We start from the raw sequence: 72,089 nt of genomic DNA, 5'->3' as shown, positions 1-72,089 counted from the left end.
CTCACAAGAAGCAACATACTTAGCTTCCATGGTGGAGTCCGCAATACAAGATTCCTTAACACTCCTCCAACTTATGGCTCCACCTCCTAAGGTGAAAACACATCCTGAAGTGGATTTTCTGAAATCTAGATCTAATTGAAAATTTGAATCTGTTTAGCCAATGAGAATAAAATTCCCACACTGGTAAAAAAGCATATATTCTCTCGTTCTCCGTAAATACTTAAGAATATGCTTTACTGTTTGCCAATGTTTTGGTCCTAGATTTGATTGATATCGGTTGACCATGCCAATTGAATAACAAATATTTGGTCTAGTATAAAGCATGGCATACATGAGACTTCCTACTGCAGAAGTTTAAGGAACTTGTCTTATCATATTTTCTTCCTCTTGAGTCTCAGGCCTTTAATCATCAGACAGAGGAACTCCATGTCTGGAAGGAAGTAATCATTTCTTAGAGTTTTGCATGCTAAACCATTCTAGAACATTATCTATGTACCAAGCTTGTGATAAGCCTAACATCTTATTCTTGCGATCTCGCCAAAACTTGATCCCTAGAATAAAGTTAGCCTCACCCAAGTCCTTCATATCAAATTTGCTTGACAACCAAACCTTTACTAATGACATTACTCCTACATCATTCCTAATGAGTAGAATATTATCAATATAAAGCACTAGGAACATTACTACTTAGCAAGTTCAAAGCTTCGGACGAGTATTTGAACAAACTTTGTGACTACTACGTGGAAGGTTTCGATCTTTTCCATAAGTACTTGGCTAAGCACCACCCAGAGTTGGACTTCTCCAAGCTAGGTATGGAAGAGGTGGAAAAGGAGATCCTAGCAGATCATCCTACAAAGGTCGCAACGGAGAATGATGTCGTGATAGGAGTAGCTAATAGCGTCCTAACAGATCCGTCTCCTTCTAACCTTTCTTCAAAGCTTTTTACCTTTATTATGTAAGGCAAAAACATTATCTTTTTTCGGGCTTGTTGTTTTTAGCATGCCTATTTACTTTTTGAACAACCTCTTGGGCTTGTGTGTTTTGAGCATATAATTTATAAATATCTTTGTCCTTGCATTTATTTGGCGACTTTTTAACAACTCCAACTTTTTCCAAGTCGTATGACAACGTGTTTATGCGTTATGTGTTAAATAACTTCCTTAAGAATGAATGACGGTGTGGTTATGTGTTAAATTACTTCCTTTCAAGTCATGTATGAATGATGAATTAGTTATGTATTAAAAACTTTTATTGAGTCATGAATGACAAAGTTGTTATATATTAATAACTTTTATCATGTCATGTATGAATGACGAAGATGGTTATGTATAAATAACTTTTATTAAGTCATGTATGGATGATGAAGTTGTTATGTATTAATAACTTTATTAAGTCATTTATAAATGATGATTTTGTTATGTATTAATAACTTTTATTAAGTCATGTATGAATGACAATGTTGTTATATATTAATAACTTTATTCAGTCATGTATGAATGACAAGTTTGTTATGTAATAATAACCTTTCTTATGCATGAATGGTGTTTGTTAATACGTATTAATACTTTTTCTAATTCATGTATCAATGATGATTTGGCCATCAAAGTAAGCATAATTCCTGAATAGTACTTCTGCCCATGTTTTATTGATAAAGAAACAAAATATTTGTTTGTCTACGTAAGACAAACAATAATAAAAAGAGGAAATACATCTAAATAAAAGTAAGCATTTTGAAATACTTACGGATTCTTACTAATAGTATTCTTTAAGTGTTCAATGTTCCATGTACAAGGTAGTTCTTGGCCATCCAAGGTCTTCAAGTAGTATGATCCTTCTCTAGAGTGGCAAGTGACTTGGCCATCAACTTCCCTTACTTGGCCATTGCTCCCTTGTAATTTTCCGTCCGCTTCATAGCTTCGTCTCTCACCTCGTCGACCAAATCCAAATTGTGGTTGAGTTCTTACTGGTTCTTTTGCTCTTCATATGCCTTGACCCAGATGTTCGTTAGTTCTACTTCCACTGGCATGACAGCTCTAGTTTTGAACATCAATCTAAATGGTGTTTCTCTTGGTTGCGCTTTTATGGTTGTCCTATATGCCCATAGGACATTAGGTAGCTCTTCAGGCCATACACCTTTTGCCCCCTCAAGCCAAGTTTTGATAATTTTGAGTAGGCTTTTGTTCGTCACTTCAGTTTGACCATTAGCCTGAGGGTGTCAAGGAGAAGAGTAGTGGTTCTTAATGCCCAAATCTTGGCAAAATTTTTGAAACTTGGGATTGTCAAACTACTTCCCATTGGCTCATCTAGTCACATTTGGACGTTCGTGAAGCGTTGGCATTGATCACAGGTTTCGATAAGGTTATGTGCATCCTTTTATAGCGTTGGCCAATAATAACCTGCTCTAAGTGCTTTTCCTGTCAAAGATCTTGCTCCCGCGTGGTTACCGCAGATTCCTTCATCTATCTCTTAAAGTACATAGTCGGCCTATTCCTTATAACTGCAATGGAGATAAGGGAAGAAGCGCCCTCATTTGTACAAGGCATCATCAATAATGACAAAGCGAGCAGCTCTAGTCTACACCTCTCATGCTTCATTCCTGTCTTCTGGGAATTGTCCTTCTTTCAAGTAACGAACGATGAAAGTCATTCCCTTCATCTTTTTCCTATATCTTCATCACCTGTTCTCCCTCAGTGCTGGGTTGTCTCCTTGTTTCCATGCATAACTCAGGGGATATGCCATGTTCATCTAACAAGGCTAGTCATGCTAAGAAATCATCTTCAGCATTCTTTGCATGAGGGATTTGTTGGAACTTGACACTGTCAAAGTACTGTAGGAGTTTTTTGACGATCTTCAGATACTTCTACATTCTTTCTTCCTTCGTTTCATAATACCTGGCCAATTACAAGCTAAGTATTAGCTTGAACGATGAAGGTCTTGGCTTCAAGCCCTCTTGCAAGACTCAATCCTGTTAGAAGTCCTTCATAATCAGCTTCGTTTTTGGTTGCTGGGAACTAAAATCTGACCACACACTTCAAGATTTCTCCTTCTGTTGATATAAGGACCACACATGCTCCTCCGACTTTCTTGGTGGCGGACCCATTTGTCTAGACTGTCCGTGTCTTCTTTAAAGTCTCTACTTCTTTTTTAGTATAAGTGAATTTTGCAATGAAATCGGTGAGGACCTAGGCTTTGATTGCTACCCAAGGTTGATATTTTATATCGAATTATCTAAGCTCTATAGCCCATTGGACGAGGCGCCCTGTTGCATCTATCTCGTTCATCGTCTTTCTTATTGGTTGGTCTGTCATGATGATGATGGGATGTGCCTAAAAGTAGTGGCATAGTTTTTTGGAGGCAACTACTAGAGTGAAGGCAATCTTCTCTAGTCTTGGGAAATTTGCTTCAGCTCCATTAAATGCTTGGTTGGTATAGTACACCAGCCTCTGTACATCCTCCTCTTCTTGAGCTTACTGTTGTATTGGATACTGCCAAATAAAGGTATAGCTTCTCTCTTGTTACTAAAGGGCTTAACAATGGCGACTGTGTTAGGTATTCTTTAGCTTCGTCAAGACTTCTTCGCATTCGTTAGTCCACTGAAAGGCCTTCTTCAAGACTTTAAAGAAGGGTACGCACTTGTTTGTCACTCGAGAGATGAATTTGTTCAATGTTACAACCTTTCCTATTAAGCTCTGTACTTCCTTCCTCTTTGGGGACTTTATCTCCATTATTCTTTATATTGTCTGGATTAGCCTCAATGCCCTGTTACCATGAATTCCAAGAACTTTCTTGATGAAACCGCAAAAACACACTTTGTTGGGTTCAGTTTCATCTTATACATACGTAATGTGTCAAAGGTTTCTCTTAGGTTGTCCAAGTAGGCTAATTCTGTTTGAAAATCTGATTTTGTATCTCATACAAAACACACAGCAGAAACAACAAACATGGATCTATCTCATTCATAATTGATAACATGCACTATGTAAATTTTAGAATTTAAGAACAAGATAGCGTACCTCGATGTGGTGAGATTCAAAACAAAAGATTATAACTACTTGGGAAAGCTTTTAATCTTCACTCCAATTTCAATTTACGCCCAAGAAGTGTGGTCTCTCAATTAGTTTCCAGGGGAGAATAATCGAGTGGTTTTACTCACACATACACACCATTTCACAATGATGTATCTTTAATAATAAAATTTTGTATGTTTTTCTCTTTATATCTAACTGATTATCTAATTGGGTTTCCCTCATTTCCAATTGGGCATTAGTGCGTGGCTTGGAGTGGAACCAAAAGGGACCAATAAGACACTAGCTTCAATGGGCCTTAGACTTTTCTGTCAACTATTGACAAGTCTAAAGTTACCATTAATTATATTTAATACCACTATATAAATGTAATTACACTCTAAGTCTTATTAATAAATTATATCCCAAGAGTTTATTATACGTGCAACCCCTTCATAAAATATTCGTAGTAATACAAAGTTATGAATGTAGACTGCCACTTTGAAGATTACTACATCTTAATCCTTAAGTACCCAATTTAATCCTTTAAGTTATTCATCATATATTTATGAAATCCAATTTCATAAATATATACTTTAATATCTCCTTACTAAAGTGGTTAGGCCTAACACTCTAAATAACCAAACCCATTAAACTTATCCCAAGGGAATATTTTATATATCTGTTAAGTGATTATGAATTCCATCTTGAGAATATATGTTCCATCAACACTCAATGTGGCTACCCAACATACTGAGGTTTTGATCGAAATTTTAGATCTCACTCTTGATATATCGAAGCAACCTACATTTCATGATCAGGTCCATTATCCTCTCAAGATTAAAAGTTCATGTAAATAGAAGTCGTGAGATTTATTATCCATTTGATAGTCGTTAGGAGAATAATAAATCTCACAGTGGTCCAGTTCAATATGTCTTAACTCTTAAAACATATCAACATACCAACTAGAAGTCTCCACTTCCATGATCAAGACAAATCATCTTAGTTGATATGTTATAATCTTCGCAAATGAAATACCCAATTTCATCACCGACTACAAACTATAATTTTGAGTTTACAAAGAACTTGTGATTTATATCTTCTATGACTTTTCACACAAATCACATACTATGCATCTCATGGACTATATGATAAAGTCCAAATATTCATGTTACCATTATTTTAGATAATAATAAAACAACTTTATTAATTATAACATTAATTCATACATAGCATCTACATGTACTTCCACATTTCTTCCTAACTGATGAGAAAACAAGCGGTTCACCAACCTCTGGTATGTGGTCCAAGCATTCTTTAGTCTAACATGCATCACCTTGTAATAGTATAACCCTTGGCTAGTGATGAATGCGATCTTCTCTTGATATTCCTTATCCATCATGATCTGATTGTAGCCGGAGAAGGCATCCATGAAGCTTAAGAGCTTGTGTTTGGCAGTTGAATCTACTAGTTGGTCGATCCTGGGTAAGGGGAAGCTATCCTTCGGGCATACCTTGTTGAGATCTGTGAATTTGACACACATCCTCCACTTGCCATTGTTCTTCTTTACCATTACTACGTTGGCTAACCACTCAAGGTAGAACATTTTCCTTATGAAGCTTGCCTCCAGGAGTTTCTCAACCTCTTCGACTATTGCCTTATTGCATTCAGGCGCAAATATTCTTCATCTCTGTGGAACTGGTCTATGCTCCAGATTAACATTAAGACAATGTTGGATGACTCCTTTATCAATACCTGGCATATTCTCATGCTTTCAAGCTAAAACATCTTGGTTCTCCCTTAGGAAGTCTATTATCTTCGTCTTCTCTAAAGTTGAAAGTGTTGAACTTGTTTTCAAGACTTTGGACAAATCTCCAATGATGACCTCAATTTCTTGTGGCACTTCTGACGGCTCGGGGACTGGTTCAAGTTTGTCTATCATCCATGTGTGGTTTTCCCTTAATGTTAAGGCAGCTTGATAGCACTTTCTTGCGAGGACTTAGTCTCCTCTGATTTCCCCTATGATGTGGGCTATAGGGAATTTAACCTTTAGGCAATAGGTTGATGTCGCTACTTTCAACTTGTTGAGCGTTGGTCGTCCAAGGATGATGTTGTATATTGATGGGCAATCTATCAAGAGGAAATTAATCTCCTTGGAGACTTGTGCTGGATAAGTGCCTGCAATTATGGTTAGCTTAACGATGCCTTTGGGAATAACCCTGTCCCTGGTGAAACATACCAATAGGGAAGTGAATGATCAAAGCCTTTCTTTGTTCAGCTTCATTTGTTGGAAGACGGGCAGATAGATGAAGTTTGCTGAGCTTCCATTGTCTACCAATACCCAATGCATGTTGAATTCTTCCATCCTGAGCATTATAACTAGCGGATTGTCATTGGGCTATCTAATGCCACGAGCATCCTTCCTGGAAAAGATGATGTCCGATTCACTGTATCTAGGTGTTTTTGAAGGTGGGAACCATGAGTGTACACTGTTCACTTCTCTTATATACGCCTTCTTTAGTGATTTAGAGCATTCTCCCTCTACCAATCCTCCTGAGATCATCATTATTTCTCCTATGGCTGCTTTATTGCCCCCTGTCTCTGGCTCCCTTTCCTTCTCGTCCCTCTGTTGTCTTCTATACGGCCTCGTTCTCCATACAAACTTCTATAATTTTCCTTGAATTATTAAGGTTTCTACCTGGTCCTTCAGATACCTGCATTCGTTAGTGCGATGCCCGTGGTCCTGGTAGAATCTACAATACTTGCTCCACAAGCATCACTAGGGGAGTGAAGCTAGTAAACATAGGCCTTCGATCTAGGAGGTTCTTCTTTTTGTCCAACGCATGCCTAGTGCCCCGTGTCTCCTTCTTCCTATCAAGGTTGTGATTGGTTCCTTCGTCTCATTTCCTTTTGGTCGTCACACCTTTAGTGATCACAGCATTCTCTGGATTCATATATTTTTGGGCCTTGTGAAGTAGTCCTACCATTGTTTTCGGCTGACTCTTAGTGATTGAGAAGAAGAAATTTCCTAGTAGCAACCTTGCTTGGAAGGTCGTCAGGATGACTTGATCTTTCGCTTCGTCCACCTGCAGCAATTCTTTATTGAAGCATGTCATATATTGCCTTAGTGATTCTCCCTCTACCTGGCGTATGTTGAGAAGATGCCTAGTTGGCTGGTTAAAGTTTGCAATGGTGCCTAAGGGTAGCTTGCCAACCACACCCTGGCTACGCCCTTCAGCATTGTTGGGAAGGCTTTGCACATTAATTCGTTTGGGGTCATTTGCAAAAGCATCAAAGTTTTGAACAACTCGATGTGATCCAAGGGATTTCTTGAGTCATCAAAGGACTCCAACTGGGGAGGGTAAAACTTTGGTGGGAGTGAACGATTCAATACTTCTATGGTGAATGGAGAATCCGTCCTTCAGATCATTCCATCTAGGTTCTTTACGGCTTTATCTTTTACTACATTCCTATGCTCGTCTATCTCCCTCCTCATACTACGAAGCTCGCTCTCCATTCTAGATGAGTTTTCTTCTAATATTTTCGTCCTCCTATTAGCCTGACTATCCGATCCTTCTTCATTATGGTTTCCTTCGATCCTCCGACGCTCTTCTTCATTTTGATTCTCCACAGTCCGCTGTCATTCCTCATCCTGGGATTCAGCGTCTCTCCTTAGTTCTTCATTCTGGCAAATCACTTCTTCCAAGCTAGCTGTCAGGGCTTGAATTTGTTGTGCAGCTTGTTTGGCATCCATCTTGTGATATAAGGTTCTCTTTTGCTACTTAGGGAATATGGCTTGAATGATTAGCGTTTCCCACAAACGATGCCAAACTGATGATGCGAAAAATCACCAAGTTGAGGACCTCAGCTCACTAGATGGACAATCTTGAGGTTGGTCGTGTCTCCAGTGAAAACCTGCAAGAAAGCTTGGGAAAGAAGTGTAATACACCAGTGTACTATTTGCCAAAAACACTCCAATGCTTAAGTCAGAAAGGGAGAAACTTGTTTAGAGAGAAATTGACTTTGAGAGGTTTTTGGATGAGTATTTTTGTGTACTTTTGGATTATGTTGTCCTTTTCTTTTATAGTTGTTTCTTGTCTTAATGGGTAATGAATCCCAACATTTGTGAGCAATGGCTAGTATGTCATCAATGGAAGCTCTGACGTATACAACTCACTTGTTACTGTTCCTCCATCCGTTACGTTTCATCATCAATGCAAGAAATAAATGTGTAGATCATCATTTAATGGAAATGACGATCCTGTGTTATTTTTGACTCATCAGTTTGTATGGAACATATATCATTGGAAATTTGCCTTATGCCCTATAATTTTACATGACACCTCATAATCACATTCTTCCCCACGTCATCTATTCGTCTCAAAAATCATGTCTTTTTTGTTTGAAAATAATTCATCCTTTGATGATTTCTACATGTAGCCGCTGATCTATCTTCTCAAAGAACTTAGCATTGAATTTCTCAAGATTTCAATCATACAACCCTTTGGAGAAGTACGCTCTTCTAAAAAGCTTTCACTTTTGAAATTCTTCTCTTTCTTTTTTCTTGTCACATGTCTTGGCAATGATGCCCTTGTTGGCATGCTTGCAATAAAGCGACCGTCTACTCAAAGATCTTGTCAACATCCTTGCAAAGAAGCAACCATTTATGCAACATTATAAATGTTGACATTTTTGTTATAAAACGGTCACCTATGTAACGATCTTGTCAATGAAGCCACTCTCTATGCAATGATCTTCACATTGATATCATTGCAATGAAGCAACTGTCTATGCAACGATTTCTTCATTGACATCCTTGCAATGAAGCAACCATTTACGTAATGATATTCTTGTCGACATTTGCAATGAAACTAACGCCAAATGCAACAATCTTCTTATTGGCATGTGATAAAATGTGATTTCACCTCATCAGTATGTTCCTTGTTAGTACGATGAACGACCTAGAGCTCGTTAGTATGTTCCTCATCAGAACAATGGACTACTTGGAGATCCTGTACCAAAGAAAGCACTAAGTAGATAATGGCACCGGTTTGGGGCCTACCAAGAACCCTACGATGCTTAAATTAGCTTAAACTCTTTATAATCTGTAGAGTAATTTATATGTGTTCAACATGAATCATTTACCTATCTCTCCCAACTTTTAATAGCCTTTATGTGAGTAAAAGCTCAATCTACTAGCCTCTCTAACGTGGTACCACAGCTGGAGGATTTATGGCCTAATAATGACTATTATCCTCAACCCTTTAACATCTGTAATGGCCATTAAATGCGCATAATTGGACCGCAGTAATGGTTCTGTACTCATTTATCATTTGGTCATTAAATACTGTCTGGAACTAATGCGCTTACGCTCGTCTATACTTTTACTTGTCATTAACATTGACGGTGAAGAGGGTAAAAATCTAGGCTGACGGACCACTGCAATATGGGCTTGATGGTTCCACATCCTTGGGTTGATAAAGGATGGGCCCAATACGCATCTAGTTTGATCTTGCATAACCGAATGCAACCGGGTCGGATTAAGTATCCATGTGGCAGCTAGAAACCTTAGATGGGAAATACTTGCAACACACACTTAGTCACCAACAAAGTCTCAAGAATGGAATTCTTGTACAAATAGGATTCTGAAAGATACACGTGTTAATGAAGACCTTCTTTATAAGGAAATGTCTTGATCATCACGTTTGAGACTGTCCAAGAGGATTCCTATTAGGAAAAGACTTCTACATCAAAGAAGGGAGGTCAACTTTCTACTACTATAAAAGCTCTGATACCCTCATTAATCAAGGTACACATAATTAACCCCTCTCTAACACTCTAGAGTTGTGAGAAGTTCTAACTTGACCTTCAGAGAGTATTTGGCCGGCACCACACCGGTGTTCTCTGTTAGGTCTTTTCTTTTTGTTGTGCAGGTGACATTTCGAGAGTGTGAGTATCATGTGACTCACTAGTGATATTTTTGGCATCATCAGATAGTATGTAAGTACAGATGAGCATGTTATCGCTATCCATCCGTTATGGTTAAGCTGGAGGGTTAAATGGCTCATTTAATAGCCATTTGACTTCCCTATTCAATGTCCTGTAACAGCTGTGTAATGATCAGCTTGAGATAGTTGTAACAGCTATGAGCTGCTGGCTGGAAAGGTTGTACGTCTGTTACATTTGTGCCATTTAAGTGAGAAATTTATAACTGAGCATTAATGTGTACTTACGATTGTCCTTAGTAATGACAGTCATCCTTAGAAATGACAATTGTCTTTAGTAATGACAGTTGTAAGGTTGAATTTATTCAATTATTTTGTTGGCTTTATTTCGTGCTAAATTTGCTTGTAATTCAACATTTAGAAACCCTGTATTTAGGTGGGAATCTTATAAGGGTAGTGTGTGAAAAAGTGTGAAGAAAAGCTCAAGAGTGTGCATTCAAGAAGAGCCTCGCGACTAGATCTCGCGACTGGCGAGTCACCATAATAGCACACGTGTGAAGCATGCAGAAGGAGCTGAAGGGTCACGCCTACTATTGCACTACAGATGAAATTAGGTATTTCATCTACGAAGACTATAACATATCAACTAAGAAGATTTGACTTGACCATGGAAGTGGAGACTTCTAATTGATATGTTGATATGTTTTAAGAGTTAAGACATATTGAGCTGAACCACTGTGAGATTTATTATTCTCCTAATGACTGTCAAATAAATAATAAATCTCACGACTTCTATTTACATCAACTCTAAATCCTAAGAGAATAATGGACCTGATCATGAGATGTAGGCTGCTTTGATATATCAGGAATGAGATTTATAACTTACGATCAAAATCTCAGTATGTTGGGAAACCGCATTTAGTGTTGATGGAACATATATTCTCAAGATGAAATTCATAATCTCTTAACGGAGATATAAAATATTCTCTTGAGATAAGTTTAATGAGTTTGGTTATTCAAAGTGTTGAGCCCAACCACTTTAGTAAGAAGTTACTAAAGTATATATTTATGAAATTAGATTTCATAAATATATAATGAATAGCATAAAGGATTAAACCGGGTACTCAAGGATTAAGATGTAGTAATCTTCAAAGTGGCAGTCTATATTCATGACTTTGTATTACTACGAATATTTTAATGAAGGGGTTGCATGTATAATAAAGTCTTGAGATATAATTTATTAATAAGGCCTAGAGTGCAATTATATTCTTATAGTTGTATTGAACATAATTAATGGTAACTTTAGACTTGTCAAGAGTTAACAGAAAAGCCCAAGGCCCATTAGAGTTAGAGTCTTATTTTTTTCCTTTTTGGTCCCACTCTAAGCCACATACTAGAGCCTAATTGGAATAGCCCAAAAGGCTAGCCCAATTAGATAATCAGTTATATATATAGAGAGAAACATACAAAATTTTATAAGTGTGGTTTTCATTTAGATCACGTAAGGAATGCAATGATGTATGTGAGTGTTGGACACTAATTTTATTCTTTTCGTGAAAACTGATTAAGAGACCACACTTCTTGGGCATTGAGTGGAATTGGAGTGAAGATTAAAGGTATTCTCAAGTTTTGGTTTTAAATTTCACTGCACCAAGATACATTTTCTATTCTTTGTTCTATAATTCAAGGTTAAATGTTATCTTTCATGAATGAAGTAGATCCGTATTTGTTGCTTCGGCTATGTCTTTATGAGATACAAAACCAAATTTTCCAACAATAAGAACAATGTTGTGTACGCAGGCTCGAGCCCACACACACAGAAGCACAGACAGGAAGACTCCTTCGACAGTTTCTAGCATATATCACCCAAAATCATTCCTAAACATGTTCCTACCCCTCCTAATGTGTCAGGTTTTCATCTAAACCCATCTCACATCAAAACCCAAGCATTTACATAGCCAAAAACACATATCAAAACGGAAGATCAAAGAGAAACTTGAAAATGAGAAAAAATTGAAAAACTTATAGATTCAACCGCGGGAATGTGATTCTCTAGCCAATATGTTAATGGAGGCCCCATCAATCTCATTGCCCCACTCCAAAGGGTAAGGTGGAATGCATCAGAGGAAATAACATAAGAAGACTTCTTGGCCTTGGGTACCATTGGAGGAGATGAAGAGAGTTTAGAGAGAAAATGAGACAATGAGGGAGTTTGAGAGAATGAGAGGATCAGATGGTGTGAGGAAAAGAGAGAAGAGGAAAGTTCTTATGGTGAGAAAAAAAAAAGTTATGAAGAATGTGAAGAGATGAGGGAGATGAAGAGAATGAAGAAGAAAAATAAACATTTGATAACTATTAGGAAAAATGAAAAGGCAGGAACACACCTAATGGCTAAACTATGTGTAGTTTAGTCATGAACAGTAAATAAAAAATAAAAAAGAAGAAAAATATCTCAAGGTTGACCCAATTAGGCGCAAAGTCACTAAGGACCTCCCTAGCGAGTAGTAAAAGAAACAGAAGACTCTTCCCCCCATTAAACATGTATATCCCAAAACCATTTCCAGCAAATCACATAAAATCAAGAACACTATCCCCAGTAAGGAAGCAAAAGATTCTTTCTCAGTAGATCAAGCATATCTAGAACATCATCCTCATGGAGGAGGCAAAAGATTCTTCCCTGATGGATTAAAGCACATTTAAACTATCCCTAGTAAGGAAGCAGAAGATTATTCCCCAATGGATCAAGTACACCTAAAGTATCCTTAGTGAGGAAGTAGAAGATTCTTCCTCCAAGCCCTCAGCATACCATGAAGGAAGTAAAAATTCTTCCCCAATGGACCACACATCTACAAAGTTACACTACTCCTCAACGAGTCAATTTCTACTACTCATTAGTGAGTTTCTCATCCCCAAGAAAGAGGTAGAAGATTCCTCTCCATGCATACCTACACCTCAACAAGTTTCCCATCCCCAAGTAAGTCATGAAATAGGCAAAAGATTCCTTCCCATACATACCCACTCCTCAGCAAGTTTTCACCACCCCTAATGGATCCAACAATCAAGACTACTCGTGCACATATCCTCCAAATTTTGAACATGCAGGCACGGTAGAAAAATGTAAAGATAGTGATAGAAAAAGAGACCAAGGTCAACCTGAAGCAAGAGCCTCACCAGAAAAGGTAGAGAAAGAAGCAAAGAAGGCAAGAGGAGCAAGTCACTAAGAGAAGTTTAGGGCAAGAGCCCCAGATGGACACCATAGAGACTATATCCTTTTGTTGTTTGTTGGGTTAGCTCGAAGAGCTCCCTTGTTTGTTTTCTTTTTCTTTTTAAGTGACTCTAAGATGGTGAGTCACTCGCTATTTGCTTGTAAGTCGCAAAACAGGTTCTAGGATAGCAAACCTAAGGCCCAAGGCCAGTTTAGAGCCTAATCAAATATCAAATTGACTTGATTGTTAAAATGAAAGATATAATTTTTTAAATGAGCAAAAATCTATTTTTGGAAATAAAATGACTAGTGTCCCTTGGCCTATGTACGTGGGTAATGGCTTTCATATGTGGGCCAAAGCATGCATATGTAAGCATTCTCTTGCATACGCAACTAGGATTTCAGAATATAAAAAAGAAAAAGTTTTTGCAATAATGGCTGAAGTTTGGAATGAATCTTACATCATCTGGGAGCCATTCCAAGCACCATTTTTTTTTCCACTATATAAAACCTTACATGGTACATAATCAAAATACAGAAAATCCTAAGGGAAAACCTAAAATTCACTAGAAAATATTGAATCAAAAGGGAGTTTTTCACAAAACACCCTCAAGTCATATTTATCTTATTGGGGCCTTTTTTGGCCCCAATCCTTTTAATTTAAAGTTACTAATCATATTTTTATTAACTTGTGATATATTTGACTGAGGGAACAGTCAAAATCAAAGTTTAGAACTCCTTTTTGAGGTGTCAAGCTTCAACCTTTCTTTTTCTTTTTAACCTTTCTTTCACTATTCTAATCTTGGTTCCTTACTTTGTTTGTGCTTATATATGTTTGTGTAGTTTAGTTTTATGCTCTCTTTATGTTTGTGAACATGTTTTGTTGTTAGAATTAGGGTTTTAGTTCATGCTCTGTTTTCTGCTTAGTTTGTTTCTGGGTTAGGGTTTTGAACGACCCTGCATAAGTGTGCCATGAGCATGTGTACATAGATCAAATCTTGCGTACATGGGATTTGGCCTGCGTATGTAGGCCTCTATCTGCATACGTAGGCCATTGCCTAGAAACTAGGGATGGCAATTTTTTCCCGACCCGCGGATACCCAGCCCGACCCAACCCGACCCTAATGGGCCAGGTTTTACCCGGCTTGATTAAAAATAGGGTCGGGTTTAGGTTTGAAAAAAAAAAAAAAAAACTCGAAGCGGGTCCATGTTTTTGTAAAAACACGGCTCGAACTCAAACTCAACCCACTTAAAATTAAAATTACCAAAAAAACCCTAGTATATATATAAACTTATAAACTTAACGAACTACCCTAGCCACCCCTCCCACTCTCACTCACTCTCCTCTCCTACTCTCACTCACTTTCCTCTCATGTCTCACACCGTCGGCCACCAAATATCAGCTGCCCCTCTCTCACTGAACAAAAGCTAGTGGCGTACTCAGTAAGGAAATATTGGAGTTGATGGGACACCAATTTATTGACTATATTTAATGTGAAAAGCCATTTGTAGGTATAAGTTTTTTCTTTAAGAACTTTTAGATTGCATTTTGAAAATCCTTTTTATAATATACTTATGCAAACATTACTCCATTTCTTTTACATCTGTATTGTAGAAATATCAAACTACTGTGCACATGCCAAACTACTCTGTAGAGGGTATATCTTGTTAAATAGTTTCTATGAATAGTTTGATTTTAGCCAGAATAGGTGCTAGTCAAGAGGCAGATTTCCTTTTGTTTTCCAATCCACCTATGGACTTGCTTAAGACCTTAAAGGATGACTGTAATGGAGTTTATTTCAACAAACTTTGTATTGATTTGGATGTAGCTGTTTAGTTTAATGATATTGTTGTTTTTAACCCAAAAAAAAAAAAAGACGATAAATAGGCCAGGTCTGGGCCCCAAAAAAAAATCTGCTTAATAAATGGGCTGGGTCCAGGCCACAGATCCTGGCCCATAGGTCGGGTTTGGGTATGGAAAAACCCGACCTAAACCTGACCTGTTGCCATTCCTACTAGAAGCGCTAATTCTTTTGTTTCATTCTTTGCTTCATATAACATGTTTCTGTTTTGGGTCTCTTTCCACATGTTTTATACTTTAAAAGTTTCTATTTGCTTTGTTCACATGCTTGTTTGTCCTTAACATGTGTAGATTTTCGTTTCTTAGTTTTAATGTCATGTCATTCATTCATACGTCCATGCATTGATGCCATAGGTGATGAGTTGCTGCAAGGTAAGTAAAGGTAGGTCATGCATTGATATGAACATGCATCTTTTGTGATGAATAAGTTTGTATGATGTTTGGTCTTGAGTATGGATGTTTATATGATCTTATGATTGCCATGATTAAGTAGCTGCCTCACTTTAGATGTATGATAGGGTTTCACATGCTAAGGTTTCTATGTGTGTATGGGTTTGGCTCTCTTTCGTCTAATGGTAGATAGGTATGTGTTTTGGGATGAATGATGCCATGATTGTATGCTTAGATGTATGCTAGTGTGTGTGTGTGTGAGTATAGATACAAGTGTTGAATATGTTTTTAATAAGGTTAAGACATAAGACATAATAATGTGAGGCCAACCTTAAGGTTGGGCAATTTTGGGTGCATAACACCTTCCCAAGAACATACCTAAACTCTGAACCCATATCTCTGGTAATAAGATCAAAGGTTCTTCCTCAAGAGGACGCTATATATATGGTTCCTAGACTATTGCAAAAACTAGTTGGCGACTCTTCCGTTGTATCCACACCTATCACATTGTTGATTCATTAATGGATCCTTCATGGATTAGAGGTTTGCTCCTAGAAATTAATAGTTTAATTTATATTCCATCAAAGAAAGTATTTTGTTTGCTTTCTTCAGGCTTTCACAACATTAGTTTCACTCTTGGAAATAGATTTTTTTTTTTTTCTTTTTCTTGTAGTGACAACAAAAGAATTTTGTTTACAATAATAACTTCTAAGAGTATTGTAACTCAATTAACACTTCTTGGTGTTTCTAGCAAAAAATGTGCCAAAGGTTCAAATTATCCATCCCCATATTGTACTTATCGAATTTATCAAAAAAATAAAAATAAAAACATTACTTTATAGATAACTTTTAAAATTGATCTTTAAATGTTTATAGATCAATACAAATGGTTTTCCTTTTTGAGATTTTGACCTTATATAATTATATTTATATATAACTTTTAATGAAATCGTCAAGACTCAAGAGCCTTATAACTCAATTGATTGACACCTTATAGGTTTCTAACAAAGATATTAAAGGTTAAAATCACTCATTTAGAAAAAAAAAAGAAAAAAAAAAAACCTTTAAATGAAATCAAAATTTATCAATATGTCATGGTAAGGCTGATAAGTACTTATACCACAGGAAATTTATAAATAGAAATGAGGAAATTTCCTCGTGACTTTGGTGAAAAGTGAGAACTAAAGATTCTATTGGGCTTCGTTCATAAGTCATGCTATAGTAACCACACCATTATGTTTTTGATTATCTGAGTAGTGTTTGATAAGGTATTTTAAACAACGATTTTTAGTGTTTAAACAATAATACATGTATTTCTATATACTTTTTCACTCACTCGTATTTTTTAAAAATATAAATAACATTACTAAAATAACAGTAATAAACACCTGATATCATGATTTATTTCCTCTTCCACTATTGGTCAAAGTTGATCAATTTGCATCTCTCTCTCACACCTACCATATTTCATAGTAATAAACCTTACTCCAATCATGAGAGTTGACTAAATCGTCTTTAGATATATTAAAAAACAGCAAAATCTGTTAGATTCATTCATTCAGACACTTAAGGCAAGTACAACATTGTCTTTAATCATTTACCACAATTGACTCTCGTGATACAATGTCTGTACAATCTAATTTTTTTATAGATAACTTTTCTTTATTTGAAAAGAAACAGTTGTTTTAACACCACGTGGCTTTTTGTACACGTTTTTCAAAACAACTTTTTTTTTTTTTTTTTTAATTATCGAGTATAGATGCTCAATTTGACCCCCAAAAAATACACAATTACGTGGGTAATTTTTTTTTTCTTTCTATTAATTACAACTTTACTTTTATTTACTCAATGTACTTGATATCTTTGTCATTCCATATAGGATGATTTAGGAATATAAAGGTGAAGTATATGTGATATCTATGTTATACTTGATATCTTTGTCATTCCATATAGGATGGTTTAGGAATATAAAGGTGAAGTATATGTGATATCTATCTTATTTGATGTTAATGCTCTCTCTCCCTCTCTCTCTCTCTGCCATTTTTTAAGGTACAAAATAAAGTTTGTCTCAATTCACGGGAGAAATAATTGTAAGTATTTCTCGTTCCCAATTTATTATCTTAAGATTTTTGTGGTTCTATCTTTAATTCCTTCTTCTTTTTTCTATTTCTTACATGCAGCGTTGAAGATATTTTAGCTCAATTTCTGGAATTACTAGAAGAAACAAGACAAGGTTTTCTTTCTAGCAACAAAAAATATAAAAATAAAAAACAATAATATGTTTTGTTAGCACTTAAGTTTTCAAATTTGAGGGAGGCACCGATTGGTGTTAAATCAAAGCACTTTCTAACTTTCCTTCTGGTGTTAACTGTTAAATCCGGATTATTTTACTTTTTGAGATTTTGGATACTGCCAGCCTTACGCCAAACCCAGAGGTGCTGAGCTTATTTCTTTGTCTAAATTCTTGTTGCATTTTATCTCCTTGGGAAAAAAATTAAATCTTGTTGGATGTTGCCCCATATATATATATATGAATACCTTTCTTTCTCTTCTTTTTATTTATTTTATTTTTTAAAATGTGATCTATGTACATAATTAGGTGATAATAGCATTTCATATAATAACTCCCCAAGGTATTTGAGTGATGGGTTTATTGGTATAAGACATGATGTAAACTTAGGGGTTTTAGGCTCGATCCATCACACTATATTTTAGTGGTATCTCCTAGATAGTGTGTGGAATAGCTTGACTAATGATTAGGACATAACTTCCTTACGTTAGAAAGTTTCACAGCATGCTATTTTAATCAAAATTGTGATGATTTCTGTGACTGATTTTCACATTTCATAAACACAAGATGTCATTGTATTCCACATGATACTTTTGAATACTATGAATTCCTTCCCCACACCAACCCACACCCCCCCCCCCCCCCCCCGATGATTTCTGTGACTAATTTTCTGTTGGACATTTCATAAACACAAGATGTCATTGTATTCTACATGATACTTTTGAATACTATGAATTCCTTCCCCAACCCCCCCCCCCCCAAAAAAAAAAAAAAGAAAGAATACTATGAATAGGGTTTTTTATTATTAGCAAAAGAATACTGAATAGAGTAATTTGTGACTTTTAACAAAAGTTGAGTAAGATTATAATTGTTTCATGCCAATTATTATTTTGAGAAACAAACGCACACACAAGGGGAGGGAAAGAGATTCTAATACAAAGGCACACCACAACTCCACTTAAAAGTCATAGTAACTTTTAAGTGAGGGTGGGGCAAGTTATGTTACACACAACGCACTCTCTTAAGCAATGTGAGAAATTACTCATTTTTTTTTTTTTTAGAAACAAACACACACACACACACACAAGGGAGAAGGAAAGAGATTCTAACATAAATGTATATCACAACTCCACTCAAAAACCATGTTAACTTTTAAGAGAGAGTGTGTCAAGTTATAAAATTATCTTATAGTTAGTTATATTAAATGTAGGAAATATTCACGGCTTATAAATAGCATTCTTTTCTCTTTTATTTTTTAAACAATTTTGATCATATATTGTGTCTAAAATAAATTGATCTAATTTAGCATCCTTCCAAAAAAAGGACTAAAGTGTAAAGGAGAAAATTATATTATGCTGGGATCATTTGTTAAACACAATATTTATCTTTCTTCAATTTACATAAATCATAATACTAACAACTTAGAAGTTGCTTCTAAGTTCTAACCATGAAAGTATCATAAGCCTTTTTATATATATAATTTTTCTGGAGGTATGATACATTATTTGTTTATGTATTTATTTTTTTGAAAAATGAGAGTGTCTTGTTCTCTTAGAATGTTTGACTAGTCCCTCGGATGGACTAGCTTGTGATAATTATATTCCTCTCATTTTTTATCCTTTAGAGATTGATATAAAACACTTTTAAAAACCATCTATGCTGAAATTATGTGTTGTATTATGTATGTAATTTGCAAATTTATTTGTTTATCTCTCTCTCTCTCTCTCTCTGGTATAGGCATCAAGGCAAGTTGGGCAAAAGGACAACGTCAAAAAGATCAAAACTGACAATAGGTAAATCATATTGTCTTCTTTATCTTTTTCTAAATAAAATTGGATTGAAATAGCTGTATATCGTTAAAGACCAAATGTTTGTCATTCCCCCCCCCCCCCCCCAAAGTTTGTCATTGGCTACTAAATGCAAATATATAATTAATGGTTTAGACCTCATCTTAAAGCGAGGTTACCAAGCCATGGGCCATAGTTGTGTTGTAAAACACCTAAGGACATTTTTTTTTTTTTTAATTATTATAGTTGCACTAAGAGTCTCATGACTCAATTGGCATATCTTAACATTATAGTTGCACATGTGAGTAGTGATACACTAACGCAAACTCCAAGGGCATATAAAGCGTTAGTGGGAGGGAACTCTAACCGATGTGAGACTCCAAGTCTTGGGGCCGAGACTATGAGACCCCCCTTGCTTGCCTACACTCGGTTCAGAGCACAAAACCGTGAGGCTTGGCTCCCTAAAGCGGACAAAGTCCTTACAGTGTATATATATATATATATATAGTTGGTGTATAGAATTTAGATAGAGATTTGAACAAATTTAAAGAGATTAGTTTTTTTTCCCTCCTGATTATGCATCTGCTAAAAAAAAAAAAAAAGTCACAAATCCTAATTGTATAATTTATGGAAAAAGTAAGGTGTTCCGTAATCAATGATTAGCTAGTGGTAGGCTAGATCTACATATAAGTTGATTTTTTCCTTTCCCCTTTTTGGCAAGGCCAAGTTAGTGTAAATTCCTCCGTTTGCTTTCTTCTATAATCTATTTCTTTTCTTTTCTTTTTTCGGTCACATTGTCAAATGTTCAAGAACACAATACAGTTTTTTTTTTTTTTTTTTTTCTCCTGGTATTAAATTATTAATGATAAAACACTAGTAGCCTACCTCCTGGTGCTTCCAATTCAGGATTCAAATCCTTTATATCCAACTATTAAATTATTAACAAAATTAGGATAAATTACAACTTACTCACTTGATGTTAGCTCAGTTAAGGTTCTATAACCCGTCTCTGTTGACATGACTAAATATGTAATTTTACTTCACATTTATATTTTCCTCCTCCAAAAACATAAAAAACATAAAAATATAAGATCAAAAATATGTTGGTAAAGATTTTTTTTGGTTTCAATTGATTTTATTTTCTTAATATCGTGGGTTTCTTTTCTTCTATGTTACACGATTTAGAAGAAAAGAAATTGGTAATAAAGAAGAAAAGGTTCATTCGACCTGTTCCCTATACAGATTGTAGTCATATTTTTCAGTCATCATATATAGGAGTATCCCATGGTTAAAACTAAAACCAAGAAGTGGAAGCTAAAATTCGGCTCACATCTGTATTTTGCGAACAAAGAAGCTGTAAGATGAAGAGAGAAAAATTAAAATAAAACACAGCCGCAGAAAATGATACCAAGAGGAGATACACACCATTTCAATTCTTACTGAATCAACTATACCTGCCAGTTCTCGGTGGGGGCGGTTCTCACTTCTCTCACTGTAGTAGTGCGTTTCCCTCCCTGTGGAAGATGATGAGGTCCCTCTAGTCTTCTCGCTACTAGGAGGGTATTAGTTTTTCTTTCCTTAGTTTGGAGTGAGTTGTGGTTTGGATAGTTTTATCAGCATGGATGACTTGACAAATAGGTGGTGGAGTCTATCACTAACAGAGGAGGAGGAGGCAAGGATTGATCTTACGAAGGAAAAAAAGAAAATAGGTGCAGTTTTGGCCGCGAAGTTCTTTACCCAGAGGTCAGTAAGCATTGAGGTGGTGGCGAAGACATTCCGACCGCTATGGAGAACCAAAGGGAATTTTGAGGTTTGTGAGGGAAAAGATAACATACTATTAATTGATTTTGAGATGGAAACAGATGCAGAAAAGGTCGTTCAAGGGCAACCTTGGGCTTTGGACAGGCACTTAATGGCACCGCAGAGGTACGATGGGTCGGTTCCAGTCCAGGACCTAATTTTTAAGTCGACAACCTTTTGGATTCAGATCCATAATTTTCCCTTTCAGTTATAGACGGTAGAGGCGGTGCTTAGCATTGGGGAGACCATTGGAGTGGAGAGTTGGCCAAAGGATCTAGGAGAGATGAGAAGTGGAAACTTCATGCATGTAAGAGTAGAGGTGGACATAACCAAACCACTATGCAAGGGAAGGAAAATATCATGGGATGAAACAGGAGAGGGTTGGGCAACGTTTATGTATGAACGCCTGCCAAATATATGCTACTAGTGTGGACTTATCTCGCATGATGACAAGGATTGCATCCTGTGGCTGAATAGCAGAGGTACTCTACAAACTGAAGATCAACAATTCGGACCTTGGATTAGAGCTCCACAGTTTAAACATGTGGGAAGATCGGTCGTTGAGGTGCAAGGTTTTGACCAACCACAGAGGATGAAGACAAAGCCGGTGAGTCCCAGAGAAGTGAGATCGGGACAGGAAGTTGTAGTTTCGAAGGGAAGAAGGATAGATACAGTCCCAATGATAGCTACGTCGACGTCTGAACCTGGTATAATGGCACCAAGGACGGTAAACGGTGGAGGAGCCGAGATGGGAGTTGGTGAACGTGTGTATGACGTTGGTGTACGAGATTCATAGGAGCACATCCCAGATTTCGAGGAAGTTTTAAATGAGATTGATGCAGCTTTAGGTGATGGTTCTAGGAATACGGAGTTAAAGGCTGCAATTTTTGAATATACGGCTTCTAAATTTACGGCAAATCGATATGATGGCGCATTAAATCTGGTTGACGTTGAAATCTTGGAGGATAATCCGAGGTGGAGAAATAAAGATCAGGATCGAAAGGGAGGGATGGTGGAGATAAATACGGACACCATGATGTCAGAGGTTGAATTTAGTTTAGGCTAGGCTAGTACGGGCTTAAAAGGCATGACACAAAATGGTAAGCCCAGTAAGGGGGCAAGTAAAGGGAAACAAACAATAAGGCCCAAAGTTACAAGTGAGAAGCATAGAAGTGGCAAAATAATTAATTAAACTGTGGGCTTCAGTGAAGGGTCGTGGAAGAGAAGAGTAAGACAAAGCCCATCAACTGTTGTGGATTCACCATTAAGTGTTGGGGACGGAACTAAAAGAAAGTCTGAAGTTTCTAATACAGACCTACTTCACGTAAACTTGCATGAAAAAAAGATGAAGGTGACTGAGATGTGCAATTTTGTAGAAACGGCGGAGGTTGCTGGGCAACCCCGCCGAGACCAATGAGTCTTCTCAACTAAAATTGCTGGGGGGCTTGGGAACCTCCGAACAGTTAAAACCCTGGAAAAGGTAGTAAATAAAGAAGATCCCATAATAGTCTTATTAATGGAGACAAAGTCTAGTAGAGATTGGATGAAGGAAGTAAAGGAAAGATGTAATATGAAGCATGGCCTTATTGTTCCTAGCAATGGCAGTAGGGGTGGACTGGTAATGTTATGGAAGGAAGGGGTTTCACTAGATGTGAAGACATACTCAGATGACCATATTGATGCTTGGGTGGATGGGGGAGCTGAGGTAGGGTGGTGGCATCTTACGGGATTCTATGGAAATTCGGAAACGGCAAAAAGACCGGAATCATGGGCAAAGCTATAACACCTAAAGAATACCTCCTCTTTACCATGGTTGGTGATAGGGGATTTTAATGAGATCACTAGTCTGTTTGAAAAGGAAGGGGGAAGTATGAGGCCTCGAAGACAAATGGAGATTTTTGTTGAAGCCATAAACTAGTGTAGTCTTAGAGAAGTTGATTATATGGGTCCTAGGTTTACTTGGTTATACCAATGTAAGGATGGAAAACAAATAAGAGAGAGGTTAGATACGGCTTTGGCAACACAGGAGTGGTTAGAGTTGTTTCCTACAACAAAGCTTCTCCACCTCTCCTCTTCTACATCGAACCACTCTCCCCTTTGCCTCAATTTAGTGCACCGGCAAAGAAGAAGAAAATCTAGGAAGATGTTCTGTTTTGAGTCCATGTGGCTTAAAGATAAAAGATGTGAAGTAGTCAAAACAGCTTGGATGGAGGAGGAAATGATAGCAACAGATGGAGTGCTTGAAAGATGTTTGGCAAGATGTAGGGCTAACTTGGCTGAGTGGAATAAGACAGAATTCGTCCATGTGGGAAGAAAGATATCAGAATTACAGAATTACAAAGCAGGCTTGAAGAACTAGAATTGCTACCAGCTTCTGCAGAGCAGGTCCGTGAGTTGAAGAGTACCAGAGTTGAGTTAAACTGTTGGTTGGAAAAATAAGATACGATGTGGAGGCAATGGTCAAGATTAAACTGGTTTCAGGGGGGTGACAGAAACACAAGTTTCTTTCATGCTAAAGCATCAGCTCGACAGAAGAAAAATTTTATGGAAGGGGTTGATGGATGCCAATGATGTGTGGCAGGTGGATGAAGCTAAGGTGGAGGAAATTGTAGTGGAGTACTACAGGGAGCTGTTTTCTACAAGCAACCCGGTTGATTTTACTGAGTTACTAAATGAAGTCCAGCCAAAAGTGTCCTTGGAAATGAATGAAAAGCTGACCCGTGAGTTCACCGGTGTGGAGATTTGAGTAGCCCTGAAGCAAATGTTCCCTCTTAAAGCCCCGGGTCCTGATGGCATGCCTCTTCTCTTTTATCAACACTTTTAGAGTACAAGTGGAGCTGTGGTCACAAAAACTGTGCTTGATTTCCTCAATCATGGTATAATCCCTCTAAACTTTAATGATACTCATATTGTTCTTATTCCAAAAATTAAAGACCCTAAAGGAGTCACAGATTATAGGCCTATTAGCTTATGTAATGTGGTTTACAAACTAGCTTCCAAAGCTATAGCAGATAGGCTCAAAAAAATCCTTTCTGCTATTATCAGTGATACCCAAAGTGCTTTTGTACAAGGGAGGCTTATCACTGACAATGTTTTGTTAGCTTTTGAATCCATGCATCATATAAACCAGAAAAGAGGGGGGAAGAAGGGTGAGATGGCACTTAAACTTGATATGAGTAAGGCATATGATAAGGTAGAATGGATATGTTTAGAGAAAATCATGGATAAACTGGGGTTTGCAAAGAGGTGGATAAATCTTATTATGCAATGTATTACTTCTGTTACCTATGCTATTAGGATTAATGGGAGTCCTAGAGTTCACATTTTCCCTTCAAGGGGCATCCATCAAGGAAATCCCTTGTCACCTTATTTATTTCTTCTTTATGTAGAAGGTTTATCATCACTGATCAAGGCGGTAGTTAATTCTGGACATATGGAGGGCATTGCTATATGTAGGGGATGCCCGAAATTATCTCACCTTTTCTTTGCTGATGACAGCCTCATCTTTTGCAAAGCTTCTCTGAAGGAGTGTGCCACTCTTTAAAGGGTGCTTGCAATTTATGAGAAAACCTCTGGCCAACAATTGAACCAAGCAAAAACCTCACTTTATTTCAGTAGAAACACTCCCAAGAAAATCCAGGAGGAGATCAAAAGGAGATTTGGAGCTCAAGTTATTAAGCAACATGAGAAGTACTCGGGTCAGCCATCACTTGTAAGAAAGAATAAAAGGGGCACTTTCAACGATATTAAAGAAAAGATTGGGAAGAAGTTAGTCAGATGGAAGGACAAGATGTTGTCTAAAGCTGGTAAGGAAGTTCTTATCAAGGCTGTGGCTTTTGCTATTCCAACATATACAATGAGCTGCTTCAAGTTACCGGACTCCCTGTGTGATGACATAACGAGCATGATCAGGAATTTTTGGTGGGGACAAAGACATAAAGAGAGGAAAATCCCTTGGATTAGTTGGGAAAAGCTGTGTGAGCTAAAGGGAGGTGGAGGGTTGGGTTTCAAAATTTTGAAATTGTTCAATCTTGCACTACTTGCAAAACAAGGCTAGCGGTTGCAGGTGGGATATGAATAACTGGTGTATAAAGTTTTGAAAGCAAAATATTTCCCAAGGTGTGATTTTATCAATGCCTCAATTGGTCACAACCCTTCTTATACATGGCGCAATATTATGGCGGCACAAAATCTTGTAAAGGAAGGAATAAGGTAAAGGATAGGTAATGGTGCAAATGTTCGGGTCTGGGTGGATAAGTGGCTACCTGTACCATCAACGTACAAAGTAACATCCCCACGGCTATTTATGCATGAAGATACACGGGTCCAAGAGTTGATAGACACCTCCACTGTGAGCTGGAAGAAATCAATTGTGGATGCTCTATTTCTTCCCCACGAGGCTGAAGTGATTAAAGGCATCCCTCTTAGTTCTTGATTGCCTGGAGATAAGCTAATATGGACTGAAACGCAGAATGGCATTTTCAGTGTGCGTAGTGCGTATAGATTAGCTATGAAGTTGGCGGTCAGTGAGGTAAGAGGTGACAGCTCAGATGGTAGTCTTCTTAGGCGTTTCTGGAAAAGAATGTGGAGCTTATCGGTCCCACATAAGGTTCATCATTTCGGATGGAGAGCATGCTGTGAAGCCTTACCCACTAAAAGAAATTTGCTGAAGCATAAGGTGATAGCGAATGAATGGTGTGATAGATGGAAAGAAGCTCCAGAGACGATGGGGCATGCATTATGGAGTTGTTTGAAAGCGCAGGAGGCTTGGATTTGTTCCAAGGTGATGGTGCATGCAGCTAGGACGGAGGGAATCTCCTTTATGGACGTGATGTGGCAGATACTAATGATAGAGGGGGGCAGCGATGAAGCGGCGGCAAGGGTGCTTATAATAGCGTGGGCTCTGTGGCATAACAGAAATGAGATGTGACTCGATAGAGGAAGGAAGTCGGGGCAAGAGCTAATACAGTGGGCGTTGGAATACCTTGCGGAGTACAGAGTTGCTATGGAGATGACAGACCATGTAGAATTGGTTGTGGAGCTGCCATGGAAGTGGAACCCGCCAGAAGTGGGGTGGTTTAAGATAAATGTTGACGGCGCCATTTTCTCAAAGCAGAAATGTGTTGGGATTGGGGTGTTGATAAGGGATGAGTTGGTAAGAGTAGAAGCTGCGCTAAGCAAAAAGGTTGATGCTCCTTTAGGCGCTATGGAGGTAGAGGCCAAAGTTCTTGAGGCTGGTTTGTTATTTGCGAGGGACGTGGGTCTTCAGGACGTGGTGTTAGAGGGAGACTTAGTTAATTTAATAAATGCTTTATGTGGGACCTCTTCACCACCTGCAGCTGTGGAACCAACTATTATGGATGTTCTAGACTTGTGTAGGCAGTTTAGGAATCTAGCCTTTTCTCATGTACATAGAAAAGGGAATGTACCTGCACACCTTTTAGCCAAGCACGTATCTAACATTGCTGACTTTATTAGTTGGATTGAAGAGAATTCTTACTGTATTGAACAAGCTCTTATTCAAGATGTATTGTCTTTTTTCCGTTTTCAATAAAATTTTAGTGCTATTATCACAAAAAAAAAAAAAAAAAAAACTATACCTGCCAAATTCCAATCATATTTGGTCAAATTTATAAAACTTACAAAGTTCATGTCAAAGGTCTAAAATTCTGTTCATTACCTTTAACCATGCATGGACTTTTTTTATTCTTTATTTTTATATTTTTTTTTTAAAGAGAGTTTCAACTTATGACGTTCGCTCTTAATGATAGCTCGTTATTATCAAACTAAGACATTAATCGGCTTTTGGTGTAGATGGGTGGGGATTGAACCTCAGATCTCTTATTCAACCATTAGAGACTTTACCAGTTGAGCTAACTAGAACCCACAACTGTACATGGACCTTAATCACTCTATTCATGTTCCATCTTCTCATCTCTATTCTTTTACACCATCTTGCTCAAAAAAAAGACCAATTGCTGAGATAGTTGAATAATTACTTCTTGAAAAACATAGCAAGTTCACGCAGTTGTACATGGATAGCACAATGTCACAACCCCAACCAATCCACCATTGACAAATGACAATGAATGAAAAACTATTAATCAGATTGTGCTGGGAAACTACCAAAAAGAAAATATTACAGCAACGAAAAAATTAAAATAGTAAAATTTTCACATACTTTTGAATTGCCTGGATATATATCTCTTCTTATCCTTGTCCACTTAAATAGTTACTCTTATTCTTCTCCATCTTCTTTCTTTCCTCGTTTGAAATTCTAGTGGAGCAAAATCAAGAAAAGAAAACCATTTTTTTTTTTTTTTGAAGAGAAAAGAAAAAAAAGAAAGCCATTTGAAACAAAAAAAATCTTTACCAACATCTTTTTGATCTTATTGAAAATAAGAATTATATATTTAGCCTTGTCTTTAATGGAGATGAGTTACGGAACCTTAACTAAGCTAATCTTAAGTGAGTAAAGTGTCAAATTTTAAACCGCAGATAAACAACTTAAATTTCATTTAAATTACAAGTGAGTAAGTTGTAATTTGTCCAAAAAGTTAATAATAAAACACCAAACTTGAGAATTCGGAAGTAACAATGTCCTCTTCTAAGGTAAACACCGATCGTGTAACTTTACTTTTTTGATTCACTATCAGTCTGTTAGTCTCCATTCTGTTGATGAATCGGTCCACATCTGTAAATATCATCTTTATAATAATCATACTTAATTAAGTGAAGATTATTGATGATTGTTTCCTATGTTTATAAGATAATCAACGCCATTTTGCACGGAATAGAATTAATTTAACTTCTCCAAAGTTTTAATTCATTATGATGACAACTTTGAATAAAGTTCTAATTGTAGTTGCTACCCTGCAAAACCGAATATAAATGCACCATGCTTCTATTTTAGATTTCATCATGTCAATTGAAGACGCTGAAGCTCGGGAGAGGGTCCTTAGGGACAAGTTAAAACATGCGGCCGACAGAGGGGTAATGCTTAATTGTTATTCTTTGACACTTTATTTTGTTTGTAGGATTTTTTTTAAGAGAAAATTTCGTTTCTATTTTTATTTTTTTCAAAGTAGAGAATTCCTAACATTTTTACTATTTTATTAATTACTATTTTCCTACCTAAAAACTTACTAATTTCCTCTCTTCCCTCAATTAAAAAAATAAATGAAAACAAAATAAGTACAGGAATAATTAGTAATCTCCTAATTGAGACTAGTTTTTTTTAACGGCAATAATAGAGGCTAGATGATTTAATTCAATATTCCATTTGTTTAGGTTTAGATATATCATAGCTCTATTCATAACCCTTCCCCCAAGGTATTTTGATGCATTTCAGAGCCTAAGACAAAAACTGAATTGATGTCATATATATATTTAACTATGAATTTTTTATTTAAAGAAAATTTAATTATTACTGTGGGGGTAAAAGCCTAGAGTTATGTAATGAGCCTAAGGCCCTAATCGAAGACTAGGGCGTGTCCGAAGAGGAGAAAGTGATTGAGAAAGGACCTAGATGGGCAAAATATACCTGGAAATGAGCGAAGAGTATAGTCCGAAGAGAGCGTCAGTGGTCCGAAGAGTATGATCTCCTTGGATACAGTGATTCTCGATCAAGCAAGTACCTGGGTGGTTCAAGTGGCCTTCTTGACAGTTCCAATAATAAGGATAAACTTCAAGCATGTATGAAGATGATAATAACGGATAAATATCTAGAGGAAAAGCTACTACCACCACATTAAATGTACTGCAGCAACTTTTCTAGCCGCATTAATATGGAGAAGACCCCTGAACAGTATACTCTCAACCACCACCACTCACAGAGAACCAAAGAAGAGGTCTAATGGGATATATACTCAAGTAGATGCTCAGATGACTAACAAGTGTATGATCAAAATGATCCAAAAGGTACTATATAATGTGAAAGATCCCCCATAAGAAGGGGATAGAAAAAAATAGAGAGGAGAAAAAGAAGAGAAACGATAGTACAAAAGATTGTTAAAGTTCAAAAATAAGATTATAATTTATGAACTATCTCTTCGGATGTTTATTCAGTCAGGCTTTATGAGTGCCTTTATGTTTATTTATGTTTGAATCCCATGCTAGCCGTTGTTTAATTCCTATCCAGCCCAGCTCTTTCACCCACTCTCTACAAATTCATTGTCTTGGATTGATTGGGCTCAGACTCCAGATCTTTTGAGCTTGGACCACAAAATTAAATTGACCTTACAATTGGCGCCGTTTGTGGGGAGAGCTTGAGCAAGAGTGGAAGCAACGATTAATGATGGCGGAACCAGGGCAACAACTAGTAGAATCTAGAGCATCCCAGCATGTTGATCCTTTTCTTAACTTGGAGCAGAGACATGATCGTGAAGGTAGTGTACACACTACGCATACTGATCGAAGCCAATCACATGGTGGAAGTCACGTGTCTCATTCAGAGAAAAACAAGAACATGCAACTAGAGATTGACAAGCTGAAAAGAGAGTTGCGCCATGAAAAGAGAAGGCAAACATCTTCTTACTCCGAGGATGACTCTGACAATGAGTAGGATGTCTCTTATAAACGTAGGACCAAAACACCAGTTAGTGAGTCTTTCTCTTACGAAGAAGAGCACTATCACGAGCGCCAACCACCAGGTCCATCACATGGGGGTATAGGGAATGATACTATGAGCAAAGCTTTGAATCAAATCTCCAAATTGCCTTTCATGCGCAGGATCAAATAGGCAAAACTTCCTCGCCATTTTCATCCGCCGACATTCACTATCTACAACGGGAAGACAGACCCTGTAGAACATGTGAGCCACTTCAATCAGAGGATGGCAGTCCATTCTAAAGATGAAGCTTTGATGTGCAAAGTCTTCCCCTCCAGTCTTGGACCAGTTGCGATGAGATAGTTTAATAGCCTGAAAGCAAATTCCATTAACTTCTTCAGAGAACTCACTCAAGCATTTGATTCTCGTTTTATCACCTACCGAAGAGTGGCTAAGCCCTTAGCTTCTTTGTTATCTTTGAGCATGCAAGAAGGTGAAACCTTGAAAACATGCTCAGATAGGTACTGGGAAATGTTCAATGAGATGGAAGACGACTGTGATGGAGTGGCCCTTAATACGTTCAAGCTCGACCTCCCTACTGAACATGGTTTAAAGAAGTTCTTAACTGGTAAGCCAGTTACTAACGTACGTCAGCTCATAGGCCATATTGACAAGTATAAAAGAGTTGAGGAAGATCAACAATAAGGAAAGGGAAAAGATAAGGTCATCCCCTAAGAAAGGAGAGATTTCAGGTTGGATAGATAGGATAATAACAAGTAGCGTAGGGATTTTTCTGGGCAGTCAGGATCAGCAAATCTTTAAGTTGTTAACACTGTATTCAAAGAGCCAGTACATCAAGTGTTAGAAAAGATCAAGAACGAACCATTCTTCAAGTGGCTGAACAAGATGGTGGGAAACCCTGAGAGGCGTAATCATAACCTCTATTACCAGTACCATCAGGACCACAGGCATACCACAGAGGATTGCAGGAACCTGTGGGATCATTTGGACCAACTTGTCTGCGAGGGTCGATTGAAACAACTTTTGCATCATTCTAGTGGCCGAGGAGGTCAGACAAACTCGGAGCCCCGAAGAGATGATTCTTCGAAGCTTCCTTTAGGAACTATCAATGTCATCTTCGCAGCACCGGGGAGAACAGGATCCTCGCCATCCAAGGTTATGTCAGTGGCCCGGTTACCCGCAGAAAACTTTAGTCATGGTCCAAAGAAAGTTAAATCGGATACCAAACCAATGTTAGGATTCTCTGATGAAGACAAGGTTAGGACCATCCAAACCCATAATGACGCTTTAGTGATCACCTTCAGAATTGGAGGGTATGACGTGAAGAGGGTTATGGTGGACCAGGGAAGCACGATAGAGATAATGTATTCTGATCTCTACAGGGGACTGAACTTAAAACCCGATGATTTGGAACCATACAATTCTCCCCTGGTGAGTTTTGAAGAAAGAGTTGTTACCCCGAAGGGACAAATATGATTGCCTGTGCAAACTGGTGCAGAAGTAGTAGAGGTGGATTTCATCGTTGTGGATGTATATTCGCCTTATACTGCAATTGTAGCCAAACCTTGGCTCCATACACTAGGAGCTGTTTCATCTACTCTGCATTAGAAGGTTAAATATCCATCTAAGGGACAGGTTAGTGAAATCCGGGGAGATCAATCCGTGGCCAGACAGTGCTTAGTGGCTGTCATCCTGCATAAGCTCGAAACTGAGTCCTCGGCCTAAGCCAAAAAGGGTTTATAGCAGTTAAATCCTCGGGCATCGCCCGTCAAAGATACAGCTGAAGGCGCTAGGTGTGAAGATTTAGTTAAAGTTACAATCATAAACAATCCAGAAAAGTTCTTTCAAGTTGGATCTCAGCTACCTCTGCAAGAGAAGGAAGAGCTAACAGAGTTCCTTAAAAGAAACCTTGATATATTCGCCTGGAATGCCTACGAAGCCCCAAGGGTGGATCCAGAATTCATATGTCACCATTTGAAGGTTAATCCATTGATTACTCCTAAGAAGTAGCCTCCTCGGCGCCCATCCAAAGAGCATGCTAATGCAGTAAGAGAAGAAGTAACAAAGCTCAAACAAGCTGGGGCTATTAAAGAAGTTTTTTTATCCTGAGTGGCTAGCAAAAACGGTGGTGGTGAAGAAGAAGAATGGGAAATGGCGAGTATGTGTAGAGTTCACTAATTTAAATAAGGTTTGTCCTAAGGATCCATTCCTGAACGGTTTTAGACCCCTTAACACATAACCAGATTGAGTAGCCTAGTTAATTAGCCAAGTTGTTACTTAGTCAAATTAAGCAATTCTAGGTTAAAACAATCAAACAATCATATCAAGAATATATAGCAACGGAATAATAAATAACACAAGATATGATCACCTAGGAAAACCAAACCGGTAAAAAACCTGGGGAGGATTTTACCCACCGATCCTCAAGACAAAACTGAATTCACTATGAAAGAATCGAAATTCATACAAAAGGACTTACAAGCTCCCCGCTCGACTTCCTAATGCTACCTACCAGTAGAACTTACTGACACGACCCCGTGCAAGCTCCGAATCCACGGACTCCTTCTTTCTTGAATTCTTCAATCAGCTACAAGCATCCACGCTTGATATTCTTTAAGTTTCAATGGTAGCAACCTAGTTGATCATCAAGATGTTGAAGTAATCTCTATTTTGAAAACCTTAAGCTTTGTGTAAAGGAAAACTCATCTAGATCTCACAAGAGATTTACACAAAACAGCAATGTATGAGCAACAATACAACTGGAGCAACACTCAAAACGTGGCTAGGGTTTTGCCTTATATACCTAGGGCAAAAACATAAAACCCTAAACGTTTAATGAGTTAGGGCTGAGTTGGAAAAACTGCAGAAAATGCAATCTGGTCGACTTTCGATCGATCGAGTCTATTCTTCGATCGATCGAGCTAGACCGAAATGCCCCAATGCATCTACAGTCTCTCGATTCCAACTTTACAATAATTAATCAACTTTGAGCAAGCTTAAACAAGACTAAACATATTGTTTTGATCATGGTTTGCCAATATTACAAATTAGAGTTCTAAATACATAAATTCCTAAACCTTTAGAACTTAACAAACTCCCCCTTTGGCAATCCGTGACAAAACACAAATTAAAAGCTCAAAGTTTACAAGTAAAAAGCCCTTTACAAAAGTAATGCTCATAAACACAAATTCAATCCTAACTACTATCCATTAGTTGCAAGCGTAGACAGCAGCTCAGTTGAATCAACCTGTACATTCCTGAAATACTCAACAAATGCATAAACGCATGTGTGACAGAAAAGAGTAAAACAATAGGTATAACATTCTTGTAAGATTCACACAACACAAAATAAAGACATATATTAATGATCAACTCATAAATATAAATCAATAAGCAGTGAATCACAAAGCAACAAGAATCAATGAATATATCATGTATATCAATCAAAGTAATGAATATATCATGTAAAGCAATCAAAGTTACTCCCTCTAACATGAATATCCCCAAAAATGATATACAAAGTGAAGCACCTAGATAAAATCTAAAAACTCCACAAGCTCCTTAAAAACAAAAAATCTCCCCCTAACTACAAAAACCCCTCTACAAGTCAACTCCACTCCCCCTTTTTGTGACGGAATGCCAAAGGGCAATCACAAGTCAGCATCAAAAGGAGGTGGTGAGGGTGAACGAAGATTCGCAAGGTTGGCTCGCAAAGCGCGAATCTCATCAAGCAAGTCCATCAAAATCTGACCATGAGCCGCCTGAACGGTCATGACAGTCTCCAAGGTACGACGAACATCAAAGTCGGTCGAAGGAGGTGGAGGAACATCGGCAGCAGCAGCATCACCAACAGTATCAGGAACATCCTCACTAGCAAGACCTGTAGAAGAAGAATGAGGAGGAGGTGTGCTACTAGAAGGCTCAGATCTAGGGTGTTTAGAACCAGCTCGAAGATGAGTAGCCCTCTGTCTAAGGAAAGATGCACCTATGGGAGCAATCACATGAACAGCCTCGAAGGAAGGGAAATCACTAAGATCAAGATTAAGCAAAATCCTATGAATAAAAATAGGATGAACAAGAGCATGAGCAGTAGATGAACTCCTATAAACTTCGTTCAAAGAATGAAGAAATAGATGAGGAAAACTGATAGGAGCATCAGTAACCAGAGCGTACAAAAATACACACCGCTCAAGAGGAATGGTGTGAACATGAGATATGGGCCAGATAGAATGACAGGCTATCCTAAAGAACAGATAGTGCAACCCGGAAAGCTCAGTAGAAGTGATCCCAGGATCAAAACCCTACTGGATAGAAGTCCCAGTGATGTAAGACAAGACATCGCTCAACTCGGGAGACTCATCATAAGGATAGACAGGATTCTGGACCAAAGGTACCCCTAGAGCATTAGCCACTACCCGGGGAGTAATGGTGTACTCTACGCCTCGTATCCAACTCTTTACCAAAGTGTTGGAATCATAGATGCGAATAGAGATGTTCGAAAAGAACTCTCTAATTAAGGCAAAAGGGGGAGGAGGATCAGAAATATCCACCAAGGGTAACCAACCCCGACGCTCAAAGTTTACCTTAATGGTAGGATCAAGTTCATCTAAGAGAACAGAACGCTCAGCCCAAATCTTTCTCTGAAGGTTTAGCTTCTCAAAAATCTCTTGGTTTTTCTCACTCGGAAACCTCTCACGGTCAAAAGAAGGAGGGGATGGAGAAGATGAGGGAATAGTCCTACGGGCTCTAGTCTTCCTAGGCATGATGCTAAGGAAAGGACAGAGACACAAAGAGAAAACCAAAAGAACAGAATAAAACAAAACCAAGGGCAGATTGCAAGTTAGCACAATAAAAATAGAACAAAATCTATATGATGCATAAACAATAACAATGTTGTGATGCATGAACTAATGTAGTAAACACAGTTCTAATTAGGTTCAATTTCACAAAATTGGCTTGAACATAGAGTTTCTAACAAAAACCCTAAAAAAATTTGAAAAACCACTTTGAAAATTTTGAAACAAAATGATGAATTGATCATCACACATTGTTGAAAACACACTATAATAACCAATTTCATCAAAACAACAAGCCAATTTCATCAATTAAACCCAATTGAACAAAAATCCCCAATTTGGATCAATTACAAGCCCTAGAATTTTTAATTTCTCACAAAACTCAAAATTGATCAAATTAAGCTATCAAGATCATGTTTATAGCATGTCCCCACAAAAACCCATTGATCAATTACACAAAATTAGGCTTGAATCAACAAAAATCCCAAAAAGAGAAAGGTCCGAAAATATAAAGAATAATGCATGAAAAATGCATGAAAAGATGTAAATAAACTCAAAAGAAGGGGTAAGATAGTCATACCGGCTTGAGGAAAGAGAAACCTTGCGAAAAATCTAGAGGAAAATGACAAAAATTTGGACTTTTAGCCTTGCCGAGTCAGAGAGAGAAAGAAAAAGTATGAAAACTTTTTGAAAATGTGTTTGAAACAGTCAAGAATAGTGTTTTTTAAAAACCTGATTCACGACTTTCGATTAATCAAAAAATACATTCGATCGATCGAATCAAACAGTCATTTTTAAACAAATTAAAGCACTTTTTTGATCGATCGAAAATCAGAATGGATCGATCGAACTGGGCAGAGGCTCACAAAAGTTTTGAGAAAAATCACAATTTTGAAAATCATAAACCATATTTTGAAAACAACTCCTCAAAGTATTAAACTAATTGAGACAAAATGCATGAGTATGAGATGGAATACTTTTTCAAAAACCCAAGTTTTAATCCCAACTTCTCCAAAGAAAATTTCAGCCATTCTTCTTTTAAAATTCTCAAGCAGAAACAATGTTTTGCATAATTCTCAAAGTATTTTCAAACTTGGTTGGTCAGACCAAAAACACACACAATAACATGTACAAAGTTTAGCAAAGAGTAACTTGTGTAGTATGTGCAACTAGCAAAAACTTGAAATACATGTGAGGTGATATGTGAATAGCAATTCATCACAAAGTCTACAAAATTCAACACATAGAATTTAAAAGAGACTATCACCTAAAGAGTTACATCCTATAACTCCCACATCTCCTAGAACAAAAGCTTGCAATCATGTAAGTTTCTTGTATTTTTGCCTCTTTTTTTTTTTTTTTTTTTTTTTTGTGAGATGGCATCAAACCCAATAGTACACACCAATTTAAGCATTAAGCAATTAAGCCGAGACAACACCTTATGTTCTTTTTGTGCATGTGCTACACTTTCTCGAGTACAGAATCTTATGATATGCACTAAGGTGTTCATAATTGGCTAGTGAACAGTGCTGAGATGGTTATTTATGCCTTTCTCAAAAGAATCAAGTCCAACAGTCAAATAACATGTGACTTCAAGATCAAGACAAAGTGATCAATAGCCATAAACATCTTTCCCACACAACATGCACTACAAAGTTTCAACTAGTCAAGTGCAATAAATAAGCTCATCAAAGCTAAACAAGGTACATAAGCCATGTTATGTGAAAATAAATTGACCAACCTTGTTTTCAACAACCACGAGAAATAGTGCCAAACACAATTTGCTTTTCCCTTTTTTTTTTTTTTTTTTTTTTTTCAAAAGAGAAAACAAATAAATCTTAGAATGAAATGCATGAATGTAATGCAATGCAAGTCCTAGAAAAAAACACAAAAACCAAAGAACAATGGTCACAGAGGAATGAGCAATGAAGCACAAGGACCATGAAAGCCAAAAGAGACTAAGGACATCGAAGCGCACTAATCACTTGACGAAGTGTCTCAAACTTACTTCCATCAACGGTTTGGTAAAGATGTCAGCATTTTGACGATCAGTAGGGATATACTCAAGAACAACAATTTTCTTTTCAACCAAATCCCTAATGAAGTGATATCTAAGTTCAATGTGTTTAGTCTTAGAATGCTGAACAGGATTCTTAGATATATCTATAGCACTGGAATTATCACAATAGACAACCATGGTGTCTTGAGGAATCCCATAATCACTCAACAACTTTTTCATCCAAAGGAGCTGAGAGCAACAACTCCCAGCAACAATATATTCTGCCTCAGCAGTGGATAAAGAAACAGAATTTTGCTTCTTACTCATCCAAGCCACAAGATTGGCTCCTACATAAAAACCCCCCAGTGGTGCTTTTTCTGTCATCAGCATTCCAGCCCAATCAAAATCAGAAAACCCAGCAAGAGAAAATTAGACTCCTTACTATAAAATAGTCCATAATCACAAGGTTCCACTCACATATTTTATAATTCTCTTAACAGCATTTAAATGAGAAACCTTAGGGTTAGACTGAAATCTAGAGCAAACACTAACACTAAAAGATATATCAGGCCTACTAGTAGTCAAATATAACAGACATCCAATCATGCTTCTATACAAAGTAACATCAACAGACTCACCTGATGGATCAATTGTTAATTTTGCATTAGCAGCCATTGGTGTTCTAGCATGAGCAGCCTTGTCCAATCCAAATCTTTTCACCAGATTTCTTGCATACTTGGCTTGATTTATGTAGATTCCTAACTCTGTTTGCTTTACCTGCAATCCCAAAAAGTAAGTCAGTTCACCAACCATGCTCATTTCAAACATTGCCTTCATTTCATCTGCAAAAGAATGAGCAAGAAGATCTAGTAGCACCAAAAATAATGTCATCTACATAAATTTGAGCTACAACAAAACCAGTCTTATCCTTTCTTATGAAGAGAGTTGTATCTGCAGATCCCCTTTTGAAACCATGCTCAGTGAGATATGCAGTCAATCTGTCATACCAAGCCCTAGGTGCTTGTTTCAACCCATAGAGAGCTCTCTTCAATTTGTAGACATCATCAGGTCTGTGAGGATCAACAAAGCCTTTAGGTTGCTCAACATAGACTTCTTCTTATAGCATCCCACTCAAGAAAGCACTCTTGACATCCATCTAATACAGCTTGAAGTTTAGATGACATGCTATGGCCAACAATATCCGGATGGATTCTAACCTAGCCACTGGTGCAAAGGTCTCATCAAAATCAATTCCTTCCACTTGTGTGTACCCTTGTGCAACAAGTCTTAATTTGTTTCTAATCACAGTGTCATGTTCATCTGACTTGTTCTTAAAGATCCATTTAGTTCCAATCACATTTACACTTTCCGGCCTAGGAACTAATTCCCACACATCATTCCAAACGAATTGATGAAGTTCTTCATGCATGGAATTTACCCAATCAGCTTCTTGAAGTGCTTCATCTACCTTCTTCGGTTCAAATTGGGACAGATAACATGAGTGAGTGATCACATTCAAGGCTTTTGATCTCAATCTCATGTTATCATTCAGACTAACCAATATATTTATGGCAGGATGATTCAATCTCACTCTAAAGGATGGACGTTTAACAAGAGATGTTGTGATCCCTTTCTGTTCAGATGGAGGACTGAGCTCACTTTGTATCTGTCGAGTGTCATGAACCGGAGTGGATGGTTCTAAAGTTGATGGTACTAAAACTGTATCATTCAACACTAACAGCTCTTCCTCACTATGTTTCCCGACATACTCAGTAGGAAGAGAATCATTAACTTCTAAGGACTTATCTTGAGCAGGAACAGTGCTTTCTGAAGATGCTTCTGAACACACTTCATCATTTATCACAACATTTTAAGATTCCATGACTGTTTTGGTTCTCAGATTGTACACTCTATAAGCTCTACTGGTGGAAGAGTATCTTAGAAAGTATCCTTTGTCACTCTTTGCATCAAACTTTTCTAGGTTCTCTCTATCACGTAGAATGTAACAGTCATTGCCAAATATCCTGAAATATTTGACAACAGGTTTCTTCCCTTTCCAGAGTTCATAGGGAGTTTTCTTGGAGTCAGGTCTAAAATACACCCGGTTGAGTGTATGGCAAGCAGTGTTGACTGCTTCTCCCCAGAAGGATTTTAGCAACTTTTTGTTGTGTAGCATGACTCGTGCCATCTCCTGTACAACCCTGTTTTTTCTTTCCACAATCCCATTCTGTTGAGGTGTCTCGGGTGATGAGAACTCTTGGTGAGTGCCTTGATCATTGCAGGAAGTAGCCAGCTTGGTATTCTCAAATTCTCTTCCATGATCACTTCTGATTCTGGCTATCACAGTATCTTTCTCAACCTGCAATTTCTTGCACAGATGTATCATCTTCTCAAGAGCCTCAGCTTTGTCCTTCAAAAACACAACCCAAGTGTATCTAGTAAAGTCATCCACAACAACTAGAATATACTTCTTTCCACCCAAATTTGAACTCTGACAGGACCCATGAGATCAATGTGTAATAACTCTAAAGATCTTGAAGTTTGAACACTAGTCACAGACGGATGCTTGGATTTTACTTGTTTACCTATCTGACATGGTCCACAAATGCACTTATCTATCTTCTCAAACTTAGGTAAACCGATAACTGCCTCACACTTGGAAATCTTCTCTAACTGCTTATGACTGGCATGCCCCAACCGTTGATACCACAAATCAACTTGATCAATCTTTGTACTAAAGCACTTGTTGTTTACACTTGGTGTTATGCCATAACAGTTGTCAGCTGTCCTTACACCAACACACATACAGTCACCTCCTCCATCAAGTATCTCACATTCATACTTTGTGGAAAGAACATTCAATCCATTGTCGCAAATCTGACTTATGCTGAGTAAATTGGCCTTCAATCCATCAACATACCAAACATCTTCAAACACTGGCAATCCTAGAATGTCCACAGTACCAATGCCTCTGATCACAGATTTACTTCCATCTCCAAAAGTGAATGTCCCAATCTTTACTTCAAAGAGTGTTTTGAATAAACCTTTATTTCCTGTCATGTGCCTGGAACAACCACTATCCAAATACCAAAGACAAGAATCACGTGCCTTTAAGACGGTTAAAGCAGTATAACATACATAATTCTTATCACATGTGATTATGCCAAAATACTTAAGGAAAAAATTTAACAAAAATAACAAAAGGCAAAGACAGCAAGTAGACAAGTTGACAAATAAGCACAAAGACTTTCCAAGAATCCATGACAACAGGGGTCAAGGATCAGCTCAGAGATCAAAAGATCTACAACAGAAGAGCTACCTGCTCTGATACCACTTGAACGGTTTTAGACTCCTTAACACACAACCAGATTGAGTAGCCTAGTTAATTAGCCAAGTTGTTACTTAGTCAAATTAAGTAATTCTAGGTTAAAACAATCAAACAATCATATCAAGAATATATAGCAGCGGAATAATAAATAACACAAGATCTAATCACCCAAGAAAACCAAACCGGTAAAAAACCTGAGGAGGATTGTACCCACCGATCCTCAAGGCAAAACTGAATTCACTATGAAAGAATCGAAGCTCATACAAAAGGACTTACAAGCTCCCTGCTCGACTTCCTAATGCTACCTACCAGTAGAACTTACTGACACGACCCCGTGTAAACTCCGAATCCACGGACTCCTTCTTTCTTGAATTCTTCAATTAGCTACAAGCACCCACGCTTGATATTCTTTAAGTTTCAATGGTAGCAACCTAGTTAATCATCAAGATGTTGAAGTAATCTCTATCTTGAAAACCCTAAGCTTTGTGTAAAGGAAAACTCCTCTAGATCTCACAAGAGATTTACACAAAACAGCAATGTATGAGCAACAATACAACTGGAGTAACACTCAAAATGTGGCTAGGGTTTTGCCTTATATACCTAAGGTAAAAACATAAAACCCTAAACGTTTAATGAGTTAGGGCTGAGTTGGAAAAACTGCAGAAAACGCAATCTAGTCGACTTTTGATCAATCGAGTCTATTCTTCGATCGATCGAGCCAGACCGAAATGCCCCAATGCATCTACAATCTCTCGATTCCAACTTTACAATAATTAATCAACTTTGAGCAAGTTTAAACAAGATTAAACATATTGTTTTGATCATGGTTTGCCAATATTACAAATTAGAGTTCTAAATACATAAATTCCTAAACTTTTAGAACCTAACAATTTCCTATGCCAAAAATTGATCAGTTAGTAGATGCTACTGTCGGCCATCCTCGGATGAGTTTCCTAGACGCTTTCCAAGGTTACCATTAAATACCATTAGCCCTGGAGGATCAGGAAAAGACTGCTTTTGTTACCCTTATTGAGAACTACCACTACAGAGTGATGCCATTTAGTTTGAAAAATATAGGATCCACCTACCAAAGAATGATGACGAGGATGTTTGAGCCACAGCTGGGTAAAAGTATCGAGATTTACATAGATGACATGGTGGTGAAAAGCAAGATCGTCTCTAAACATGTAAAGGATCTTGAAAACATTTTTGAAATTCTAAGAAGGTACAAGCTACGTTTAAATGCTTCCAAATGCTCATTTAGTGTGGGGTCAGACAAATTCTTAGGGTACATGGTGACTCACAGGGGAATCGAAGTTAACCCCGATCAGATAAAAGCCATCAACAATTTACAAGCTCCTCGAAATCCCAAAGAAGTTCAGAAACTGACAGGAATGACTGCTGCTCTAAACCGATTCATTTTTCGATCAACAGATAGGTGTAAACCTTTCTTTTCGTTGATCAACAAATGGAAAGGATTCGAGTGGACTGAAGAGTGTGCTTGGCTTTTCAACAACTTAAAGACTATTTAGCTCGGCTGCCAATCATGTCCAGTCCTGAGCCAGATGAGGTCTTGTTTACCTATATTGCCATGGCCCCTTATGCTGTGAGTTTGGTGTTGATACGAGTGGACCAAGGTGTACAAAGGCCAATTTACTACGTGAGTAAATCATTGCATGAGGCAGAGATTTGATATCTGCCATTAGAGAAAGCAATCCTGGCAGTAGTGCTCGACACTCGGAAGTTGCCTCATTATTTCCAAGCACACACAGTGGTTGTTCTTACCCAACCTCCACTCAAAATCATACTCAGAAGTGCTGACTACACTAGGAGAATAGCCAAATAGGGCACTATCCTAGGGGCTTTTGACATCAAGTATATGCCACGCACCTCCGTAAAGGGGCAGGTCCTCACAGATTTAGTAGCTGAGTTTACTAAGCCCTCATTAGAAGAATTGATACCAACACTGGACATGGATAGAAAATCAGTTGGCGTAATCTCCCAGAAAGGCCCTTCATCTTGGAAAGTATATGTAGATGGTGTAGCGAACCAGAAAGGATCTAGAGTGGGGATAGTGTTAATATCTCCAGAAAAAATTATTATTGAAAAATCGCTAAGATTAAGCTTCACGGCCACAAATAATGAGGCTGAGTATGAAGCTTTACTGATGGGAATTACTATGGTTCAAAGGATGGGAGGAAAGTTAGTGGAAGTGTTCTCGGACTCAAGGCTAGTCGTCGGACAAGTACAAGGAGAATTTGGTGTTAAAGAAAAACGAATGCAGGAGTACTTAAGCCGAGTTAAATGCTTGCAGTCGAAGTTTGAATCTTTTAACTTACTGCACATCCCCAGAAGTGGAAATGCACATGCTGATTCTTTAGCCACGCTCGCCACATCCTCGATACAGGATTTGCCTAGGGTTATCCTCGTCGAAGACCTGCATAAGCCTACGGGAACAAGGAGTGAGATTGTTCAAGTTCATCAAATCAGAGCCAAGTTCAGTTGGATGGATCCTATAGTTAAATTCCTAAAGGATGATATTTTGCCTGAAGAGAAGCTGGAAGCCGACAAAGTTCAGAGGAAGGCAACTAGATTCTGGTTATCCGAGGACCATAAATTGTACAAACGCTCCTACTTAGAACCATACTTATTATGCATGCATTCTAAAGCAGCTGAATCACTTTTGGAAGAATTGCATGAAGGAATCTGTGGAAGTCATACTGGAGGTAGATCTTTGGCTCACAGGGCCATTACTCAAGGTTATTGGTAGCCGAATATGCAGAAAGAAGCCCATGAATATGTAAAAAAATGTGATCAATGTCAGTGATTTGCACCAAATATACATCAACCAGGTGGAGTCCCTAATCCACTATCTAGCCCATGGCCATTTACTCAATGGAGCTTAGATATAGTGGATCCATTCCCTAAAGCTGCAGGAAATAAGAAGTACCTTCTGGTCAGCACGGACTATTTCACCAAATAGGTTGAAGTTGAGCCTCTAGCAAACATCAAGGATGTCGATGCAAAGAAGTTTATCTAGAAAAATATTGTCACTAAGTTTGGAATTCCCTATACCCTCATCTCGGACAATGACCTTCAATTTGATAGTAAAGCATTCAGGAATTACTGTGTTGAGTTAGGGATCACAAATAGATACTCCACCCCTGCTTATTCCCAAGAAAATGGGCAAGCAGAAGCTGTTAACAAAGTCATAGTAAATGGACTAAAGAAAAGACTAGATGATGCAAAAGGCAAATGAGTAGAAAAGCTGCCACACATACTTTGAACATACAGAACTACGCCTCGTAGGTCTACTGGAGAGACCCCCTTTTCGATGACCTATAGGGCTGAAGCTGTCATACCTCTGGAGACTGGATTCCTAACACTGAAAACCAACTCCTTTAGTTCGACCGGCAATGGTGAGCTGTTGGAGAAGAGTTTGGATCTGATTGATGAAAAGATAGAAAATGTAATGGTCCGATTAGCACATTATCAACAAAAACTCAGGCAGGGTTATGATATCAACGTAAAGCTAAGACCCCTAGAACCTAGTAACTTGGTGCTCAGGAAATTTGTGGGCACTGCAAAAAACCCCGCTTAAAGAAAGTTAGAACCCAATTGGGAATGGCCATATCGTATTACCTTAGGGGCTGGCATTGGGGCGTATTTTTTAGAAGACTTAGATAGTCATGTAATACCACGCCCTTGGAATGTAAACAAACTCAAAAGGTACTATTATTAATCAAACCTTTTCTTTAATCAATATGCCAAGTTATTATATAAAATTTTTGGACAAGTGTTTAAACTTAAATCCAATCATGCATGAAGTCCTCGAACCACATGATTTAGGTTAGTTAACACTTCGTTGCAGTTTTCCTAAGTGTTTAAACTTAAATCCAATCATGCCTGAAGTCCTCGGACCAGATGATTTGGGTTAGTTAACACTCCGTTACAATTTCCTTAAGTGTTTAAACTTAAATCTAATCATACCTGAAGTCCTCGGACCAGATGATTTGGGTTAGTTAACACTTCATTACAGTTTTCCTAAGTGTTTAAACTTAAATCCAATCATGCCTGAAGTCCTCGGACCAGATGATTTGGGTTAGTTAACATTCCATTACAATTTCCTTAAATGTTTAAACTTAAATCCAATCATGCCTGAAGTTCTCGGACCATATGATTTGGGTTAATTAACACTCCCTTACGATCCTCCTAAGTGTTTAAACTTAAACTCAATCATGTCTGAAGTCCTCGGACCAGATGATTTGGGTTAGTTAACACTCCCTTACGATCCTCCTAAGTGTTTAAACTTAAACCCAATCATGCCTGAAGTCCTCAGACCAGATGATTTGGGTTAGTTAACACTCCCTTACGATCCTCCTAAGTGTTTAAACTTATTTGAGTAAATGCCGGCTTATGATAAATCTCTTCGGCCATGCACTCAATACAAAGTTAGTGCTCAGAAGTATTCTCCATAAATATTCAAGAAAAACTGTAAGATCTTCATATCATTCATTGCTTTTAATGTTTATTAATAATTCTTACACAATCAGTTTCTTCCAGTATTGGAGTAAATTGTTTGCATCATTAATATGATATCATTGTTAAGTTTGCCTATGTTATATTAACTACAAGTCAGTCATTTGCAATAATAGTAAATTTCATAACATGTACGACAAAGATAGAAAGTAGAAGAACAATTTCATTAATTAAAAAGAAAGTACATTACAATCCCTTACATAAATAAAATAAAATAAAAAAACAACTAAAAACTAACTAATACAAGTACGAAATAGAAATTCTTAGATATCTAAGTCTTCGTCTGAGGAGCCAAAGGGTCAGCAGTATGGCTGGGCTGAGTAGCAACATCTGTGGTCTGATCCTCAACCTGCTTGCCCTGGTCTCCAGTCTGACCAAACTCTTTGGGTGCTTCAATAGGATCAGGAAGGGTTTGGTCGACTACAGGCTGCTCTGAAGCTTCTTGGAGTTTGCAAATGTCTGGGTGGTAGAAAACACTCTTAGGCTGCCTCAAGTCAGCCTCTGGAGGGACCCCAGCAGCTTCAAGGGTTTTATCCCAAGTTACATCACAGTATTCCCTACAGACCTTCGCGAACTCCTCAGTGAGTCTGTGTTGGGTCTCCTCCACCCCAAGAGTATATGCTGCTTGTCTCTCAGCCTCCACTGCCTCTTTGGCCAGCTGAGCATCTTTCTTGGCCAACTGAGCAACTTCCTTGGCTTTCTGTAGTTCAGCATGAAGACCTTTGACCGACTCTCTCTCTATCTCCAGATTGATCTCGATCATGCGCAACTGCTTGCGTTGGTCTTCAGCCTGCTTTTCAGCGGTCTTCAGGCTAGCATCAAGATTATCCCTTTGGCTTGTCATATCTCTTAACTTCTCGGATAGCCGAGAATAATCTTCCTTCAGACTACCCAGAGATTTTTCAACCTCAGACCGAATGTGAGCCTCGACCTAGGCTTTATTAAAAGTTCTTTTATTCCACTCTTCGGCCACATAAACCTGCTAGGTAATCTATATAGTAGAAGGAAAATTTTCAATATAAAGTAAAAAATATATATATTAATTAATTAATCAACATTTTAATTGAAAAAATGGACTAGTTCACTTACCATGGTCAAATCCCTTTTGAGGGATAAGAAGAGTTCATACTGGCTTAAATGCCTGTAAGACTCCATATCCTTCGAAAGGAGAAGTGGCTGCTCTAGGCCTTCAGTAATTAAACTTGCCCTCCTCCCGTGATAATTCCTAAGGAAGGTATCCCAGGGGATGGAAGCACTATCCAGCTCCAGCTTAGGGGACCAGGTGCGCTGCCCTCGGCACACCTCAGCGACAAGAGCTTCGTCTTGGCTCTCAGTTGACGAAGCTCTTTTGCTCTGCTGGCCCTTATCTACTTTTTGTTGCTTTACCCCTTTTGGAGGCACCACCTCCCTCTCTGCATTATCTGTAATGGGCCTCTTCTTCTTCGGATCTGGCAATGGTTTTAAGCCGAGATCAAAGGGAATTTGAGGAGATGGTGGAGGAAGATTAACAGCTGGTTGAGACGTACTAGTCTCTTTGGCCCCAACTTTTTTAGTTCTATTCTTCATCAAGTCCTTGAGACTTGCCTCGTCTTCCTTTTCTGAAGAATCGTCCTGAATAGCAGTTATCAGGACTGGGAGAGCACTGGATTGCCTGTCAATCTCCTCTTCGACGTCCGAGATCTGAACGACCTGTACCCTCCTGAAGCCTCTTCTTCAAACTTAAACTGATCAATCTGTTCCTCAAGCGAAAAGGTTGAAGAAGTGACTCCTTCTCTTTCTGCAGTTGCTTCAAGAGGAACCTGTTGAACTGGCTGTATGAGCTGTGGTATGGCCTGCAGATTTGGATGTGGCGCGAGGGCGAGATCGAACGGTGCTAGAAAGTTGTGCTGAGAGACGTCTATTCGGTTAATCTGATAATCCCCTTGCGTTATAGCGTTGCCGACCGGCTGACAATCGCTCAGTTTTAATGTGTAACCAAGAATAAGATGAACAACCCGGAGTTGCCCGTCTTCATTTACAAAAATTTTCTGATCTTAGCAAGTAGTTGAGCGTGGCAACGTTTGTAAGGCTAAGCCGGGGAGTAACGTGTGCTTTATCTGTTAACACCATAATAGAATTCAGTCAGAAACTTGAAAATACCGATACAAAGAGAAGAAAAAAAAAAAAAAAACACAACAACAACAACAACAAAGGGTCCATATCTACTGTTAGGAAACCTAAATCTAGGATGTCCCACCTGGCTCTCCTAGCTCGGTTGGGCAATGAAAATCGTCATGCCATGCGCCTGAGACGATCAGATAGTCGTCTTTCATCCCTTTATTAGATTTAGGAAGGCAGGAGACGAGCCGAAAAATGTTGGATCGGGATTTAAGATAATATCCCCCTCCTTTTTGGCTATGACATTCGTACATGTGTACTACGTCAAACCAGGTGAGCCCTAGTCCTAAGTGATGATTCAAAGCGTCAATTGCCCCTAGGATCCTAAAGACGTTAAGCGCGCACTGGTCAAGACAAAGCCTGTGGTTACGAAAGTAATTTTTGGTAACAGAACCCATAAGGAGAGTCATTCCCCCTTCTATGAATGCTATCGTAGGGATTACGACTTCTCCCTCTCTTCGGTCAGATACTATCCTTTCTGTGGGACAATACCTCAGGTTTACTCCCTATGGTATGCCGTATGTTTTCTTAAATGCCTCTATTAAGGTAGGACTGTCGACAAGATACTGAAATTTACCCATTTTTGGTTAAATAGAGGGAGACAAAGAGTAATAACTGAGAAATGAGAGTTTGAGGGCCGAGAGCGTTGGCTGAGAAGAGAATAAAGGGTTTGAAGTGATTAAAACTTACACGAATAGGGTTGGGGAGTGATCCTTAAATCCTTGGAAGGATTTGCGTGAATTTTTGTAGAAATGAGATGGATGATTTGAAAAGGTTGATGAGTTTGAACGTTTGGGTTCACTGGAGAGTAAGAAATTGCAAAGTAAAAAAGAGAGAGTATTCTTTGAGGCCTTATATAGGAGCAAGAAAGTGGGTGGGAGTTATCCCGCCCAAATTCTGAGGAAAAATATCGTCCGTTGGATCGATCATCCACCGTTGGATGCGAGAGATAGAACGCCACCTGGAGTAATTAATACCGCTTCGTGAATACCGAAACAGCATCGGCAATAATGAAGCGCCCAGATTTATGCTCACACACATGTAAACTCAGGTATTCTTCGAGTTTTTATCTTTTATTTTCTGTATCAAATCAAAATCTTATTTTTTCTCCTCGAATGCGAAGGAAAAACAAAAATTTTGAGGGGCTATTGTGGTGGTAAAAGCCCAGAGTTATGTAATAGGCCTAAGGCCCTAATCGAAGACTAGGGCGTGTTTGAAGAGGAGAAAGTGATTGAGAAAGGACCCAGGTGGGCAAAATATACCTGGAAATGAGCAAAGAGTATAGTCCGAAGAGAGCGTTAGTGGTCTGAAGAGTATAATCTCCTCGGATACAGTGATTCTCGGTCAAGCAAGTACCTGGGTGGTTCAAATGGCCTTCCTGACGGTTCCAATAATAAGGATAAACTTCAAGCATGTATGGAGATGATAAGAACGGATAAATATCTGGAGGAAAAGATGTTACCACCACATTAAATGCACTGCAATAACTTTTCTAGCCGCATTAATGTGGAGAAGACCCCTGAACAGTGCACTCTCAACCACCACCGCTCACAAAGAACCAAAGAAGAGGTCTGATGGGATATATACTCAAGTAGATGCTTAGATGACTAACAAATATATAATCAAGATGATCCAAAAGGCACTATATAATGTGAAAGATCCCCCATAAGAAGGGGATGGAAAAAAATAGAGAGGAGAAAAAGAAGAGAAACGGTAGTATAAAAAATTGTTAGAGTTCAAAAATAAGATTATAATTTATGAACTATCTCTTCGGATGTTTATTCAGTTAGGCTTTATGAGTGCCTTTATGTTTATTTATCTTTGAATCACATGCTAACCGTTGTTTAATTCCTATTCAACCCAGCTCTTTCACCCACTCTCTACAAATTCATTGTCTTGAATTCATTGGGTTTAGACTCCAGATCTTTTGAGGTTGGGCCACAAAAATTGACCCTACAATTACTTAAACTTATTCTTTTGTTTTAAATCCAAAATTATCATCAAAAAAAAAAATCCAAAATTACTAACATATGAACCACGTAGATTTTTTTTTTTTTTTTTTTTTTTTTTTGGTTGAGAAAATCCATAAACGCAAAATTTGACAAAACCTTTCACATCTATTAAAAAAGTGATGTTAGTGGTAGACCTAAATGAGAATTAGTAGAAATTTGCCAGCTCAACTATTGCAAATTTTTGTGTATTGCTCTTTTGTTTTTTTAGAAATGCTATATCTATAATATTTTCACAACAAATTTTAAGTATTAAGTTGCTACTAGTTTTAATTTGAACCCACCATTGAAATTACTTTTTTGCTCACCAATAACAAGCAATAACAATTGCCGCTTAGGTTTTGTTTTCAAAGTTTTGTGAAAAATGTTGTGGACATAATATTTTTTTTTCTTGTTTTTCATTTAATAAAAAAAATTATTTTATTTATTGTCTAATATTTGGGCTTAATTAATCCTATTACAATAAATAAATGGTTAAAACTTAGGGGTCTTCTTTTACTTGGAGGCCTTCTTTATTTCAAGCCTTAGGCTTATACGGTAGAGCAGACCGTACTTTCCCTCCAACCTTCATAAAGTGAAATATTTTCATATTTTTTTTATATTATTTTAACGACATGAACAACCACTGTACTGTAAAATTTAAAACAGAAAAATGGTATCTTCCGAGATAACAATTTTTTTTTTAAACTGTTCCTAACTGACAATTAGGAGTTTATAAAATGATATAAACTTGGGGTGTGCCTTAAACCTAGAGGTTCTAATTTCAATCCACTACTATAACACCGGATCTAAAAAAATTTAAAGATTAATCACTAGTGGAGGCTTTTTTAGAGGAGACATATAGGAACCCTAAATGTAGAATAAGTAACTCTCCAAAGGTCCTTTTCACATTCTCTAGATTTTTGCTTTAAAGTTTAGCCTTAGTTGTACGAAACCCTAAAAACTTAATGGTTTTTTTTTTTTTTTTTTAATACAAAAAACTTAATGGGTTGAACAAGCTGCATTTGCAATTCCGACTGGCACATTTCACTTGACTGAATTAATGGCTTGATTGATCGAAAATATTAAATCTCGATCTATCCAATAGCTGTCGAACAAGATTTAAACTTGAATCTAATATGCAGAACTCTAGGCATCTGTATTGACTCTGAAACACACTCCAGCAAAGACAACCACAAGACACATTTTTGTTCACTGTTTGCCGACCTAAACTATAAACCCACATGCTTTAACTTGAATTTTATTTAATTATTTTTCATCTCTCCAAATATATATATGAATTCTCACTCAAAAATTAATAACTGTAACCATCTTATACAGTTCCATAAATTTTAATTATTGCCTATCCTGTTTTTATTTTTCGGAAGGAAATGCGTGGAGAGAATATTGATCCAGCTCAGCAACCAAATGAATTGGTAAGATCACTTATAAAATCATAAGGGACACGTTAATTCCTTATTAAGTTGGAAAAAAATCATAATGATAACTTTAATTTGTTAAGCAGGAGCATACGAAGCATGAAAAAACAAGAGATTCACTCTCTTCTTCCTCAGATGGAAGCAATGAAGCTCAACAAAGCCAGGAGAATTCTGAACAAAATATTGCTCAATCTACAACATTGCTCCAAAGGTATGGGTCTCTCACAAGAGATTCTACCTCTGTTGTTTATGAAGCTAATTACAGAAACATATGTGTTCTAACACTGATACAAGTACTAGATGTGTATGCATGCATTGAAGTAATTGTAGCTATTTTTAGTCTCTCACACAAGAATTAGGTGTATATATATATATATCGAAACTTCCACTTATGCAACACGTACAGCTTATAATATATATCTGTCATTGACAACAAACTATATAATATATTCAGAATTTTGCTTCCTTGACGCGCTCCATGTTATTTAAGGCTTAAATTTTGTGATTGTACTAGACCACATGGAACATTTGAAGTACTCGGCGTTGCAAATACAGCACACATGCAAGAAGCAGGAAGATCAGTGCTCTCCAATTCTACATCAGCCATAACAACACAGTCCTTCCACCCCACCACAGTATGATTCACACGGCTTGAATCCTAGATTATAAACTTCAAAATTCATATATATATATATATATAGTTCTACAAATTAAATGTGAAAGATAAGGATATGGGATGTACATTTGATTTTTTCTCTCACAACTAACCTATGTAAATTTTTATCAGATAGAGTCATCACAAGAAGATGGAGTCCTTCAACCATTCAATCATGGGCGAGACATGAGTTTGATCCTAGAAATCAACTTGGTCTTGCTTCCCAAAGTGCCTTTCATGTTGAGAATTTTGTTCCGTATGTTTGAATTTATTTCATGACCAGTTTTTTTTTTTTTTTTTTTTTTTTTTTTTTTTGGAGAAGCATATTAGATTTGACATTGAAAATTGATTGAAATTTTGTAGGTCTCGGACAAGTAGAATAGTGCACCATGGTTTAATATTTCCGATAAATCACCAAACACAAAATTTTGGAAGTATTAACACCTACCATCTTCCCACATCGAGCTTACAGCCAGAGTTTCTCTTGGAAGCTTCCTCTAGAATGCAGTTACCCCAGATCCAACAGCCACAATCCCAAGTATCGGTGAGCATTGTTTTGTTTAATTAATAAGTTTACGAACAAAACTTATACTTTTTAACTTTTTTCAACAACTTATAAAGTAATCCACTGGATAATCACTTTTATATGGATCATCACGTTTTCTTTTTCTTTTTTCTTTTTTCTTTTTTTATTATTCACAATTAATTACTTTAACAAGTTCTTAAAAAAAAAAAAAAATCCAATTGTGACAAAATTTATGTTTCGGAACTTTACGATATAAAATGAAATGACTCCCTTTTTACATTAAGTGTTTCTCTTTTTTTTCTTTTTTAATTTATTGCTACATTTGCACAAAAATGTAAATGATACATTAATCCTTGTTTACTTATAGACACCACTACTACTAGGAAGTGGAAGTGGCGGATCACAATTCAGGACCACACAATGGGCTAATTGGCATCCCCAAAACCAAATCACTATACCTGAGACATCAACTGCAATAGGGTATAGGAAATTTAATACGTCGGTTTATTATGATCTTTTCAATTACCATACATAATTCCTATATATAAATATTATTGCTGATTACATCTTTCTATTTAATTATCAAATTTATAGGTCACGAGAAATTCAATTCCAAGGATTATTGAGTGATCAGGCTACAGGATCAAGCAGTTTTTTTCCAACTGGAGGCACTTCCAGTCAAATTCAAATCCCAAACATTCCAATTCAGCAAGTATATATGTGTATTATCTTCTAGTATTTTTTTAAGTTTAAGTTTCATTTACTTCTTACTGTTCTAAAGTTTTTTTTTTTTTTTTGGGTATTTTTATTTATTTATTTAAAGGGAACGGGTCTTATAGAATTGGATTGTCATATCCTTCTCATATAGAAAGCTCTTCTGCTGATTACAACAGGGTATGATCTATTTTCATAAAGAAAAGGAGAGAAATAGAATAATATTAATAAAAAATTCTTATAAATGAAATATTGTTATTTTTATGTGGCGAACATATTTTTTCCTTTTCATGGGAAACAGATTGTTTGTAGTTTTGTACATACTAAAAAGCTATTTTTGTTTATTAAGTAGATGAAATTTTTTTATGAATTTTAACCATATATATATATATATATATAACTCGTATAAACAAACTGCACGAACATTTGTGTATCTTTGAATGTGTCTATGTAAACCCAAAGCTTCTTTTCCGTCACTTTTATTTCTTCAAACCAAATTGAGTTTGTTTTGGAAATCCTTTTCAGAAAAGAATGCAGGGAAGTGCCATGACTACTAGCCAAAATGGAGTGGAAGAGCCATGGAAGAGGAATGTTAGGGTAATGCATTATTGTGGTGGCACCGTTTCCATTATTGTTACCAAGTGTCCTATTCTAAATGATTATTTTCACAAAAATTTTCTACATACTTTAACTTGGTCAACTTTAATGAGTGTAGATGAAAATGGCTTGGCAAGAGAACAATCCACCAATGTCCAATCTTCAGCTACCTAATTGGATTTCACCAGGTCAAGGCCCTCAAGGCCAGAACTTTGGAATTCCTAATGCCTCAGGCTCAAGCTCAAGGTATAGTTCACATCATTGTAGGCAAGTTCAAAACTTTTACAAGGACAGTTTTTTTCTCAATTGATTTAGAAGAACCTACTCCAATCCATTAACTGATGATTTATAAAATTATTAACGAATTAAATAGGCTATAGGCTATGTAACTACACGTTCACCTGAATTATTATATCAGTTGTTACATAATAAATCGGAGGAATTTTCTTTTAAAACAATTTAGAGATGAACTTTTTTTCTAGAATCATTACTACTATCATTATCACAAAATTTTGACGAAAAATCTACATACAGACCTAGGTCTCTTAAGAATTCGGTTTACGATCAAATGTACGAATCAATGGGTTTGCATGTGGACCCTCATGTACGCATGTTTGTGGCAAGACGCGAGACTGGTAATTCTGACATACCTTCATATTTGTCTAATTGCATATTTATCAAAGTTGTCACACAAAGCTATTAATGGTTTATTAATATGTTCTCCTTGGTCTCCATCATACTAGGCAGCAGTGAAGCACAGTCAGAATCAAATTGATCAAAGGAAATCCTAACATTTGTTGTTGCTGTTAACTATGACTATGTCTACACAACCCTAAATGGGGGTTGTCAGCTTTTTAACATTTATTGCATGGATTATATTAGTCGTTTGGTGGAGTTACTTTGAAAATTACCTCATATTAAAATGTTTTAGACCTATTTCGTTTTTTACCATTTGCTAACTAGTTCTTTATTTTGATTTTTGGATCTTATTTCTTTATTTAAACTTTATTATCATTTGAGAGGTTCTAGTTCGAGTTCTTAAATATATCAAAGGTTTAGACGAATTGTGCTTCAACAAGGAAATTAAAAGAAAAAGAAGCAAAATATATATCTACCTTTCAGTAAAGAAAAAAGAAGAAGCAAAATAGAAGTTCACAGCATCTCCAATTTTGTTAGCATATTAATCAACTTAGTCTACCAATTGTTGGAAAAACATAGTTTGTATCACATACAAAATATACGCAGCAAAAAATTAACGGATCTAGTTTATTCGCAATTGATAACATGTATTATGTAAATTTCAGAATTTAAGAATAAGAGACTGTACCTTGGTGCGGTGATATTCAAAACTAAAGATTAGAAGTATTTGGGAACAGTTTTAATCTTCACTCCAATTTCACTTGTGTCCAAGAAGTGTAGTCTCTCAATCAGTTTATATGTATGTGTTCAAGAGAGAATTAGAAAATAGCTTACACTCACATACTCACCATTTCATTATCTTATAAAACTCCGTACGTTTCTCTCCTTATAACTAATTATCTAATTGGGCTAGTCTTTTGGGCTATTTCAATTGGGTTTTAGTATGTGGCTTGGAGTGGGACCAAAAGGGAACAAATAAGACACTAACTCCAATGAGGTTTGAACTTTTCTGTCAACTCTTAACAGGCCCAAAATTACCATTAATTATATTTAATACCACTATATAAATATAATTGCACTTTAAGCCTTATTAATAAACTATATCCCAAGACTTTATTATATATGCAACCCCTTCATAAAATATTCATAGTAATACAAAGTCATGTATGTTGACTGTCACTTTGAAGATTATTACATCTTAATCTTTGAGTACCAAATTTAATCCTTTAAGTTATTCATCATATATTTATAAAATCTAATATCATAAATATATACTTTAGTAACTCCTTACTAAAGTGGCTAGACATAATACTCTGAATAACCAAACTCATTAAATTTATCTCAATGGAATATTTTATATTTCCGTTAAGAGATTATGAATTCTATCTTGAGAATATATTTTCCTTCAACACTAAATGTGGCTGCCCAACATATTGAGGTTCTGATTGTATCTTTAGATCTCACTCCTGATATATCAAAGCAACCTACACTTCATGATCAGGTTCATTATTCTCTTAGGATTTGTCGACCCCCAGCCTTGATCGGGGCGGAAGCGGAAAAACCACCGCAGCCATCGCGGGCCCTCATTCGACCACCCACTGTGGCGACAACTCTCGCGCATGCGAGGTCTCATTAGAGGGCCCCTCTCGGTATATATGGTGTGTGTGTGTGTGTGTTTCGCGCAGAGCTTCGGGTGCTTTCTCTCTCTCTCTCTCGGTGGAGGAAGGTAGGTCTACTTTTGGTTTTATGGCAAGAATTTGGGCCAAGTTTTAAGGGATTACCAAAGGTGAGTAAAGTCGCCACCAATCATTGGGTTTTTCTAAGGTGTGATTGGTCACCTGTTTCTAGTTGATTTTATTACCGATCCTAGGTTAAGAAAAAGGGCATTCTTTCCTAATCTAATGTGGATGGCAAAAAATCTTGATTCTTAGGTCCAGAAGTTTGGTTACGTGTGGTGAAGGTGTTAGGCACCCCACAGCGCCTGTCCAATAATAGCCCTTTTTTTTATAAAACCTTAATTTTTGGAGATTAGCAATAAAAACATGATTTCGGCATTGGCTTTTGGAGCTTTGCATGCATAGGGGTTTTGAGGTTTGGCTTTTGAGTGGGTGTGGTCTCAATCTATGCTTTCCTAAGCCATTTGAGCAAAGTGCCAGATTTCTACGGTGAAAATCTAACGACAAGTCACCTTACTTTTGCCGCAGAAATTAGGCATCGCTTACCTTAGGTGACACAGACTGTGACAATCACACCGGAAGAGGGAGTAGGTATACATATACATATATCATGCACAATGCAAGCACATAGAGTAGGAAAGTAAATGCCTATATCCCTAGAGCAAGGCCCAAAATATAAGTACAAGAAAATAAACAGGGGTTGCCATGCTCTAGAGATGAGGACGAATGGTACATAACATGATATACCTAATACAAACCATCTAAGAGAGAAAGGAAGGAAGAAAGAAGGGGGTTTAAATAGAGTACATAACCAAAAGGGAGAAATTAAACTCCTAAACCTACTGACTGTAGCCGCTTGGCTCACGTCTATGTGCTTGCACCCGCCCCCCTTTTTGCTTGTGCCCTAGAGACTATGCCCTAGCTCCAAGCGTCCTCACTCCATGTGTGTACATGCAAAGTCATAAACAAGAAACCAGCAGGAAAGTAATGGAAGGAAAGGGTGCAAAGAGTGTATGAAAGAGGCATAAAACAGATAAGCATAATAGACATGGCAAGCATAGAAACAAGGATGCGAGCAAATAAGCAAGAATGCAAATAAGCAAGATAACAAGCAAACAAGCAAAAAGGCAAACAAATAAGAAAACAAACAAAAGGTGGTGTCTGTGAGGGACAAATGTAGGTTTTGATCAAATGTCCATAACTTTATTATGTTGAAGCATGGGCAACACACTAGCAAGTAAAACTCATGCGTGGACATGTAAACAAGCGTGTAAAGATGCATAGAAAGCTAACAGATGGCACAACAAACACGGCAAGCATATCATCACACGGAGCGAAAAAGGGGAAAGGTGTGCACAAAGCAACCGGCATCATGGTGATGCATCCTAAGTGATTACATCCAAACAAGGCCTCATGGGCATCGAATGTAAACACACAACCACAAACCCACTAAGGGCGTCAAACGTGGCAAAGCATAGAACTAGAGAGGCTAATACAAACATAAAGTATAAAAGCAAGCAAGCATAGACATGAAAATAGGGTGATCCAAACCCTTTGATGTGGGCCTCGGTGTATGGACAACGACAAAGACCATAGTGTCTAGATCAGGTCTGAACCAATAGGCCAAAACACAAGAAGATGCGATAAAAGGAACAAAAGAGCTGCAATAGCACATGGCATGACAAACATAACCTAGGCCTAAGCACATAAACATGGCATGGAGCGCACAAGCACATGAAAGGAGGCATAAAGCATGTAAAAAGCATAAATCCAAGCATACAAGCATGTGGAAATATAGATATAGGCATATAGGCATAGAAACATGTAGAAACTAGCACATTAGCATGGAAGAACGTAGATCCAAGCATATAAGCATGTGAAAACAAGGATCTAACCATATAACATCGAAATAAACATATAAACACATAGATCCAGGCAAGGCATAGCTAACAACATCATACAAACATGTGAGCATGTAACCCTAACGTAAACCTAAAACAAAAAGAGGCACAAGACATAGGAAAACTTGGCATAAAGCCTAAAGCATGTAGATCTAAACATATAAGCATGTAAGGATGTAGATCTAAGCATAAAACATGGCAAAAAGCATAAAAAGCATGGAGATTTTGGCTAGAAACACAAATAAGGAAAGAAACATGTTAGGAAAGTAATAAATCATGTTATTCAAGCAAAAAAGAGCAAGATAAATACTAGAAAAAGATTTAGAAAGTTAAGGGTGTGAATAGTAGCTAGAAAGCTACATCCACACCCCTAAACCCCAAATCCAAGATGTAGAACCAAGGAGAAGAAGATCGGGTATAAGAACAATACCTTATATTTTTGGTGAAAAGAGAAGAATCAAGAGGTTTTAATGTGTTTTTGTGTGTTTTTGTGTGTTTGGAAGAGAGGAAAAAAAGCTTAGAAATCTTCCAGGCAAAGAGCAAAAACCTAGAAAAGTGGTCTCCTCCTTTGGTATGACGGGTGTCTAGGGCTATTTATAACCCAACGCATTTTTCAAGGCAGCGGCCCTTGTAGGGCCACCAACAGCTCTTCAAGGACCATCGACCTCAAAAGGCCTCTAATCATGTTGATCTTGACACCCTTGGAAGGATCCTGATTTTCAGTTTCCAAAAAGGGGTGGAACTCAAGAATCCAACTGTTGGATCAAAAGTTATGGCTCCAGGAAGTTAACGATGCATCAATTGGTGCATTAACTCAGTTTTTGTGATATCTCGGCCGTTCTAACTCTGATATCGACCTATGAATAGTCATTGGAATGAGAATTTGATAATCTTCGCAATGACATTGGTTTCAACTTGTTCTAATAACCAGATCAAAATTAGGGTTTTTGGGCCCACCCAAAGTCAGCTTCAAGTCAAACTTGGTTAAAGTGGATAAAAATCTCCAAGAAGCTCGGGTTTGATGAAAGCTATGAAATGTGTTATTTTATGTGGATTTTGACCTTCGGTCAATCCCTAGGTTGACTAGGGGCATTTTGGTTATTTTACCTGGAAAAGGCATTTTGGGTGCTCTGGCGTCCAAACGGGTTGTGCCACATCATTCTAAATGTTCTCGTGGCCCCATGGAGAGAAAATTATATTTTTGGCTTTTTTAGGGTCCGACACGCAAATCGAGGATGGACAAAATACAGTATCAACAAAATTAAGAGTTGATGTAAAAAGAAGTCGTGAAATTTATTATTTATTTGACAGTCATTAATAGAATAATAAATCTCATAGCAGTCCAGTTCAATATGTCTTAACACTTAAAACATATCAATTAGAAGTCTCCACTTCCACAATCAAGACAAATTACTTTAGTTGATATGTTATAGTCTTCGCAGATGAAATACCCAATTTCATCACCGACTATGAACTAAAATTCTGAGTTTACAAAGAACTCGTGACTTATATTTTCTGTGACTAAATCACATACTATGCATCTCATGAACTATATGATAATGTCCAAATATTCATGTTACAATTATTTTAAATAATAATAAAATAACTTTATTAATCACAACATAATGTCATACATAAAATCATACAATAGGATTAAAATGATACATATCCTGACACCAATAAGATGTACATTCAAATTTCATTAGGCCCCACTTTTTGGACCTTAAGAAGTGGCAAAATGATTTGTATATTGATGTTGTTGGGTGTTGATACATGTTTTCGATAAAAAGTCCAACCAAAAAATAAAAAATAAAAAACCCAATAGTGAAGGAGGATGAAGGAGGAAAAGAATGAAAGAAACATGATAGAAATAAAAGGGTCATGGGAGCCTAAGAAAAGAGGTAAAAGTCCAATGAGCCAACATGGCAAGAAGTAATTATCAGCAAGCCCATAGGCACAACGAGAGGTAAAAATAAAGTAAATAGGCTATGAAAATCTAAGAAAAGAGGTAAAAACCCAATGGGTCAACATGTCAAGAAATAATACGAATGTTCAAAATGTGTGTAAAACACCCTTGAACGTTTAGACCCCCAAATTACAAATCACTAATTCAAACTTATTAACAATCAATGTACGTGCGGAAAATGTAAATAAGCTAAATTAGAATTGATAACATAATCTAAACCAAATAAAATCACACCCACAGCAGAAATTAAATGGCAAAGAGTAAGGGAAGAGGGATGTAAACACAAAGATAACACAATGATGTGTTATCGAAGAGGAAACCGAAGCCTTTGACGTAAAACCTCTCTACCGCCCTTCAAGCGGTCAATATTCCACTAAAGAATGAAGTTGGGATACATGAACAGCAGAAGACCCTCCAAGCCTAATCTACTCAGTATACCTAAGCCCTCCAAGCTACTTGCTCTAATGAGGTTACGCCAAATCTTTATCTTCTTTAGCTTAACAGATTCTGCTATAGTCCATAACATGAACCAATATCCATTGGTCCCTTCCTAACTGCTTCCCAAGCACCAAAAAGCCTTCTTATAGATATAGGTATGGTGAGAAAAGGATTTGGCTAAGTGTACCTCTCAAGGATGTAACAATGGAGAGGATGAGAGTAGAGGAATTTGGAGAATCAATGATGAAGATTATGGATGAGTCAATCTTGTTTCTCTCTAGGGTTTTTCTCTCAAAATTCTCTCTGGAAGCTCTCTACATTTCGAGGGTATAAGGGGTATTTATACTAGAGTGAGAATGAAATGTAAAGAGTTAATTTTTCTAAAACAAAGTGGATTGGCGACTTGGTCTTGCAACTTGATTGAGTCACGAGTTCAAGTCGCGAGCTAACTGAATGGTAGTCTGGACTTTTTGCCCTGTAGTGCTCCAGCTAACAATTATATTATGTGCATATGTAATAAAATTCAAAAATAAGACGTGAGAAATATACATACTAGATTATGTTATTCAAGGACATCATAAGCAATCAGAATGCTCTCCCCAGCTGGTCAAGAGTAACAAGAGCTTTATTTTCTCTTTTCATACCCCCTTGCAAGTGTGGCCTTGACAATATTTATAATATTCAGAAAGGACATGACCAACCATAAAATCCTTCCTATCGTAATAACACTTCATGTAACAGATATGTTACATTTGTTAACAAACAACTTTATTAATTAGATTCATTAATGAAGAAGTTTATTAATGTGTTATTACTTTTGTAACTCCATGCTAATACATGGATTTATCTATCGTTCATATCCAGAACTATTATAATGACAACACCTTTAATAGGAGTTCAAGTTACCGGTAATGACACGATAGATTTATTAAAGCCAACACTCAACGTGCATGAATCTCATTATGGAAGGACTTCCAAGATTATTATGCACTAACCATCGAAAGACTAGCCATTATTGTCTTCCATAGTCTGAGCAATTTTAACTTGCACCTCCTTTCCATCATGGTTCAACAATGTACCTATCAGAATAGGCTACATCATGATGGATATGGTCAAGTCAAGGACTACAATAAATGCATTCATAATCTTAGTCTACTAAATCATGTAGACCTATTTCAATATATCAATATCTTACATTATAAAAGTATTGCATAATTTCACAAGAGATTGAAATTTTATTTGTTAATAACAAAGGCATCATATATATTATGTTGGGCCATGTTATTCTAACAGTCTCCCACTTGGCCTAACATAACCCCATTTCCAATACATGTGTTTCAAATAGCCCAGAGGACAAGCCTTTGGTAAAAGGGTCAGCTAAATTTTTCTTTGATGAAACCCTCTAAACAACCACTTTCTTCTTCTTTATCATATCTCGAATGTAATGGTAATGACCCTCTATATGTTTTGTGCGAGAGTGCCATTTCGGATCTTTGGTGATAGTAATGGGAGAATTGTTATCACACAAAATGGGAATAGGTCTTTGAACACATTCTACAATTAGCAACTCTGTTAAGAATTGTTTTAAATATACAGCTTCTTTTGCCGCAGCATTCAAGGCTACATATTCAGCTTCCATCGTAAATTGAGCAACACATTCTTGTTTCTTACTTTTCCATGCAATAGCTCCACCACATAACATAAATACAAAACCCGAGGTAGACTTTCGACTATCTAGACACCTTTGATAATCAAAATCTGAAAATCCAGATAATTTTAAATCATCAGAGCTGTGATATGTCAATTTCCTACCTTTAGTTCGCTTCAAATATCTGAAAATCCATTGAATAGACATCCGATGAAGTTTTCCTAGATTACTTTGAAAACGACTAACCATACTGACTGCAAAAGCAATATCTGGTTGAGTACAGATCATGAGATGCATAAGACTTTCCTATAGCAGATGCATATGGGTGTAACTTTGGGTCTAGTTTGTCCTGCTCATTTTTAGGACAATCTTTATGGGAAAGTGGCCTAAGAAAATTATAGGGAATCCTCCCACTTAAACAATTAATCATATGAAACTTTTCTAGTAAAGTCTCGATATATTTTTCCTGGGAGAGACTCAATTTTTTATTCACCCGGTCTCATTCAATTTTAATCCCCAAAATGTATGACGCTTTACCTAGGTCCTTCATTTCAAAAGTTTTGAATAGCCACTGCTTGATTTCAAAAAGCATCTTGATATCATTTCCTGCCAGAAGAATATCATCCACATATAATGTAAGAATGGCAACCTTATTAGAATTTTTCTTCACATATACACAAGGTTCAGAAGAATTTTGCATAAACCCCAAAACTGTTACTAATTCATGAAATTTCAAATTCCACTGTCTTGATGCTTGCTTTAATCCATAGATAGATTTTTCTAACTTGCATACCTTATTCTCATCTCCTTTTGAAATAAAACCCTTAGGTTGCTCCATATAAACATCTTCTTCAAGATCACCATTTAAAAACGCAATTTTTACATCCATTTGATAAAGTTCAAAATCAAAGAATGCAACTAGAGAAAGTATAGCACGAATAGATTGGACTCTTACAACTAGAGAAAAGGTTTCTTCAAAATCAACTCCTTATTCTTGAGTATAGCCCTTTGCCACCAATCTAGCTTTGAACTTTTCCACTTTTCCTGAGACACCTCTCTTTCTTTTAAAAATCCATTTGCATCCAACTATTTTCATACCCTGTTGCCTTTTCACTAGTCTCCAAACACCATTCTTTTGCATAGAACCAAGCTCCTCATTCATAGCACTAATCCAATTATTTGAATCAATATATTCTAAGGCTTGAGAGTATGTTGCTAGGTCTCTCAAATCTTGACTAGCTTTCACCTTCTCATAGTTTTCACTATTATAAAGATAATAGTCAGACATATCATGCCCCTTAGAAATTCAAGTGCTTCTTCTCAAAGGTGTTGGATCTATAGCTTTCATTATCATTGACTCTATATCTTTTTGTTCTTCCAAGACTTCCTTTTGAAAATCATCATTACCCTCAATTTGAAAAAGATCCTCCAAAAATTTTTCATTTCTACTTTCCAAAATTACTTGACTTTCTAGATCAAACAATCTATATCCTCTTGACCGCTGTGGGTAGCCCACCATGACACTCCTTTTTGTTTTAGACAACAATTTATCCCTACTAGGATCAAGAATTAAAACATGAGCAATACATTCCCATATCCTAATATGAGATAAACTAGCTATCTTACCAACAAACAACTCATGAGGTGTTTTCTCTAAGGTTTTGGTGGGAATTCTATTTAAGATATGCACAGCAGCTAGAATAGCTTCACCCCAAAATGAAGTTGGCAAATTTGCTCTTGCCATCATAGATCTAACCATGTCTAGAAGTGTTCTATTACGTCTCTCTGCAATCCCATTAGCCTCAAGGGTATATAGAGGAGTGCGAAAATGAACAATTCCATTCTCAACACAATATCTCTCAAAATCATTTGATACATACTCTCCACCTCTATCTGAATTGACAGATTTTGTTACATTGTTTGTCCATTTTTCAACCTCAAGTCTATAAGTGATAAACTTTTCTAAAGCCTCTGATTTATGTTTCATCAAATAGACATACCCATATCTAGAAAAGTCATCAGTAAAAGTGATAAAATAATGATATCCTCCTTTAGCAGTTATATTCATAGGTCCACAAATATCAGTGTGAAATCTCTCCAAAACCTGAGAAGTGTGAGCTCCTATAGAGTAAGACTTTTTCGTCATTTTCCCTTCAATGCAACTTTCACATGTTGGATAATCTTCCAATGTGACATCACTTAATAGACCCATTTTAATCATTCTTCCAATTTTGTGTTTACTAACATGTCCCAATCTTAAGTGCCATAGATAAGTTGCATTATCTTTCACAAAAACATTAACATCACACATAATACTCCCACACAAATGCACTTGATACATATTATTATTTCGAAAACCATATAGTACTACAACATTATTTTTCTTCATTAAGAACCATCCATTTCCAAAATAAAAATCATAACCAAGTTTTTGTAGAATAGAAACAGATAACAAATTTCTCCTAAGACTTAGAGCATACAAACAATCAACTAAATCAAAAGTTGACCCATTATTTAGTTTTAACTCAAAAACTCCTATGCCTTCAATCTTGGCTTTTGCATCATTTCCCATATAAATGTAACTTGCTCCATCATTTATTTTCTGTAGCTCTTTGAACCCCTACATAGTATTAGAAATATGAGCAGTAGCTCCTAAATCAGCCCACCAAGATCCAAATTTAATAATAGTGGTATTAATTTCATTGAGAATAAGATTGCCAAAAATACCTTGAGGTTGTTTCTCACATGACCTCAAAAGAGAATGGCATTCAGATTTTTTATGTCCTGGTTTGTTGCAATGATAGCAAATAATCTGTTTTGTTTTGACCTCAACATCTTGCTTAACTAAAGCCTTCTTGTTACTTCTCCAATCATTTTTACCACTTTTGAATTTTCTTTTCTTCTCAAACCTTTTGCTTCCTTTAGGAACAGGCTCCTTTTGTTCAGCAATGTTAATTGAAAAATTATTAACTCTCACCTTTGCATCCCCTTTAGCTGTGACCTTAGATAAGAGATCATCTAATGTCCAATCCAAACTCGAAACAAAATAAATTTGTCTTAAGGTATCATAAGAATTGGGCAAGGATGACAAGATAGTTGAAATTTTTGTTTTATCATCTATTGGTCTTCCTTGAAAGGCTAATTCATCAGTTAAGGCAATCATATTAATCACATGTTGACGAGCATCTTCTCCTCTTGATAATTTAGTCCTAATAAATTTTTCCCATAAGCCTTCCACATGGGCACTTGACTTTTTTCCAAACTTCACTTCAAGGCTATCAATTATGGATTTAGCACTAGGGGAATTCATATAGCTAACCATCAATGAATCAATCATATATCCCAGCATAAAAAATTTCATTTTGTTATCTGCCTCAATCCATTTATTATAGGAGGTTTTATCAGACTCAACAGACTCCTCATTGGGCTTAGGTGGACACTCAAATTTAATACAATGATTATAATCATAAAACCCCATGTACAAATCTACTCTACGTTTCCACTTTGCATAATTAGGTCCAAAAAGTGTACAATTTTTCATGATATCAGCCATGTTCAAAGAACCAGAGGAGTTTGCCATCTCTCTGTAAAACGCAACACATATAATTTATGTATTAAAATCCAATTCTTTTGGCTATCAATTTCTTTTGATAACATTCAAGAATTTATATTTAATGACAAATATTTCAACCAATTAAATTCATCCCGTATCCGTAGGGGCATAAGGAAGAATTTAATCAATTAGTATTTATCTCTTAAATATTTATTTATATTAAATTAGAGTTTATGTCTATCCGTAGAGGTGTTGACACACACACACATATATATACATTGTGTCTATCCGTAAGGGCGTTGACACATTTATATATATATATATATATATAATCTTTCAAAATCATATCTCATCCATGTGATTAACCGAAGGGGTGTCATCATGTTTGAGTTTAGAATAATGAAAGAATTATAGATGTATTAGCTTCTAAGACTAGACGTGAAGAAAACTAACTCCCACTACAAAACTTAAAATTAACTAAATGGCATTATGCTATATTTGTTACAACCATTTATTAATAAAAAATTTATTGTATACTTAACATATAACAATATCGCATGTAGAGGGGAAAAAAATATTAACTATAAAGACAAGTTATCATAAATATTAGCAGAGCCTACATGCTTGTGACTGTTGGAATTATACTTCAAAAGTAATAATTCAAAAGAAACACATATAATACATCTATCAATTAACAATTATATTATGTGCATATGTAATAAAATTCAACAATAAGACGTGAGAAATATACATACTAGATTATGTTATTCAAGGATCTCACAAGCAATCAGGATGCTCTCCCCAGCTGGTCAGAATTAACAAAAAGCTTTGTTTTCTCTTTTCACACCCCCTTGCAAGTGTGGCCTTGACAATATTTATAATATTTAGAAAGGACATGACCAGCCATAAAATCCTTCCTATCATAATAACACTTCATGTAATAGATATGTTACATTTGTTAACAAACAACTTTATTAATTAGATTCATTAATAAAGAAGTTTATTAATGTGTTATTACTTTTGTAACTCCATGTTAATACATGGATTCATCTATCATTCATATCCAGAACTATTATAATGACAACACCTTTAATAGGAGTTCAAGTTACTGGTAATGACACGATAGATTTATTAAAGCCAACACTCAATGTGCATGAATCTCATTATGGAAGGACTTCCAAGATTATTATGCACTAACCATCGAAAGACTAGCCCTTATTGTCTTCCATAATCTGAGCAATTTTAATTGGCACCTCCTTTCCATCATGGTCCAACAATGTACCTATCAGAATAGGCTACATCATGATGGATATGGTCAAGTCAAGGACTAAAATGAATGCATTCATAATCTTAGTCTACTAAATCACGTAGACCTATTTCAATATATCAATATCTTACATCATAAAAGTATTGCATAATTTCACAAGAGACTAAAATTTTATTTTTAATAACAAAGGCATCATATATATTATGTTGGGCCATATTATTCTAACACTTATGCCAAGCAAACATGTGAGCCCATGAGGGAATAAGACAAAATAAGGTAAACCCAAAAGCCCATGCCCCTTTTTCGTAGAAGATAAGTATGGGCAGAAGAGATACATAGCAAAACAAAACAAGGCTAGTCTACCATGGCAAAAACATCATAGGAACGAAAGAAAACAAATGCAAAGGATAGTGGAATAAGCATAAGAGCCGGAGCACCACCCATTTGTACCCAGCCAATACAGGAAAGGTGGGCCCCACGGCCAAGGGATTCAAAGGATGTGGTTTGGTAGTGGGGGGGAAATAGTTTATTTTGGGTTTCTAGCCATAGCTTCTTTTAGAAAAATGCCTTGCTAGGATGACATTTGGCCTAAAAAAGGTGGTAGATGGCTGAGACCACCCAATGCATGTATAGAGGTAGGTAGTGAGAGACCCAAGCCCTTATTAATTAGGGCAAGAAGGGAAGGCGAGAGCAAGATCAGACAAAGAAAGGTTTGGTCATGGAATGGGTAGTGGAAGAAAGAAAATGCATTAGGTTCACCCAGTGGTGGTAATGGTTGGGCAACCATTGGGTTAATGAGAAGGAATGCTTATAACAAGCCAAAAACAATTGGTGAAGCCTTTAGAGAAGGGGGTAGAATGGAGAAATCCCATGAAATTATCCCACTATAAAGAAGGGCAATAGCCATAGATAGAAAGGGAGAGAGGCAAGACAATAGTAAAAGGACTTGGAAAGAAAAGACTAAGGAAAAGAAATAAAGAGGAGGTAAAGAAAGAAGAGAGAAAACACAATAGTAAAGGCATGCATCAATAGACTATCTTGATAAACCCACCCTTTAGAATCCCATAAGTGGTAACGAATAGCCATTTAGGTCCGTTCTCCAAAATGCACAACTTTAATGGCAGAAGCCTATGACAAAGTTGTTCAAGTTCCTTCTTGGTTCACCTTTTACTGAAAGATCTGACCCATGACTTTGATTGTGGATACACATAATCTCACTTGTTAGAAATTGTGTTTGCTGCATCAGTTGTTATGCTGTAGCCTCTTTTATTTCATTTGTTGTATTAGCTGTTTTGCTGTAACCTTTTTTTATTTCATTTATTGTATCAGTTGTTTTGTTGTAACATCTTTTATTTCATTTGCTATATCAGTTGTTTTGCTGTAGCATATTTTATTATTTTAGCTGTATCAGTTGTTTAGTCATAGCATCTTCTATTTTATTTGCTGTATCAGTTGTTCTACCATGGAACCCTTTATTATAGTTGCTATATTAGTTGTTCTACTGTGGTATCATTTATTGCACTTGTTGTGATACCTAGTTTGCTGTATCACTCTTTACTTTGTCCACACACTGGGAATGCTTGGCTTGCCCATAAACTGGCCAATAGCATGGTCCTACTAAGGTTCTAGGCCAACCCCAACTCCCTGACCCACAATCCACCAAGCCTAAGCATAGCAAAACGAGCCCTAGCCCATTAACACAAAAGGGTCCCTATATTAAATTGGTGACTCCACTAAGGAGTTGGGAAACAGATAGGGGGAACAAAACAAGGACCACAAAACCCTCACAAGCCATGCCTCCAAGATCGAAGACAACACGAAACATGAATGTTGTTCCATCTCAAGCAGAGTCTGGGCTAGCCACCCCACACCAACCTAACTAAAGGGAAGGTGCAACCAATGCGGGGGTTGGCCTGCAGTAACAACAGAGAAATCTAGGAGATAATTCCAACCTCTTTGTTGAGATGATGCAATCAATGCAACATACCCAGCAATAGCTGATAGAAGAAATCTGCCAGCTAAAAGCCGACAAAATCAAAGAAATAGGTAGTCAACATAACCCTAAGAATGCAGCTGACAAAGAAGAAACCCTAGTAGGCGGATGCTAGTAGAACGTAGAACTGTGTTTCATTACGATCGTAGATGTCGCGACAATGATAGACCGAGAGAAGGCCAAAATGCCTAAGGAGAGACTTTTTTCGAGAAGACCATCATACCCAATAAGGCTACTCGACAAACCCTACCCCAATAGATATGAGCCACTAACTTTCTCACAATACGACAGTAGAAAAGGAAGTGTTGTTGAGTACGTGAGCAAATTTGTTGACAAAATGGGACCATACGCTAGAGATGAAAACTTGTGTTTACATGAATTCTCAAAGTCCTTGTGTGACCGTGCTTACACTTGGTACATTAGCTTAAGGCTAGGATCCATCCCTACCTAGGATGACATTGTAGATGTCTTTTGCAATAAGTATTTTCATGGGGAAGAGACTATGCAACACTTTACTGCAGAATGATGGGCACTTCACAGACTGGTCCACCGCAAAATCAAAGAAAGAACTCTAGAGCTAACCCAGCCAAAAGTTCAAAGTGAAGGAAATATGAATGTACGCAGCGGAAAATTAACGGATCTACTTCATTTACAACTGATAACATGTGCTATGTAAGTTTCAGAATATAAGAACAAGAAAGTGTACCTTGGTGTGGAGAATTTCAAAAACAAAGATCAAAAGCACTTGGGAACACTTTTAATCTTCACTCCAATTCCACTAATGCCCAAGAAGTGTGGTCTCTCAATCAGTTATATGTGTATATTCTAGAGAGAATGAAAAAGTGTCAAACACTCACATACATACCATTGCATGTAACTTCTTGTTGTTTCAAAATTTTATATGTTTCTCTCCTAATAACTGATTATCTAATTGGACTAGCCTTTTGGGCCTTTCCAATTAGGTTTTAGTATGTGGCTTGGAGTGAAATCAAAATGGAACAAATAAGATACTAACTCCAATGGGCCTTGGGCTTTTCTGTCAACTCTTGACAAGTCCAAAATTACTATTAATTATATTTAATATCACTATATAAATATAATTGCACTCTAGATCTTATTAATAAATTATATCCCTAGACTTTATTGCACATGTAACCTCTTCATAAAATATTCGTAGTAATATAAAGTCGTGAATGTAGACTGTCACTTTGTAAATTACTACATCTTAATCTTTGAGTATTTGGTTTAATCCTTTAAGTTATTCATCATATATTTATTAAATTCAATTTCATAAATATATACTTTAGTAACTGTTTACTAAAGTAGTTAGGCCTAACATTCTGAATAACAAACCTATTAAACTTATCTCAAGGGAATATTTTGTATCTCTGTTAAGAGACTATAAATTCCATCTTAAGAATATATATTCTATCTACACTAAATGTGGCTGCCCAACATACTGAGGTTTTCTGTCAACTCTTGACAAGTTCAAAATTACCATTAATTATATTTAATATCACTATATAAATATAATTGCATTCTAGGTCTTATTAATAAATTATATCCCAAGACTTTATTGTATATGTAACCCCTTCATAAAATATTTGTAGTAATATAAAGTCGTGAATGTAGACTGCCACTTTGTAAATTACTACATCTTAATCTTTGAGTATTTGGTTTAATCCTTTAAGTTATTCATTATATATTTATTAAATTCAATTTCATAAATATATACTTTAGTAACTGTTTACTAAAGTAGTTAGGCCTAACATTCTGAATAACAAACCTATTAAACTTATCTCAAGTGAATATTTTGTATCTCCGTTAAGAGACTATGAATTCCATCTTGAGAATATATGTTCTATCTATACTAAATGTGGCTGTCCAACATACTGAGGTTTTCTGTCAACTCTTGACAAGTCCAAAGTTACCATTAATTATATTTAATATCACCATATAAATATAATTGCTCTCTAGGTTTTATTAATAAATTATATCCTAAAACTTTATTGTACATGTAACCTCTTCATAAAATATTCGTAGTAATACAAAGTCATGAATGTAGACTGCCACTTTGTAAATTACTACATCTTAATCTTTGAGTACCTGGTTTAATCCTTTAAGTTATTCATCATATATTTATTAAATTTAATTTCATAAATATATACTTTAGTAACTATTTACTAAAGTAGTTAGGCCTAATATTCTAAATAACAAACTTATTAAACTTATCTCAAAGGAATATTTTGTATCTCCGTTAAGAGACTATGAATTTCATCTTGAGAATATATGTTCTATCTACACTAAATGTGGCTGCCCAACATACTGAGATTTTGACCGTTACTTTAGATCTCACTCTTGATATATCAAAACAACTTACACTTCATGATCAGGTCCATTATCCTCTCAGGATTAAGAGTTGATGTAAATAAAAGTCATGAGATTTATTATTCAATTAACAATCATTAGGTGAATAATAAATCTCACAGCGATCCAGTTCAATATGTCTTAACTCTTAAAACATAACACATCAACTAAAATTCTCCACTTCCACGATCAAAACAAATCATTTTAGTTGATATGTTATAGTCTTCGCAGATGAAATGCCTAATTTCATCACCGACTACGAACTAAAATTTTAAGTTTACAAAGAATTTGTGACTTATATCTTCTGTGACTAAATCACATAAATCACATACTATGCATCTCATGGACTATATGATAATGTCCAAATATTCATGTTACCATCATTTTTGATAAAAATAAAGCAACTTTATTAATCACAACATTAAGTCATACATAATGTCATATATAATAACATACATAACATCATACAATAGGATTTTAAGGCACTAATATTAACAATCTCCCACTTGCCCTAAAGACTATTGTGCACTAATCTAACTCCTATTCTCTCCAAATATAACTCGAAAGTCCTTTGAGGCAAGGCTTTGGTAAAGAGATCTGCTAGATTATTTGCACTTTCAATCTTTGCTACCTACATCTCCACGAGCAACGATGTCTCAAATGATGTGGTAATTTCTCTCAATTTGCTTTCCATTCTTGTGATTTCTTAGATCTTTTGATTATGCAACTGCTCCACTATTGTTGCAAAACAATAGAAGTTTCTTGAGTTCAACTAAAGTAAGGGAATCATTGACAAGAATTCTTTCACCACCCAACCTCAGACCGATGATAACAGAGAAGTCATAAGGTGTCAACAATACCTCCCCAATGCCTAGAAAATGGAAGGTGTAGGTAGTGTCCCAGAAGCACTCTGCCAAGGTAAGAAGTAACTGAAGATCTTTGTATTCATGTGTCTCCTAATTTAACAAAGTTTCGAAGAAAGTGCCAAAGCCTACTTCATTGATGATGTTTTTGATACTAGGAGACAATGTTGCCCATGCATTTTTCAACATTTAGAGACCGCCTCAACTCTTAAGGCTTACTATAACACAAAATTTTAGCTCATCATTTCCCGTGCCAACAAAAATCTCACATGACAAAAAATTCCCATGACCCAAAATCACATGTCTAAAAAATTTTCCATGATCAGAATCGCATGTCAAAAAAAAATTCACAATCAAAACCCACATGACCAAAAACAATTCTCACGACCAATGCCTCACCACAACAAAAAGGTCAATGCCCCATCACAACAAAAAATAAATGACCCACCAAAATTTCACCACAATCAAAATCTTCCGCAAATCCATACACAACTACCAAATTTTTCCATAACCACGCATAAAAAATTCCTACATGACCAAGATCACCATAAAAATTTCTCACAAGTTCATGCCCATGAACAAATAAATTCTCACATAGCTAAAATCATAACCACACAAATTTTTCATGAACCAACATCACGTACCCAACAAAATTTTTCCATCGTCAAAATTTCATACCCATAAAATTTTTCCCATGTCCAAAAATTTTTGATACCCACAAAATTTTGCCATGCCAATAAACTTTTCCCACATGCATCATGAACGTATTCATCTAAGCCTACACATAAATTTTTCACAATGCCAATACTTCCAAAATCTAAACCAAAATTCATCCAACAATATCACAATTTACCCATATTATCAAACTTCTATGAGTTACCAACATTGTCCAAATTGCACCATGATAAAACAAAAAATTATAAAAAATAAATAAATAAATAAATAAACACAAACAAACAACACTCCAAGAATGCTCCAAAACCAACTAATCACACAATGCCCCAAATTGTAACAACCAAATGACAATATCTCACTATGAAATTTCAATGGAACATGAAACAATATTTTTCCAAACAAAGAAACCAAAGAAAAACTCACCTTGGTATCCACATGACAATATGGAGCATAGGTCCTAAGGTCTTGAAGAAGCTCATCCTCATCATGCCAATCAAATGTGGGATCATATTTT

General features: G+C 36.7%; 3 protein-coding genes across 4 annotated transcripts; all 3 read left to right on the top strand.

The window, feature by feature from the left end:
* The first annotated feature begins 17,364 nt into the window (after positions 1–17,364).
* On the top strand, positions 17,365–51,225 carry LOC136067461 (uncharacterized). 2 transcript variants are annotated; one of them, XM_065773363.1, is made up of 9 exons: positions 17,365–17,495; positions 17,586–17,638; positions 19,433–19,488; positions 28,196–28,275; positions 50,047–50,094; positions 50,184–50,308; positions 50,612–50,732; positions 50,885–51,008; positions 51,116–51,225. In XM_065773363.1, the coding sequence occupies exons 4-9, from the start codon at positions 28,204–28,206 to the stop codon at positions 51,133–51,135; spliced, it is 510 nt and encodes a 169-aa protein (XP_065629435.1). In that variant the 5' UTR covers positions 17,365–17,495; positions 17,586–17,638; positions 19,433–19,488; positions 28,196–28,203; the 3' UTR covers positions 51,136–51,225. The 2 variants fall into 2 exon arrangements, with proteins under 2 accessions (XP_065629435.1, XP_065629436.1); XM_065773364.1 differs by lacking the exon at positions 28,196–28,275.
* LOC112021680 (uncharacterized) lies at positions 26,288–26,836 on the top strand. Its single transcript, XM_024054233.1, has one exon. The coding sequence runs from the start codon at positions 26,288–26,290 to the stop codon at positions 26,834–26,836; it is 549 nt and encodes a 182-aa protein (XP_023910001.1).
* On the top strand, positions 51,206–53,559 carry LOC136067460 (uncharacterized). The gene is made up of 7 exons (XM_065773362.1): positions 51,206–51,296; positions 51,646–51,758; positions 51,873–51,990; positions 52,518–52,589; positions 52,708–52,835; positions 53,124–53,224; positions 53,333–53,559. Exons 1-7 carry the CDS (start codon positions 51,255–51,257, stop codon positions 53,362–53,364), a joined length of 606 nt encoding a protein of 201 aa, XP_065629434.1. The 5' UTR covers positions 51,206–51,254; the 3' UTR covers positions 53,365–53,559.
* The last annotated feature ends 18,530 nt before the right edge of the window (positions 53,560–72,089 follow it).

The sequence above is a fragment of the Quercus suber genome, unplaced genomic scaffold (genome assembly GCF_002906115.3).
Source record: "Quercus suber isolate HL8 unplaced genomic scaffold, Cork oak 2.0 scaffold_73, whole genome shotgun sequence".
Taxonomy (NCBI): Eukaryota; Viridiplantae; Streptophyta; class Magnoliopsida; order Fagales; family Fagaceae; genus Quercus; species Quercus suber.
Note: the sequence above shows the minus strand (reverse complement) of the source record. Positions and strands in the feature narration are given on the sequence as shown.

Coding starts and splice junctions, on each gene's coding strand:
- LOC112021680 (XM_024054233.1), top strand. CDS start 26,288: ATGGAGATGACAGACCATGTAGAATTGGTTGTGGAGCTGCCATGGAAG.
- LOC136067461 (XM_065773363.1), top strand. CDS start 28,204: ATGTCAATTGAAGACGCTGAAGCTCGGGAGAGGGTCCTTAGGGACAAG. Junction 50,095..50,183: donor CTCAGCAACCAAATGAATTG/GTAAGATCACTT, acceptor TTTGTTAAGCAG/GAGCATACGAAGCATGAAAA. Junction 51,009..51,115: donor CATGTTGAGAATTTTGTTCC/GTATGTTTGAAT, acceptor GAAATTTTGTAG/GTCTCGGACAAGTAGAATAG.
- LOC136067460 (XM_065773362.1), top strand. CDS start 51,255: ATGCAGTTACCCCAGATCCAACAGCCACAATCCCAAGTATCG. Junction 51,759..51,872: donor GAGACATCAACTGCAATAGG/GTATAGGAAATT, acceptor TCAAATTTATAG/GTCACGAGAAATTCAATTCC. Junction 52,836..53,123: donor GCCTCAGGCTCAAGCTCAAG/GTATAGTTCACA, acceptor ATCTACATACAG/ACCTAGGTCTCTTAAGAATT.